General features: G+C 35.7%; 2 protein-coding genes and 1 pseudogene across 2 annotated transcripts; 2 read left to right on the plus strand and 1 right to left on the minus strand.

The window, feature by feature from the left end:
* The first annotated feature begins 22,789 nt into the window (after positions 1-22,789).
* Positions 22,790-23,449, plus strand: LOC149233621 (probably inactive leucine-rich repeat receptor-like protein kinase IMK2 pseudogene; annotated as a pseudogene).
* Positions 23,450-23,787: 338 nt separating this feature from the next.
* On the plus strand, positions 23,788-25,050 carry LOC149233622 (F-box protein GID2-like). The gene has a single exon (XM_089376782.1). It carries the CDS (start codon positions 23,983-23,985, stop codon positions 24,697-24,699), a length of 717 nt encoding a protein of 238 aa, XP_089232908.1. The 5' UTR covers positions 23,788-23,982; the 3' UTR covers positions 24,700-25,050.
* Positions 25,051-53,947: 28,897 nt separating this feature from the next.
* On the minus strand, positions 53,948-58,607 carry LOC149233623 (uncharacterized). Its single transcript, XM_089382243.1, has 5 exons — positions 58,188-58,607; positions 57,211-58,058; positions 56,673-56,841; positions 55,149-55,745; positions 53,948-54,064 (listed from the first exon to the last, which is right to left on the minus strand). The coding sequence occupies exons 1-5, from the start codon at positions 58,605-58,607 to the stop codon at positions 53,948-53,950; spliced, it is 2,151 nt and encodes a 716-aa protein (XP_089238369.1).
* Between the last annotated feature and the right edge of the window lie 13,482 nt (positions 58,608-72,089).

Genomic DNA, 72,089 nt, shown 5'->3' on the forward strand with positions numbered 1-72,089 from the left:
AAACAAGAAAGAGAAAAAAAATATACAAGATAATATATACCAAGAACTCTAAACAAAAGGTCAAGGATTCATGTTCTATATATTCATAATCAAGACACAAATATTAATAATGCCAGGAAAATATTACAACCCTTATAGGCCTTGAACTTGTGAATCTCTCCCAGCTTTCTTGTCCTTCCTTTGCCACAATGGAACACATTCAATCACACCTAAAACACATGGATGGATCTGTTGGAACTAATACTGAGAGGGGGGGTGAATCAGTATTAGCAATTCAATAATATTTCATTTCCATAATCAGATTCATATACGCTACTTCAGTTAATGAAACTTGCGTGTATACGCAACTGTATTTAAGGCAACTAGCGTATATCCTGCAAACTTATGATTCAGTTAATTCATCATATGTTGATCTTTAATCAGTGCATCAGAACCATATAAACAGTAACCAGGTGTAGTAAAAACAGAACAGACAATCACACACATGAACACAAGATATAAGGTGGAAACCCAATGTGGGTGAAAACCACCTACTGCAATCGTCTCTATCTTCTTTTTAATAAGAAACTTATTTTACAATTTTTGTACTGGTGTAGTCTTATACTAGTACACAGGCTTCTACCTACAGAAGGCTACAACCTTCTCTCGTTCTCCAGCTTCTCCTGGAAGGGAGCTACAACCCCCTAGCTCTTGTACTAGCTGATATGTTTACTAGTACGTAGGTGCCGGCCTACAGAAGGCTACAACCTTCTATTTTCTTCCAGGGACCACATTTCATAAATTTTTAGACTGGATCCATCAATAACATCATTCAAACATCAAATATATTTGCATCAACCAATCTCCTTTGCACCAACCACAACTGAATCAATCAATCACTTTTTAGAATGCTGTAACCAGAATACAGTAACTAGAGCACAATAACTAGAGCACAGTAACCAGAACTCAGAACACTGCAACAGCAAATAGAAGTAGCTAAAACATATTTTATGAGGTATACGCTACTTCCATGTGTCAAACCTACATGCATACGCTCTTTTCTCAAGGCGAACCTATGTACAGATCTACAAATCAAATTTAAGATGTATACGCTATTTTGATATGAAGAACTAGCGTGTATAAGCGCCTTTTCTAAAGTGAACCTGCATACAGATCTATAAATGATGATTTAAACTTTACAACAATTCCAGACTTCGGTTATACCCAAATCATCATATTTACAGACTACAACATGCGCCAGTTATTCAGATAAAAGATAAAAACCACACAATGATACTTCACTTCAAGCCTTAAGATCTTGACCCATCATTAGATCTTATCCTTCATTAAGCTCTAAGGTTCATCCTTGATTCAGATCTAGCTATGCACCATAACCCAATAACCTGTATTCTAGATCTTGCTCTTCATCAGATATTCAATACTTGGGTGCCTTTGACTAATGATCTTCTCCTCCTTTTATAATCTTAGGCTTTACTCAATACCATGGACCAAAACCACTTAGGACCAATACCTTGGACCAAATACCTGGGGTCAACACTTCGAACTAGATACCTTGGATCAATACCATGGATCAAAATACCATGGACCAAAACTTAGTTTTCCAACATGTACACGCCTTTCCTTCTGTGAAAGTGCGTGTGTACATTATACGCTCCTTTTGGTCTGCTAACCCACGTGTACACGTGGCTTGGTCAATGGGGAACCTGCGTATACCTCTCTTTCTTCAATCTGTGAGTCTGAACTATGATCTGTCATTTGAGTGAGTTGCCATCAAGGACAACACCTGTGTCATAGAGCCAAATCTGTGTCATAATGCCAACAATCTCCCCCTTTGGACTTGATGGCAACCCTAAGTCACTAGTATCTCCCCCTTTGGACTTGATGGCAACCCCAAGTCACTCTCCCCCTTTGTCATCAAGGGCAAAGGGTTATGCTCCCCCTGAGTTCATGTGGATTTCTCTGATATGCTGAAGTGTGCTGATTGAGCTCCATGCTCCCCCTGAATATAAGCAAGGTCTGCAAAAAGATGTTCTAAAAGAAGAACATGACTCTATACATACATCATAAATGACCTTCCTATCACCAATGACTCATACATACATCAATCTCCCAACCAAGTGGGGATATACCAAGGTTGACTCATCCACCCAACCAAGTGGGGATATACCAATTGTTTATACATGTCAAAACAAGAACATTACATCATCCATCCCATGCATAGTGGGGTAACAAAATAGGTCATTTCATGACCTTGACATTAAAAGATATACATGACATAGAGACCAAATATCTGAAACAAGACCATGATATTCATCAGCAACTATCATCAGTAGCATCTGTCAATCAACATCTAGACCAACAACCATGATCTCCCCTTGAACCTGTTCCACTTGAATAAAAAACAACTGTGAATTTGTACCAAGATCTTATAAGATAATGCCAACAATGCATTATTAGAAGTATATGCTCCCCTTGAACCTGTGCCAGATGATCACTGTCAGACCCATATCAGACTCCTTTTATCCTGAGTCTGGCCCACTTCTTTTCTTCAAACCAACATATACACGACTGTATCCACATAAACCAGCGTATGTATGCGGGTACACTTCATAAAAATCGTGTATAACCACTTTTCTCTAAAACAGATAAGTTTTAATAACAGAATGATGCATCAACTACACCCAGCTTTTGTCTGAGATATTCAAATGTCTCTCTGGGTAGTGGTTTGGTGAATATATCAGCAACCTGTTCTTTGGAGGGAACATACTCCAATTTGACCTTTTGTTCAAGCACTTGTTCACGTAGAAAATGATATTTGATGGGTATGTGCTTGGTCTTGGAGTGCATAACTGGATTCTTTGAAATACTGATGACACTCATATTATCACATAGAATGGAGATGGGTGGAGTACATGTGATCTGAATGTCTTGCAATGTTTGCATCATCCAAAGGAGTTGTGTGCAGCAAAATGCAGTAGCCACATATTCTGCTTCAGCTATAGATAATGCAATTGAACTTTGTTTCTTGCTGAACCAAGACACTAATCTGGAATGCATATAGAATGCACCACCACTAGTTCTTTTTCTGTCATCAACGCTTCCTACCCAATCTGCATCTGTATATGCATGAAGTGTAAGATTTGTATCTCTAGGATACCATAAACAAAAATTCTATGTTCCTTGAAGATATTTGAAAATCCTTTTGACTGCCTGAAGGTGTCATTCCTTTGGATTTGCTTGGAATCTTCCAACTATTCCCACTGCATGCATGATGTCTGGTCGGGTACCTATTAGATAAAGCAAACTGCCAATCATGGATTTGTAGGTTGGTTGATGTACTGCTATTGATTCATCATTTGAGCTGAGACTGCATCCTGTTACTATTGGGGTACATACTGGTTTAGAATCTTCCATGTCGTATTTTTTCAAGATCTGCTTCACATATTTGGTTTGTGACAAAAAAATACCATCTTTATTTTGTTGAAATTGTAGACCAAGAAAATATGTAAGCTCACCAAGTAGGGACATTTCAAATTCTTGCTGCATTACCAAAGCAAAATTCTGACTCATGCCTTCTTCATTGCTACCAAAAATGATATCATCAACATACACAACAAATATTAGCAATTTATTATTGTCAATCTTTGTATATAGATTGCTATCAGCTGATCCTTTTGAAAAACCTTGTTGATGGAGATATTTGTTAAGACGGTAATACCAGGCCCTTGGAGCTTGTTTTAGACCATAGAGAGCCTTTCTGAGTCTGCATACAGGTTTTGCATCATTTCCAAGAATGAATCTGTCTGGTTGCTCAATATATACTTCTTTTTCTGAGTCTCCATTAAGAAAGGCAGATTTTACATCCATTTGGTATTCTTTGAATTTCTGAAAACTAGAGAGAGAAAGGAACATTCTTATGGCTTCAAGTCTAGCAACAGGTGCAAAGGTTTCTTCAAAATGTATACCTTCTTGTTGAGCATATCCTTTACAAACAAGTCTGGCCTTGTTTCTAATAACTTCTCCATTTTCATTCAGCTTATTTTTGAATACCCATTTAGTTCCTATGATATTCTTATCATGAGGTCTAGGAACTAATTCCCAAGTATTATTCTTTTCAATTTGCTCAAGTTATTCATTCATGGCCTTGACCCAACAATCATATTTTCATGCTTCATTTACATTTTGAGGTTCGGTGGAGGAAAGCAATGCTAGATAGCTTGAAGCTTCTATAATAGTTCTTCTTGTCTATTACACCTACCTCTTTCTGTCCCAAAATTTGAGTCTCTGTATGATTTTTCTAAACATACCTAGATGGAGTCTTTTCTTCTACCGTTATCTGTTCTTTTGGTGCTTCATTGGTTTCTTCTTCAGAATTGGTCTGGTTTGATGTGTGAGGATAATCCTCATCTTCTTCACAATCTTCGGTTTTTACTTGCTTTGGATTTTTGCATGCTTCATCAACCACAACATCAATACTCTCAATAATTTTCCCAAGTCTTTTATTATAACATTTATATACTTTACTTCGGGAAGAGTAACCAAGGAGAATGCCTTCATCTACTCAGGGTTCAAACTTACCAAGTTTTTCATCAGTCCTTTTGATGTAACATTTGCTTCCAAAAACTTTGAAGTATTTTATAGTAGGAGTCTTACCATACCAAAGTTCATGTGGAGTTTGAGTGTTGTTTACCCGAACATTTGCTTGGTTCAGAATAGTGATGGCAGCGAATGCAACCTCACCTCAGAAGGTTGCAGGAGTTCCAGACTCATCTAGCATAGCACGAGCCATTTGTTGAACAGTTTTGTTCATCCTTTCTACCACTCCATTTTTCTGAGGAGTCCTTGTGGTGGAGAATTTCCTTTTTATTCCATGTTCTTCACAAAAGTCAAAGAACTCATCTGAGGTAAATTCCCCTCCTTGATCAGATCTGAGGCATTTGATTTTGCGATCTGATTCATTTTCAACCAAAGCTTTGAAGGCTTTGAATTTTTCAAATGCTTCATCTTTATGCTTTAGAAGTCCTATCCAACACATTCTGGAAAAATCATCAATGAACAATATAAAGTATTCTTCTCCACGAGGTGACTTTTTCCTTGATGGTCCACATAAATCAGTATGAACAAGTTCAAGAGGCTTACTAGCTGATCCTTCTTTTTCAGGGAAGTGCACTCTGGTTTGCTTACCAAATTGACATGATTTGCATATTGTATTTTCTGGGATGCTGATATCAGGAAGATCACGAACAACCTGGAATCTACATGCTTTTCTTATTTGAGAGAAGCTTAGATGCCCCAATCTTCTGTGCCATAGCCAGTGTTCATCATTTTTGCTTAGATAGCACTGTTGTTGTCCTCCCTTGAGTATGTATAAGTTGTTTGGAGTTCTTAACCTTTGATCATGGCTTCTCTTGTATCAAGCTCATGAACAACACATCTATTTTTATCGAAATACCACTTCATTTCCTTGATCACACATTTGACTGACACTCAACAGGTTATGCTTTAGACCATCAACATACATAACATTCCTAGCTTTAACTTTTTCTTTCAAGAGAATAGAACCTTTACCTTTTATGACAGCAGGAGTGTCATTTCCAAATGAGACCTTCTTTTCCTTTTCTAAGGCATTATATGACTGAAGTTTTTCTTTATCACCTGTCATGTGTTTCGAGCATCCACTGTCGATGTACCACTGATTTTCTTGTCCTTCTGCATACAAGGCTACATATTTCTGTTTGTGGTTCTTTCTTTCTCCATATTTTGGGATTAATGAAGTTTTCTCCTTCCGAGATGTTTGCTGAAATTTACTCCTACATTCAAATTCTTCATGACCGAAGTTGTTGCAGATAGAGCATTCTATTTCATTTTCAAGAAGAGAAAAGTTATTGTAGGTCCGTTTCATGATCCCTGTCACATTCCTTTGATTTCGTGCTTCTCTAGTCATGATGGTCTTGTAAGAAACACATTGAGCAGCTTTGTGTCCAAAGTTATGACATGAAAAACATTGGCCATTAAAGAAGTTCCTGTGATTATCGAATCTACTGACCTGGTGATTGTAGTTGCTATTGATATTCATTCTTGAAACAGATTGAGTATGATTTACCTGAGGTTGGTTGTAGCTTCTGTTCATCCTTGAAGTAAATTGAGCCTGATTTACCTGGTGATATGCTTTATGCCTTTGCTGTCGATTGTCAAACTGTTCACTGCTCTTTGCTGCATCAATATAGCTTTTGGTGGAGGTTGACGACTTTTGTGCTTGGGATGTTTCTTCAGTATATCCAAGACCTATCTTTATCAGAGGAGAACGCTGCACTTTGATAATTTCATTTAAGGTTTTTGATCCTTTAGCAAATCTAATATTGAGAGCTTTTGTTTTCTCAATATCCTTTCTTAGACCCACAATTTCACATTCTAGTTTTTCATTGTGTTTTTCTCTTTCAGCAAGTTGGAATGTCAGAGTATCTATAATCATATTCTTTTCTTCTAAAAAGATTTTGAGTTTAGAGGTTTCTTCATAAAGGTCATCTTCATCTAAAGCATACAAGAAATCATCATCTTCAAAATCCATTAGAAGTCTATAGTCATTACTATTTTCATCTTCATCACTAATTGATAAACCATCACTATCTTCATGCTTATAGTAGCTCTTCTTACTTACACTTTGTTTTCTATTCCATTTTTCTGATTCCTTACCTTTATCAAGCTTATCTTTATGAGGACATTTGGTAGCATAATGATCGACTCTTCCACAAGCAAAACATTTGAAAGGTAGTTTACCTCTGAATCTTCTGGAACCCCGTTGAAGGTTCTTGACAAAGTTTGCATCTTCCTCTCCTTCTGAAATATGTTCTAATTCATTGAGTTCTTCTCTTCCCAAAGCTTTGAATGTGGCTTCTATCATATCTGATGGACCTCCTTCTCCCATTTCAAAAGAAGTTAAGATTCCCTGCAGTTGTGTCATAGTAATAGCCTGAAGATCCTGCTTTTCTTCTATGGCAGATACTTTTGATTCAAACTTAGTAGACAAGGATCTGAAAACCTTTTCAACTAAAGTAACTTCTTTTATCTCTTCACCCAAGTTCTTCATGCAATTAACAATCTCATCTATACATAAGAAGTAACTAGCTATACTTTCATCATTGTGCATATTGAGAGTTTCATATTGAATTTTGAGTGTTTGCAGTTTTGCACGTTTTACCTGATTGTCTCCTTCATAGATTAGAATGATCTTGTCCCATATTTATTTGGCGGTTTTGAGCTACATAACTTTGACAACTTATGATTGTGACAGACTCCCCAATAATGTATTGACAGCCTTGGCATTGGTTTCATATTGCTTTTTACATGCCGTATCTGTAGGAATTGCTTATGGAAATGTATATCTTCCTTCCACGATTTCCCAAACATCTGTTCCAAGAGATTGAAGATAGGCTGCGGTTCTTACCTTCCAATAAATGAAGTTTCTCCCATCAAATATTGGTGGTCTAATGGATCCCTCTCTTTCGTAGTTACTCATGATGATAGATCTTTCTTCAAGCGATCAAGCTTCTTTTGAAGGACCTACTCTGATACCAATTGTTGGAAATAATACTGAGAGGGGGGGTGAATCAATATTAGCAAGTCAATAATATTTCATTTCCATAATCAAATTCATATACGCTACTTCAGTTAATGAAACTTGTGTGTATACGCAACTGTATTTAAGGCAACTAGCGTATATCCTACAAACTTATGATTCAGTTAATTCATCATATGCTGATCTTTAATTAGTGCATCATAACCATATAAACAGTAACCAGGTGCAGTAAAAACAAAACAAACAATCACACACATGAACGCAAGATATAAGGTGGAACCCCAATGTGGGTGAAAACCACCTGCTGCAATCGTCTCTATCTTCTTTTTAATAAGAAACTTCTTTTTACAATTTTTGTACTGGTGCGGTCTTATACCAGTGCATAGGCTTCTACCTGCAGAAGGCTACAACCTTCTCTTGTTCTCCAGCTTCTCTTGGAAGGGAGCTACAACCCCCTAGCTCTTGTACTAGCTGATATGTTTACTAGTACGTAGGTGCCGGCCTACAGAAGGCCACAACCTTCTCTTTTCTTCTGGGGACCACATTTCATAAATTTTCAGTCTAGATCCATCAATAACATCATTCAAACATCAAATATATCTGCATCAACTAATCTCCTTTGCACCAACCACAACTGAATCAATCATTCACTTTTTGGAATGCTGTAACCAGAATACAGGAACTAGAATACAATAATCAAAGCACGATAACCAAAGTGTAGTAACCAGAACTCAGAACACTGCAACAGCAAACAGAAGTAGCTAAAACATATTTTATGAGGTATATGCTACTTCCATGTGTCGAACCTGCGTGCATACGCTCTTTTCTCAAGGTGAACCTGCGTACAGATCTGCAAATCAAATTTAAGATGTATATGTTGTTTTGATATGCAGAACCAGCGTGTATACGCGCCTTTTCTAAAGTGAACCTGCGTACATATCTGTAAATGATGATTTAAACTTTACAACAATTCCAGGCTTCAGTTATACCCAGATTATCATATTTACAGACTACAACATGCGCCAGTTATTTAGATAAAAGATCAAAACCACACAAAGATACTTCACCTCAAGCCTTAAGATCTTGACCCATCATTAGATATTATCCTTCATTAAGCGCTAAGGTTCATCCTTGATTCAGATCCAACCATGCACCATAACACAATAACTTGTATTCTAGATCTTGCTCTTCATCAGATATTCAATACTTGAGTGCCTTTTCCTAATGATCTTCTTCTCCTTTTATAATCTTAGGCCTTACTCAATACCATGGACCAAAACCACTTAGGACCAATACCTTGGACCAAATACCTGGGGTCAACACTTCAGACCAGATACCTTGGATCAATACCATGGATCAGAATACCGTGGACCAAATACCACAGACAAAATCTTAGTTTTCCAATATGTACGCGCCTTTCTTTCTGTGAAAGTGTGTGTGTACGCTATATGCTTCTTTTAGTCTGTTAACCCATGTGTACACGCAGCTTGGTCAATGGGGAACCTGTGTATACCTCTCTTTCTTCAATCTGTGAGTTTGAACTGTGATCTGTCATCTGAGTGAGTTGCTATCAAGGACAACACATGTGTCATAGAGCCAAATCTGTGTCATAATGTCAACGGGATCATGGAACTCTAGACACAAATGGAGAGCATAAAGGCATAATCAAAGTCCCCAAAATTCAACCCAGACTATAAGACAGGTGTTGCATTTATAGGGTAAATGAGGTAGTTTTGGATTTGCCATAACGAGATAAGCCAAAAATACAATTAAAAAAGTATGTTTTTTTTCTTTTCTCTCCAAAATATTTACATGTACCTATTTCTAAATTTAAATAATTTTGATTGTTTTATATATTATGACATGGAAATTACATGAAAAAATCATCGACAATTTTAGGCTGAAATTTCCTCTAATGGCCCTTAAATCTCTTCCAAACTTTCCCAAGGCCATAAAATATTCATATTAAACATTTAATTTTTATCTAATTACATTGATAATATAACTTGACATTTCAACTTAAAATGGACTTACAACCCTCTTCCATCATGTCAAACTATAATCTTTACTTAATATGATGGCATTTCCTCAGTCACACCCCATTTCCCCCCACATCCAACACATACATATATATAATTAATGAATTTAAATATTGTCCATATTCTCATATACATTAATGATAGATTTGACAACAATTATCATAAACATATGTGTGATTCAAAATTGGAGCCAAGGTTCCTAAATTAATGGCATCGCTTTACTAAATATGATTTTGAGGGGAAATAGTTCAATCATTCAACTATGCATAATGGAACTAGCACATTACTTGTCAATCTATCTTACCCATGCATATGTGAAGTTCAATAATAGAAGGTGATAGATAAGCATACAACTTTCATAAATCAATAGACTTACAAATTTCATTTAACATAAGTTGTTGACCATCTATTAATCTCTTCTTAGGGATAAGCATGGTCATCGAGGTATATATGTGTTGCATATATGTATAAGCAATCTAGATATACAACAACATTTAATGAAGTCTATATTTTGCATTTTTAACCCAATATAGGACTCTTGTACTTCGGAAATAATTACCCTTACCCAATACTTCAAACATAAGATCTCAAATTCACAAAGGTCATATACATACTTATGAGTAACAATATTTTGTGTTATTGTAGATGTTTTGTGAAGATTGATTTTCTAACCAAGGCCTAAAAACCTTATAAAATTGTCTTTAAAATTTACATCCTTCACTACTCAACTGGGAAGGTATCTATTTAAATCTATATGAATGTTTACGCATAGCATTTTCCTTCTCAATAGCTTCATATTATATATCTATAGTATATAATAGAGGATTGAAAGCCAAAAAATTTATAGTATATAATAGAGGTTTGAAAGCCAAACCTATCGTGGGAAGGGAAATATCTATTTAAATCTATATGAATGTTTACCCATAGCATTTTTTTTCTTAATAGCTTCATACTATATATATGTAGTATATAATAGAGAATAGCGAGCTAAACACATGGTTGTAACAATAGTTGTAACAATAGGCAACTAATTCAGTAAGAAAACTTACTTTATTCTAACTCCTCCAAACCAAAGATAAGATCCACTCTATGGCTCTATATGTGGGAGACATAGACCATACATCCATGAACTTATGATGGTAGGATTATAGGGTCATATATTTGAATTTTGATTAGCAAACCAATCATTAATTGCCACCAATATTTTCATATTTTTTAAGTAGCTTCAAGACTACTAGTGTATCTACTCCAAAAACATGCAAACGTCATAAAACCATTATAATAGGCTATCAACCAAACTCTTGTTGAGAGTATGGCTATTGGAATATTATGACTTCTAAGAGTAAATACATCCAAGGGAATTGTTGGCTCACTAAGATGTCTTTTTATAGGCAATCTTAATCCCTGCATTAGTTATCAACCCAAGGTAAGTCTTTCTATTTCAAGAGTGTCAACACAGTATGTGCAGTGAAGTTAGAGGTTATCTAATGGTGAATCGTTGCAATCATTAAAGTCCAATTCTTCAACCCAATTCACACAACTCTGCAAAGAAACTATCTATGAAAGGAATTCTCACAACACCCTATGTAATTCTATATAACTTATTCTAAAACCAATTGGAACTTAAATGCAAATGAGAATTACACAGAGACTAATCACACTTTAACCAAGTAAAGAAAATATGATTATCGAATGACACTAACACTCAAATCAATCTTCATTATTAAATAGAAACAACAATCAGCAACTGAACAACAATCAATAAGTGAACAACAACAGCTATAGAAGATTCCTAAATGATAAACATTCTATATTGCAATCCGTAGAAGTTACTCAATCTTGTATCTCAATATCTATGATAACATTCATTCAATCTGAACAGAAATCAACCATACATTCACTCATTCCAATCAAAGAGCTTACTTAAGTCTATCTCACAATTTCAGTATAAAGCTAAGTGAACAGTAGTATAGATCAATGTCACCAATCTTCAAGATAAGAAAAAGAACTAAACATTAAATCAAATACAAGGACTAAATGTAAACTATAACACAAAGGAGCAGTGGAAATTCTTGTGATTGGGCCCAGAGTCGCCAGAAACCTCTTCTTAATAGAAACTCAGAATATGGAACTGTATCAAGCGCAACCTTCCTTCATTAACTTCAAAGTAATAGCTGACAGAGTCACTGAATCAACAACGTTTTACTTCAAAGAGAATAATTACATATCAAAAGTCTGAACTGTCATCTAGTTTCCTTTTGGCCTTATATAACATAAAAGGGAAACTTGGATAAAAAATCTGATTATATGATAAAACAGGAGTACTCGATCTGAACTTCCGCTTCCTTGTCTACCCCAGACGCTGTTAGAGAATTATATATTACAGAGAAATGGAACACATAAAATATTGTAGAAATATAAACACAGAAAACACATAAAACAAGAGAGACACAGATATACGTGGTTCACCCAGTTTGGGCTACGTCCACGAAGAAACAGCCAGTCCTTCTTTTTATATTATCCAGCAAACTGAAGAGATACAACCTACAGCAGATCCGCTGTAATTCCCTCTTCGCTCTCAATCTCCTCTCTCTTCCTCACTCAGAATACAGATATGCATAGACGCAATATAATTCCATCATATATAGCGAGGGGTTGCCTTCTAGGGCAAAAAGCCCTAAATTAAACATAACTTCTACCGTCAGATCTCTGCCTAATGAACGACCCAGATTGACTACGAAATTACAACATTTTACAAGGCAATTTTACATCTATTCTTAGCTTCAGGGGCGCTGCCCCTGATCCCCCTACCAGGGGAGGGCTCCCAAAGGTCGTAGCTGCCCCACCCAGACCCCCCCTGCAGTGAATATTTTACGGGCGGCGTTGTTGCCCCATTACGAACTGGGGTCCAATGCGGTGATACCTTTGAATACATAAGATAATCAGGCTCCACACCCAACAGACGCCGTGGATTTTCCCCTTTTATGGCCTCGTGTTGTCTTGCCAACTGAACAGCTTTTGCCCAATCGCATCTCTGCATACAAAGATAGCAAAGAATCAATTTTTCATACTAAATTCGCCTATTCTATCACCAACTAGTTTCTTCCAACTTTGACTGATATTTTCCTCATTTTATTCTATAAATAGAGATAATATTATAAGGATGATCAATAAATGAAGCATTAAGTGAAGAGAAATCATACCTTTTTCTCGTCCCAACATACTCCCCAACTTACCTTGTTGCATGTCCTCATGCAAGAGTATAGTTCAGATGCAACTGGGTGAGGGAATAAGCAGGGTATACTTCTTCCCTGTAATTCCTGAAACCATTCTTTTGCTTGAGGACAGCGAAAGCCTGGGTTACCTCATGATCTTTTAAGTTATAATCACTACGGTATTGATCAGGAGGGTACCATATGATTGGGGTTCTGTAGCGGCATCCTATCTAGTCTAGTCCCAATGTTAAAATCATATTGCTATATTTGAAAAAACGGGAAGAGGCAGCTTGGAAGTTACAGTATCCGAATGACTCTCGGCCCCTCACAGTGTTACTAGAAACTTCCCATCTTTGCTTGGATGCAGCTAAGGATTCTTCTTTAATATCCTGGAAGTATTCCTTTCCAGCCTAAATGATATCAATATGGATTGGCCCACTACAACAAAACCCTGTGATTAGCATCCCTTTTTGCTTCCTTTTTTGCATCCAGAGACCATTTTTATGTCCATTTATCAAATATGGTGCAAAACTTGATGCAAAGTTTTCACCGACTTTTGCACCAAGTCTTACATCAAGTTTAGCACCAAGCATTGTAATAGGTTTTGCACCAGATTTTACACCAATTTTTATGCCAGGTTTTATGCCAAGTTTTGTGCCATCCTTTGCACCATGTTTTGCATCAAGTTTGGCACCTAATTTTGTTTCACCATCTTTTTCATCCACTTTTTGCGCCTACACTTGCATCATTTCTTGCATCTTCTTTTGCATCATTTTTTAAATCATTTTTTGCATCCCCTTTGAGCCAATTTTTGCATCGAGGTTTATGTCTAGTTTTGCATATAATTTTGCATCTACTTTTTTTGCATTGACTGTTACATCTTGTTTTGCATCCATATTTACATCCTCTTTTTCATCTGTTATTGTGTCCACTATTGCATCCATTTTTCTTGTGCCATAATTTGCACCTAGTTTGACACCTCCCTTTGCACCCTTTTTTGTTTCTAAATTTGGATCCACGATTGCATCCTCATATACATCTAGGTTTTCATCAACTTCTACATCTATTTTTAATCCCTTTTTATATCCACTTTTGCGTCAATATTTGCATCAAGTTTTGTGTCTCGTATTGCATCTACTTTTGCATAGAATTTTGTTGCATCAACTTTTGCATCCTATTTTACATCCATTGTTGCACCCATGTTTACGCCCACTTTTAGATCCTTTTTGCATCCTGTTTTTCATCTTATTTTCTTCTTTTTTTACATCTATCATTACATCCACTTTTTTTGTGACACAATTTGTGCCATGTTTTTTACTTACTGTTGTACCCATGTTTGCTTCCAATTTTGCATCCATCTTCGCATCCTCTTTTGCATAAAATATTGCATCTATTTTTGCATCCACTTTTGTGTTGGGTTTTGCGTCTCATTTTGTATCTTCCTTTGGATGTACTTCCACTGCATCCATATTTTGCATCCAATTTTGTTTCTCATGTTGCACCTGTGTTTGCATCCACTTTTACATCACTTATAGCATCTTGTCTTGCATCTAAGTTTGCATCTTTTTTTGTGTCTATTATTACATCCACTTTCTCATCCACTTTTTTTGTGCTATGATTTGTGCCATATCTTATGCCTATCGTTGCAACCCACATTTTCTTCCACTATTGCATCCACATTTGCATCCTCTTTTGTGTCCAAGTTTGCATCAAATATTGTTTATGCTTTTTGCATCCCATTTCGAATCTACTTTTATATCCACTTTTGATTCATCCAATTTTGCGACTAATTTTGTGTTCACTATTGCATCCATGTTTACATCCCTTTTTTCATCCAAGTTTTCCTCCCTTTTGCATTCAAGTTTGTGTCTTTTTTTTTTACATTCATTGTAGTATCCACATTTGTTTCACCACAATTCATGCTAAGTTTTATGCCTACTATTGTGCCCATGTTTTATTCCACTTTTTCATCCATGTTTGAATCCTATTTTGTGTTCAAGTTTGCATCAACTATTGCATCTACTTTTTCATCCACTTTTGTGTTAATGTTTCTTTCTTGTTCTGCATCTACTTATGTTGTGTCCACTCTTCATCCAAATTTACATCTATTTTTACCCCCATTTTTTTTGTTCACTTTTGCATCTCTTTTCCAACACACATCATATTTTTTGCATTGATGATATTCTTATGACATTGAAAATTATGAACAATTGATGACAATGTCAATAATTATAACGATGATGATAATGAAGATGATGACGATGACATGAATTGCGATTGTTATGATAATGACAATGATGATAAATATGATGGGAGTTACAATGACAATGATGATGATGATGCTAATGACCTTGGCCATTATTCCCAATTTTTAAATGTTTTCATGGTAATATTCATAATAATTATCTTTGGCATTATCTTCCAAGTCATCATCATCTGATCATCATTATCATTATTTTCATCTTGGTCATCATCAAGAACAATAATGGCATGAATGATGATTACGATGTTCATGATGAAGATGACATCAATTATGATAGAAATTATATTAGTTATGATGATGGGGATGATGACAATTATAATGACAATGATAATGGTAGTGATGATGATGATCATCGATCATATCTAAAAAATAAAGTTGTTATTTTTCTTTCATATATCATGTGTCCTAACAACCCTTTTCAAGCACTCATAACATTTTTTAGGTTGATGATATTTCTTATGATACCTATAATTATGAAAATTGATGACAATGTCCATAATCATGATGATGATGAAGACATGATTTGTGATTATGACAATAATGAAATGATGACAGTGATGATGTTGATGATGGCGATAATGAAGATGATGACCCTCCCTCTAAACTAGGGAGGTACTCATAAAGAGACAAAAAAGTACTCTCAAGTTGAAATATTCATATAAGAAGGGATCTGGATTGATAAGCATCAATGATGATTTACATCATCATAGCCAACATTTTCAAAATAGTAAGGCCTTGACTAACAAGTTTATCTCTCCATTAGATCATAGCACAATGTTGGGAGGCATAAATTTGGACAGCACTGCCTCTCTAGGCACTTACCCCACCAAGATGTTCACCGCGTATGTCCTCACATGATCATTTCCTAATCCACTATCATAATATTTGACACCATGAAATGTCAATCCTCATGACTATTCTTATCTTGGATTAATGTACTTGACTTATGGTGATTATTCCTAGTCAAAGTCCAAATTCTCAAAGAATATTGGTCCTAGATGTATATCCAATCCACCATTCTCCCTACTAGTGTTTTTACCAAGCTTACGATTGTTAATCCTGGCCATAGTACATGACACATGGATAATATGGTGTCTACCCTCACTCCCTCTTTAGCAGAGAGGAGACATCCACAAGCATAAGATTTTTTCAAGAATACCCATCATTTTCATAGAGAATAACATCATTAATTTGTTTTCATCACATGATGCCTTTATGATTAAGCATTCATAGATTTGTGGCAAAATATTTCCCCTTTTGTGATTTGTGATGAAATAAAATCAAAAACTGAAAGCCAAAATCATTAAAGATACACTATATTGATTTATCTAAGTCTAAAATCTAAAGTTGAAGTGAAAATTCATGTAAATCTTATATCTATGAGTTGTGCCAAACTTATGAAAACCTTATTCCCTAAGTCCTATATATAAGAAAATGAAAAAGAAAGAAAAATAAGGCCCAATGAATGGTAACTCATGTATTCACTCCCTCTTTGGAAAATATATGAATATATACACTCCTAGTCACACTTGATCACATGTTTGTGATGGTTAAATCATGAATTCCTCTTTTCTCCTTGCATTTTCACTTCATCATTTAAGCACCTAATTGAGGATCTAGGGAATTCTTGTTGCCTAAGGCTTTCATGTCTACTCTTGGTTTACTTATGTCACACTACTGTCAATTTATGTGACGGAGTGAAATACATAAGTTTGTGGAGTTATTAGAGCAGTGTATTAAGTTAGTCACCACACACACATGTATTACATCTCATTGATCCATATGTGTGGTTTGGAGACTCATTGCTTGACAACTTTAATAGAGACTACTTTATGGCTTTAATGGTATAGCTTACAAAATATCTTGTTAAACATTGTGATTCATCCTTTCTTTTCCTCGAGACACTTGATAATATTGAAGTCACTCCCAATAATCCATGGATATGGGAAGTATAAATTACTTGTGCTAGAAATAGAATTGAGAAATAGAGGTTTTCCATTTGCGATATTAGAGTCATGGACATTGGATACATGGTAGTAGTCTTCGATGCCAATTAACTAAAATTGAATTGTCATAATGTGAAAATAGGTAAACATATTGGTAACCTTGATGACTTGATCATTTCGAATAATAACCATTCCACCCAAGTATCTCTAAGCATCTATCACTACTACTTGGAAATTCGTCCCCCATTTTCTAATTATATGAGGTAGAACCTCGCTTAATATTTTTGCTTCTTATATCAACATTATTGATGGTTGCTTTGCGTACTATTTTTCTTTTAGGAGTCTTTGTTTTCCTTTACTATTGAGGCCCCTCATGTTCCATGAGACTGTTTTCATCAAGAATTTACATAGAAAGGAAGTATAATGTGACTAAAAAAACATGTCTCAAGATTTAAGTGCTTGGAAATTTCCACTTCATGACTCTTATATTTCCTTAACTTGAGACCGAATGGTGAACTTCATGGCCTTAAGGGAAATTGACCAATGAAAATCTAAAAAAGAGGTGACTTTTGACTTTACAACATACAATTTAATATACTAAACAAAATATCCATAACAATTTCATCAATCAATGAATCATTAAAAAAAATATATATCCAAAACATTTTCATCAAGCAATGAATCATTGCATTATAAAATACAATCTATAAACATTTTGGGAACGTTTTTCTAAACCATGCTAAAAAACCAACATGTTTAATATTAATATTTAACAATAATATGGACAATAACACATTTTGATAAATTAAATAACATATTATCAAGCCTAAAAAATGTCACTAACAAAAAACTATAAAGCATGCAACTAATGGAAGTGACCACTCAAGGCCACCATAAGACAATTAATCTATTAAGACCAAGATTAATGGGGACAAAGATTTACGAAGGACAAAGGAAAACCTATTTTAACTTTATTGTTTTATTAGCCTGGTTCAAGATGAACATTTCAAGATATCATGAAGAACATAATTAGTTTTATTGCATTATAAAACCCAAGCACATTCTATAACTTAGCAAGGAAGAGATGTATAACACCCATCTTAGCGACACAACACATGGCATTAAGTTACTTTTTTATATATAATTTAAACTCCTATCATAAAATCACAAATTTAGCATGAATGGAATGTTTAAAATCCATTTTCATAAAAACAAAGTATAATTTTTCTTATAGAAAAAAATACCAAAAACTAAATATATATTTTTAGAAAATAAAAAAAATACTAAAACTAAATATATATTAAAAGAAAAACTAAAACATAAGCAAACTAGAATTTGAATTTGACACTCTTGTTCACTTTCAGAAACTCATACGGTGGAATTCGATCTCTTTATCCTCATCTTTATCTTTTTCCTAAAAAATAAAAGCATACAAAAGTGGGAAAGAGCCATAAAGCATGGGGAAGCTTTTTCCTAAGCACAAAAGCATCTAAAAAGTGGAAAAGGCCATTTTTATATGAGGAAACATTATTCACCCAAAAGATTTTTCCCAAATTGAACCAATGAGGAATTTGGGAAATCTTCATAGCCTTCACTTTCCTATATATTGGAGGCTTGGCCATTGAAAAAATGATGGGAATTATTGTATTGTCATGCTGCTGAGATCTATCTTTTGAGGGAGAGTTTTGTAGCTACGATTTGGGGGAGGTGCTGTTGCAACTACATCTAATTGTTGTAACTTTCCTCCAACTCCTTTATTAATATAGATCAGTTTTTCTTCCTTCCATATGTTTCTATTCATTCTTTACTTCTTCTATTTAACTAATGGATGTATGGGATTTTGGTTTATATTTATTTATTCAATAATATTTATATGTTTTTGATAGTTTTGATTATCAAGATATTATGTTGTGAAGGTTGATTTATTCTCTCTCTTATGTGTAGGACCAAGCTTTGGAGCTAGCTAGGAGCGCTTCCTAGCTATACTAAAAACTCCAAGAAGACCTTCATGCGAGGACTCACAATAATTCCTTTTCTTTTTCTTAATCTATACTCTACATCTTGATCTACTAAGAATCCTAAGCCTTAGAACAACCTTTCTCTTAATTGGTTTGTCTTAGGTTTCTGGGATAAATTGAGAGGGTTTTATTTTCATCTAATCGTGCATTAAATCCTATAGAAAAATGATATTTATAAACTTTAATACATTTCACTATGTAAATGAACTTAGTAAAATGAACCCATAGAGGGGGTCATAAATAGAAATAAAAGTAAAACTCTAAACATGAAGCCAAAAGTGGATTTAACCATGGATGCAAAATTGGGAGTAGAATTGGATGTTAAACTAGCCATCAAAACAAGATGCAAACAATGACACAAAAAGGGTTTTTAAAGTAAAATTAAAAAAGGGTGAAACATTAGACACAAAGAAGGGAATAAAATAGGGCATACGAAAGGATACAGAATTGGGCACAAACAAGGATGCAAAAATGGACACCAAAATGAGGATGCAAAGAATGATGTAAAATTAGGATGCAAAAAGGATGTAAGAAAAGACACAAAACAAGATGAAAAATGGGACTAACAAAGGGTGAAACCAAGGATGTCAAAAATGATGCATAACTAGATGAAAATCCAAACTAAAATTTAGGTGCAAAATGAGATGCAAATGCAGACACAAAATGTGGCAGAAAAAAGGATGCAAATTTGGAAGCCAAAAAGGATGAAAAAATAGATACCAAAAAGGATGCAAATTTGGACATAAAAAACGCTGCAAAATGGGACACAAAAGAAGAAAAAATGGTGCAAAAATGGGTAGAAAAATGGCTCAAATTTGGATGCAAATTGAGATGCAACATTGGATGTAAAATGAGGTGCAAAAAATCATTCAAAACTTGATGCAAAAACAAATGCAAAAGTAGATGAAAAAATTGGCTCAAAATTGAACGTAACAATAGACACAAAATGGGATGCAAAGGTGGATGCAATATATGGTTCAACATATGATGCAAATTTGGACATAAAAAACGCTGCAAAATGGGACACAAAAGAAGAAAAAATGGTGCAAAAATGGGCAGAAAAATGGCTCAAATTTGGATGCAAATTGAGATGCAACATTGGATGTAAAATGAGGTGCAAAAAATCATTCAAAACTTGATGCAAAAACAAATGCAAAAGTAGATGAAAAAATTGGCTCAAAATTGAACGTAACAATAAACACAAAATGGGATGCAAAGGTGGATGCAATATATGGTTCAACATAGGATGCAAATTTAGATGCTCAAAAGGATGCAAAATTGGATGCAAGAAATGGTGTTAAAAATGATGCTAAATTGGATGCAACAAATGATGCAAAATTAAATGCAAAATATGGTGCAAAATAGGATGAAAAAAAGGGAGACAAATAAAACGCAAAAGTGGATGCAAAAAATGGTGCAAAGATGCATGAAAAATTTGGCACTAAATCAGATTCAACATATGGTGCAAAATTGGATGGAAAAAATGGTGGGAAAAAAGGCAGAAAAACTGGCACAAAAATAGATGTAAAAATAAGTACAAAATTAGAAGCAAAAAATGGCATAAGACCAGATGCAAAAATTGGCACAAAATCGATGTAAAAAAAGGCACTAAATCAAATGCCAAAGATGGTGTAAAACTCGATGCAAATTATGACATAAAACTAGAAGCAAAGAATGCCACAAACGAGGAAGCAAAAAATGATGCAAAAATAGATGCAAAAAATGGAACAAAACTAGAAGCAAAACCTGTTGTAAAACCAAATGAAATTCTTGGTTCAAAATATGATGCAAAATTTGGCATAAAAAAGATGCAAAAATTGGTGCAAAAAATGACGCTCTAAAAATTGTACAATAGAGTCAGATTTAGCGTCAAGATGCTCATCCTAATTGAGAAAAAAATGCACTAAAATATGGTGCAAATTGCCTATTTTGCTGTAGTGGCCCCAATTTTCCTACGACACCTTTTTTCTTCATAAACTGCTTATGTTGAACAAATAGGAACAACGGTTGTGTAGGTTCTCCTCTGACCCATAGGTCAATGCCATATTTACGCCTTTTGAATGTGTTGTAAGCCTTGGCCCATTTTAGTTGATTAGCTACAAAGGAAAGGAATGCCTGAAATTGAATGTCTCCTATGAAAGGAGCAGGGTGGCTATCCCTGTCATCCTCTAGAACAAAATTATGCATATAGAGCTCACAAAGGAGGCGCTGAATCTTCTCATTGTGTTCTCTAAAACACTTAATAAAATCAGGAGTGGTTTTAATTTCTATTGATTTACCCACCTTAATGGCCTTAACCTTTAACAGGAGATATCTCTCCATAATAAATAAAGCATAATTAGTAGTGAGAGATCAACAATGTCTGAATAGAGAGAACATACAGTCTCCATTTATTCTCTAGCTTTCTGCAATTGACCCTTCAAATTTTCAACCTTCTTTTGCTCAGCTTTATATTGAGCAAAAGTCTTGTCCTCCATCCTGGTGAGTGCTTTGAATTTCTTCTTTAGCCCTTAGTGTTCATGAAAAGGGATCACCTTCTCCTTGTGCTGAGCTAGCTCTTGATGAACTGTTAAAAGCTCATTCTTTAATTTTCTAACAAAGGCTTCTCTAACCAAGGGGGTGTAAAGAGGCGTTTCATTTGTTTGGACTTCTGCATCTTGGGTCTCCTCAGGGTCAGTCTGCATAGCAGCTTCAATTGTTTCCATCTTCTATATACCAATTAACATATGAAAATAACATCAATCAATGTATATCAACTAAATTATAATAATGTAGTTATGCTAACAAATAATTAATTTATAATATTTACTTCAAAGGCATTCTCTCTATGGGCTTTTGATTTGCAAACATTGTTCACTGCAGTGAATCAGTGAGCTTCAATTTAATCCTCCTTCGCCAAATCATTTTTGACCACGTTGCAAGTGTTTGTCATACCATGTCACCTCAAGTAGGTTTGAGTCTCCACTTTGCCAGCTCAACTCCCTTCGTGTTATGGACCTCACGTTTGTCATTGTACTTCACGGGTCGAATCTCGAGCTTGCACAACAACCTACAAGCACTGGGGTTTTTGCTTGGAGGTCCATTTGGCACATCAGGAAAAGCAGGTTTACTATCTTCAGTTGTCGTGGGAGCATAAAATAGTTTTACATTGTTACCCGCTTGTTGTACAGTAGCACTTGATCCGGATTAGTGGCCCCTGTTACTTTTGAAATGCCGCAAAACAGATGGGATTTGCCACATTGCACTGCATAAAACATTGAATAAATTTATTGTTACACATTTCTGAAAAGGAAAAAAATAACCATTCATCTGTGACGCACAAAAGGAATTTGACTACAATTCTTACCTTCAACAAGCAAAACTATTTCACAAACTCATTAGATCATGCCTAAAATTTGAGGTCTTAAATTTCACAACAAATGACCTACTTTGTGTAACTGCAGAAGTAATGGGAAGAGCACTTATGGAACTGTCTATAAGGTTATTTTGGAGGACAAGAATCAAGTTGCAGTGAAGACGCTGAGGGAGTGAATCATAAAGAGTCAAAGAGAATTCAAGACAAAAGCTAATGCTTTTGGGCAGATCAGGCATCTTAATTTGCTTGCTCTAAAAGCTTATTAATAGGGTCCTGAAGATGAAAATATCTTGGTCTTTGACTTCATGCCTTGTGGAAGCCTTGCAACATTTCTTCATGCAAGAGGCCGAGAGACACCTTTGAATTAGCACACCAGAATGAAAATTGCAATTGGTGTTGGGAGAGGACTTGCTTATCTACACAACAATGAGAACATCATTCATGGAAATCTCACTTCCACCAACATCCTGCTTGCTGCAAACATGAATGCCAAGATTGTAGATTTTAACTTGTCTAGGTTGATGACAATTGCTGCCAATTCCAATGTGATTGCCACATTAGGGGCTCTTAGATACAGGGCTCCTGAGCTCACAAAACTAAAGAAAGCCACCACCAAGACAAATGTATACAAATTTGGGATTGTCCCGCTGGAGCTTCTGATTGGCAAGGCACTAGGAGAGCCCATGGTTGCAGGGAATGGGATGGACCTTTCTGAATGGGTTGCTTCCATTGTGAAAGAAGAGTGGACTAATGAAGTTTTTGATTTGGAATTGATGAAAGAAGCTTCCAATTTTGGAGACGAGTTGCTTAATGCTTTGCAGTTTGCTATGCATTTAGTGGACCCTATGCCATTTGCAAAGCCAGATATAGATAAGGTTGTGCATCAGCCAGAAAAATCAAACCCGGATTTGGTCACTTCGACAGCTCCACAACAGTACATAATAAGATTCATACATAATATATCATATAACAACCATACATTATCTTTCGTCCTTTACAGAACACTGCTAATAAATAAAACTCTAGACATATATTAAAACGCCTTCACGAAGTGGCCAGGAAAAGAGGGGCAAGTGAGTAGAAAAAAGAGCCATTGGCAACGTGTTTTATTACTGTTTTAGCGTGCAGGTCGTCTCCCACTACCACGACCACTATTTTTTCGGGAGAGACGTGCATCTGCGTTTTTGTCGGTTGTCGCGACGTGGAAAGAGCGGAAAGTGGTCTGTTGACCAGATGCCTCTCTGTCGTTTCTGCTGCCCTCCTCATCACCAACTAAATATTCCTTCGTCGTTTCGCTTTGCTTCCTGTTGCCTGCCTCCATCATCTCCACTGTATATCACTTTATTCTAACACTCCCATCACCCATCCTCTTCTCATTCTTCTTTCTTTTCCTTTCCCTTCTCCTTTTCGTTTTGGCTCCCTCCCTCCATCATCTCCACTGTATATCGCTTTATTCTAACACTCCCATTACCCATCCTCTTCTCATTCTTCTCTCCTTTCCTTTCCCTTCTCCTTTTCGTTTTGGCTCCCTCTTTTTCTCTCTAGCCGAAGGGATCGTCCAGATTGACCAATGTCCGGGGATGACGAAGAGTCGCGGGATCGAGTCGTGGCGGGCACTTACAAGAGGCTGGCGCGATGCCATGATGAGGTTGCGAACAACGTGGACATGCTGAACGAGATATTCAAGTATCTGGACGGGGTGTCTTTGGCCATGGCTTCTTGCGTCAGCAAGAAATGGAAGCAGGCCACCGACGACGAGGGGCTCTGGGAGGCCATCTGCACGCGCCATTGGCCATCCACCGCCTCGCTTCAGAGTGGGCAGTTGAAATCCGTGGTGGTGGCTCTCGGCGGATTCAGGCGTCTCTACGTCAACTGCCTGCACCCTCTTCTCTCCAGAAATAACAGCAATTACAAGCATTTGAAATCAAAGGAGGCATCGTCTTCTGCGCCCAAGCAAAAGTGGAGCAAGGACGAGATCTCTCTTTCGCTCTCCCTCTTTTCCATCGATCGCTATTGGAGAATACCTGCTATCGATCCGGATTCAGGTCGCAGGGCCGGAATTGTGTGCAAGCCCTGTTCAGATGAGCAACCGGCAGCCTCCCCTTCCACCTCCTTCACTGCCGATGTGCACCGCCTTGTGGACGAGCGAAGAGGCAACTGTAGCTCTCACCCATCAAACGCAAATAACAACACTGCCCCTCATCATTCTTCAAGGAAGATGGGCATTAAGGCTGAAGATGCTGGCTATTGCTGGGGATCCATGGATTCACAATCCGCTCCCAAATAATCCTTCCTTGCAATACAGACAGCATTAAAGGTACCAAACACTTGTTTAGAATGGTTTGTTTTTCACAGGTTGCAGATATTTACATTAAATTCTCCGCTTACCGAAATGACATATATTTATATTATTAGGGTTCTTGTGCATATCAAGTCGCTGATAAAAAAAAATTGAAATTAAACCTCAATAAATACTGTTATCTAATTTGGTAAACTATTCAAAGTAGTTTTTCAAAACGCCCTCAAGCCGTGGATTTCTCCGGGTGTTACTTCCTTAAATTCACTCCTTCCTCCTGAAAGACATAGTTGTGTGTATATATATAGCCCCTTTTCAGATTTTATTTTATACTGTGCATCAATTCTAGTGTCTTCGTATGTGCTGAAATACAGATGAATTTAGAGCAGAAAATAATGGTGTTCGTGTCAGTTTAGTGCACCATATTCAATGCATTTTCGTCTGGCACATGTCGGTATGCTAAAGCTTTTTATTAACTGTCCATCATATTTATGATTGTTAAGGTGTCCGTGATATTTGTTATTGTTAAGGAGTTTTAAAATTTAATGAGAATACACAATACTAGTATGATCCGTGAACTTAATTTGAAGTCTCCACTTGAGAAGTTCATTTTATAATAGATTTACTGTTAATTATAACCTTTTTTATTAATAATATTTGAAGTCTCCACTTGAGAAGTTCATTTTATAATAGATTTACTGTTAATTATAACCTTTTTTATTAATAATATTTGAAGTCTCCACTTGAGAAGTTCATTTTATAATAGATTTACTGTTAATTATAACCTTTTTTATTAATAATATGATAACCTTTTTTTTCGTTGGTTTTCAATTCCAGTTTTATTACTGTTTAGTTTTAACCTTTTTTTTAATTTTAATTTTGTAATAAAATTTTATTTTTCTCTATCAATAAAAGGAGGTTAGCAATGACAAAAGTGATCGTTCTAATCTTAGACCAAAAAAATAATAAGCTTAATATCACTTTCATAAAATTATTTAATTATTAAAATTTACAATCGTTAAAATTTACTTTTCTATTCAAATTATATATATATATATATATATATAATTTACTGTTAGTTTCAAATTATATATATATATATATATATAATTTAATGTTACAAATATAATTTATTTTAATTTATTATATATATATATATAATTCACTGTTTTCTTAGCGCAAAGGTTCAATGTCAAGTTGGATCATGGTGATACTAATCTTATTCTCTTAGTCGAAAGCTAGGAGCATGACGAATGTAGGGTTCTACACATTGATGGATTCATTCTTTGGTCTACTTAGAAGAAGAGATCGTCACGCAGAGGGGTGGGTGGTATAGCCTGTTATATCAAAAATAACATTGCTTCTCACATGCAGCATCACAAGATCGACCCCCTTAATCAATGCGTTTGGATCGAAATCTCAGACATAGAATTTTCCTTGCAACTTGTTACTTTGCTCCCATTAACTCTACCTCCTATAAGAAGAACAACCTAGATAAGAATTGTCCCTTCATTAACTTAGAACATGATATCCACAGCCTAAGGAATGAAGGAAACATCCTCGTGCTTGGGGACTTTAATGCTCGAACTACCACTAACCAAGCCACTCTATTAAGTAATAACTCTAACCCTAACCCCTTATGGCTTGGTGAGGATTATGTTCTAGCTAGTAAATTCCAAAGAAACTCTGAAGACACTACCAAGAACCTTTTTGACACTGAGCTAATTAAGCTTTGCAGTTCCCAAGACCTAATTATTTGTAATGGGATCAATAAGTGGCCTTCCTCTAGTCAGATGACTTGTATTCATGGGCGTGGTAGCAGTGTTGTGGACTATGCGATATTTGATACCCAGATTCTCCACCGTATAGTTAATTTTGATCTTCTAAACGACCATGAGCCTGACTCTGACCATAGACCTCTCTCCTTAACCCTTAATCTTGATATGTACACCAACCACATGCATAAGAATGGCGAGAGTCAAAGACACATGCATTTTGACAAAAGTAAAATGGATCTCTTCTTAAAAGTTTTAACAAAGGAATTAGGTTCCTTAACATATAATGACAACATTGATCACATCTACCACAATTTTACTACTATCCTCTCCACTACCATTAACAACTTCTCTAAGGAGGTATCATATAATAAGAACAATAGGACTTCCAACCCTTGGTATGACAATGATTGTAAATATGCCAGGAAAGTGATTAGAGATGCTTCCAACAAAACTATTAAGGATGAGAAAATTAAGTTGTACAAAGCTCTTATCAAAAGGAAAAAAAGAGAATATATAAACAAGAGGCAAGATCTTCTCCTTCACCTCTCTAAAGTTGAGCCTAGAAAGTTTTAGAGGAGCATTCTTGTCCGTAAATCGAAAGAGAACAATTTGATCCCTTTAAAGGAATGGGATGTCTATCTTAGGAACCTCTATGACTCCCCAAACACCATGGGAAACATCAAAAACACTCCTATAGAGGGAGGTACATTTTCTTTGGAAGACTTGAAGTCCGAGATTAAAATATCGATAATGGGAAAGCTAAGGATATTGAAGGATACCAAGCTGAAATTCTTAAAATTGGAAGGTCCATCCTCACCCTATACTTGCACAACCTCCTTAACTTGGTGGTTAAACATGGCTTCCCCAAGTTGTGGATGTAAAGCAGAGCCTTATCGTTCCTATCTTTAAAAGTGGGGATAAAAACGCTCCCTCTAACTATAGAACTATTATGATTAGCCACATTTTAGCCAAGATGTATGGGCTCATTCTAGAGAAAAATATTAGGGCTTGGCTTGAAACCCATGGTAAAAGAGTGTTTGGGAAAGCTTATTTTAGAAGGCACCACTCTGCAATTAACCACCTTGTCACTCTCAGGACCATTACCAAGGATTTTCGTAACAATAAGACTGATCTCTTTTGTTGTTTTATTGACTTTAGAAAATCTTTCAACATTGTTCCTCGAGGGAGGTTATGGCAAAGGCTCGATGAAATAATGGTTCCTCCCAAGTTAAGAGTTGTTGTTATTAGATTATACGAGAATGTTATTGCCAAGCTTAACACAACCAAGGGTTGATCTACTAAAATTAAATGCAACATCGGTGTTAAAAAGGGGTGTCCCCTATCCCCCACCCTTTTTGGAATTTACATTGACAAGCTTGAGGAATGCTTAGAAGTTCCTAGTTGTTAAGGACCCAAGCTTGCTGGTATAGTGATTAGTCTTCTCCTTTACGCTGATGATATTGTTCTTCTTGCTAGGAGTCCCAATGATCTCGAAAAGCATCTTAAAACCCTCCATGATTATCGTATCAAGATGGGTATGTCTGTTAATACTAACAAAACTAAAGTCATGATTATTAAATCCAACAAGATCACTTATGACAATTTCATCTATGATAACAATTACTTAGACAATGTTTTTCTTCTTACAAATATTTAGGTATTGACATTCACCATCAACTCAACTAGAGCTATAACATTGAGAAAAGGATTTTAGGAGGTTGGAAAGCTTACTATGAGCTTGAAAACAATTGTAAAACAACTGATTTTTGGGTTTGGAGTAAAAAAAAAGTTCCTCTTCGAGACTCTCGTCACCCCTATTATTTTAATATGATGGGAGGTGTGGCATTGTAGTCTATCTAGATATTCTTGGAGAAAGATTGAAATGATCCAAAAGCAATTCATAACCTACAACCTCGAGACTAAAGGTAATACTTCCTACCATATTCTCTTGATTGCTCGGCTAGTCTTTCCCTCATTGAATGCACAACTATGTTTAGGTATCTAATGTATAAGAAGAAGTTGTACAACATGGAAGCCAAGAGGCTCCCAAAAATTGCTTCTAACTCTAGTCAAAACCACCTTCGACTCAAGCGAGGGTGGCATAAGGATGCCAAGTCCTGGCTTGACCATTGGGAGATAAGGGAGGAGATCCTCTTGGGGAATAAGGATAATATTAAAAACATCATTACTTCCAAATTTAAGGATAAGTTGTGGAGTGATAAGGAGTTAGAGGGGAAAAGAAAGTTAAGATACTATAAGGAGGTAATCAACCCCACGCTTGCTAACCAAAATTACCTTTTTGTATTAACCAATGCTAAGAAGCGAATGAATATTGCAAGGATCATAACTAATTCTCATGAGCTCCGGAGTGAAACTAGGCATTGGTCTATTCTCAAGATTTCTTGAGACGAAAGAATATGTCTCCTTTGTGATACTAAGAAAGTCGAAGATGAAAAACAATTTCTCTTGGAATGTCCAATCCTTACTCACATTTGTTCTCATTTGCATAACAATTTCCCCACTACCAACCTCCTTGACTTGTTCAATCAAGAAAACTATAGTGCAATGCTTCTTTCCCTCCTTTTTGATCACAAGAATAAAATCTTAAATAATCTCAATTAACCACTTCTTTCTTAATATCCAATAGACCATATTGACTTTAGTAGGTGTTAATCATCATCATCATCATCATCATATATATATATATATATAATACTTAATTTAATTTAAATTAATTTTATTTAAATTAATATCTTTAGAAAAATAATTTTATTATATTTTATATTGTTTAAAAAATGAATAATTCTTTTAAAATGATTAAATGGTTTTTTGATAAATTATATATATATATATATGGAAATAGTTGTTAAAATTAATCTAAATTTGGAAATAGTTGTTAAAATTAAGTTAATTGTGTAATCTATACATGTTCTTCAACCTCTAAAGTGTTCAAATCTATTTAAATTATAATATAGCCTGCAAATATCTCCACTTGTATCATAAAATTTCAAAATTAAAATAAATAAACAGCACTTTTTGTTGCACAAAAAACTCCTGTGGTTGTATCTCTCTTTCGAGATGAAATTGGATGTTCTTATCAGTTTTCCCCTCTTATTTTTTGGAAATGTCAAATAAATCTCAAATGTTACATCTGAGATTTTGATAGATTTAAATCTCCTAACCTTATTATTATTTAGCATTACATAGTAACTACTATTAACTTATTCTCAAACCAATCTTATAACTTTATTATTATTTAATAACACTATTTTATTAATTACTTATTCTTAACCTCTTTATTAATTCCCTTAACAATATCCATACTGCTAATTTCTACTTTATAACTAAAATTAAATTTTTAAAATAATTTATAACTAATTTAAAAATCTTAAATCCAACTTTTTAAATAAAAATATTAAATCTAACTTTTTAAATAATTTTTTTAATTGTTTGACTATTCTCCAAGAGCTAGTTTTCAACCACTAACTTTAGATTAATCCAAAAAACACTTATCTATCTATTAATATCTTAATATAAACTAATTACTATTTCAAATAAAAATAATTAAATTTTAATATCAAAATATCAAACAATTAAATTAATACTTATATTCTCATTAAAATATTATATTTTATTTACCAAACTAATTCTTTAAAATATGATATTTAATGTTCCAAACTTATTCTTTTAAATATTTTATTTTATTCTCAAAACGTTTATAAGCTCAGTGTCAAATTTCCCACAAACGAAGACTTGTAAATTATCCTTATAATATATATTTTTGAATTATGTTTTTGTTTTATGTTACTCGCCAATAATCCTTCTTATCCATTGTAAACTAAATGAAAAAACATAATCTCCTTAATACGATTAAAATTATTATAAATTTGATAAAATTTTAAATATGAAATGAAAATATAAATGATATTAATTTGATTAAATTAGTATGAATTTAATTTAGCATCAAGAAAAGGGTAAGTATTGAAATTTTGATATTAATAATGTTAAAACAATTTTTACATTAAAAATATTTTTTTAACCTACTTTAAAACGATTTTTACATTAAAATTTATTACAGCTAGAGGAGGAATGGTAGACCTAACCTATTATGAAAATGAAATATTTCACCTAATTTATTATAAAAATATGAATATTTCACATTTTAAAATGATTTTATATTAGAAGCACTAATCTAACAAATGACTCTAATTTGGGTAAAGAAACGTAGTGAAAATAGCATTGTGCATTCATATTTTCTTAATCATGGATATGAATAGAGACATAATGTAACAAATTGGATTTGAATTATTTTGACTTTTATACTGCTATATTCCAACCACAAAAGTGAAATTGGATATAGTGAAATGATTTATTTTTTAAATAATATTTTGATGAAGAAAAGCTCTTAGTATGGCTTGTTAACGATTCGGCAACATAAGATTTGGTGGAAATGAACAAGGAACAAGGAAATTTATGCGAAGGCCAACATTGACCGGAAGACAAATATTCGTTTAGTTGATATTCTTACCATTAATCGGACTTTTACATAGAATAATCCTTGAGGGGTCACCATCGGATCTCTTTTTTGTTTCAGAATCAGTGATGGATAAGGACATCTTTTTGGAGGCAGCCATCCTGCCTTGTCTTGGCTTAGATTATTGGCCTATCCGGTTGGAGGTTGATCTTAAATAGGCACCAAGAAACAAACCCTTATGTTTTGAAAGATTCTAGCGGGAGAGGCCTAATTTGTGGATAACGCAAAGGCTTGGTGGAACAAAGTCTTTGTGATTGATAAGAACAAAATGCACTCTTTTCATTTGAAACATAAAGCATTAAAGGTGAAAATTAAGTTATGGAATTGCAAATAATTCAAAAATATTTTTGAAGAAAAGTCCATATTAGAAGCTCAGATCCAACAACGTATGAAAGGGCGAATCGAGGAGCTCATTCTTCAAGAAGGCTCTACTTTGAATCAATTAGAGTTGTGGTGACAACAAGAGAAAACCCCATGGTACCAACAAAAGTCCAAGGTTCAGTGGTTGAAGGAGGGTGAACAAAACACCAGTTTTTTCATAAATCTATACTTCAGCGGAGACACTCGAATAAGATTTTCGCTATTCAAGGTTGCGATGGAATGTGTAAACTATTACATGAAGAGATAGCAGTGGAACTGATTGATTACCATAGGGGAATTCTTTCAAAAAGGTTTTACAATCGATAATCTGCAATTAATAATATTTTAAGGAGTATCCCTAAGGTTATTAGTCAAGAACAAAATGAGGCTTTGATGCATCACATATCTTATCAAGAGGTCGAAGTTGTAGTGATGGGATGCCGAAGAATAAGTCATCAGGTCCTCATGGTTTCACCATTGATTTTTTTCAAGCTTGTTAGTCCTTTCTAGGGGGCGAGATTCATGTTGTGATGGAGGAATCTCCTTAAAATCAATCGTTGTGGTTGGGTCTTAACACAACCTTCTTTTCTGTAGTACCTAAAGTTGGACAATCAAAGGGTCCTAGTGGCTTTCACCCTATTTCACTATCTAATGTCATTTATAACGTGATCTCACTATGTAATGTCATTTATAACGTGATCTCTACAGTGGTGGTTAATTGTTTCAAGCCTCTGTTATCTCTTTTAATCTCTCCGGTGTAGATAGGTTTTGTTGAAGTTCAACAATTATTCAATGGGATAATTGCTAAGTAGGAGATTATTCATACGTTGAAGAACTCGACACATCATGGTATGATGATCAAATTAGATATGTCCAAATTTTATGATCATATTAGTTGGGATTATTTGATGCAAGTTATGGATTCTTTTGGTTTTTCATGGCATTGGATTTCGTGGATTTATTCATTAATCTCTTTCCTTTTTCTTCAATCCTAATATCTTCCCCTTTTTCTCAATTCTAATTAATGCCTCTTCTTCTCTACCTTCTCATTTTTGTGTGGACCATATTAGGGAGATCCTTTGTCTGCCTTTCTGTTTAGAATTGTAATGGAGGGTCTTGGATGATTTCTTTCCCTTTCTAGTTCGCAGGGATATATGAAGGGTTTAAGGTTTTTTGGTGCAGATCTTCCAATTACTCATCAACAATTCGTTGATGATGTTTTTTTTTTCGGGCCTCCCACTCTTAGAGAAGTTAATGGAATCAGTTCATTTTTGCAGTCATTTATGGTGGCCTTGGTAACTCTCATAAATAAGGAAAAAATGAGTATATTTTTCTTCAATTGTAAAGAGTCTTTTCAATGTCACTTAAGGCAAAACAATGTTTTCATAGAGATAGCAAAAAAGTGACCTGATTTTGAAAAGAGACAACGCATAACACACATTTTCTTAGAGCATAGTTTTTGGCACTTTAAATTTTTTTATGTACAATAAGTTTTAGAATGTTAATGCTTTGCATGCTGATTTAAAAAAGTGGTGATTCTGTATCAGGCCTTTTTTTTAAAAAACCTATTTTTTGACATTAAATTTTGTAATGTATGAAATATAAATAATTATTTTCTAAATTTAACAATTTTTGACACTTTAAATTTTTGAATGTATTAAGTGTGGATATTTTTCTTAAATGTTTCATTTTTTATAGAAAAAAATTCAAAAAAATAAATAAATAAATAAATAAAACTATAAAATTAAGTAACTAAAAATAGAAAAAAATAAAAAAACATTAACCAAAAAAACTAAAAAAATAAAATAAAATAAAAGCAAACTATATTAAAAAAAATAGAAAATTAAAAAAAAAAAAAAAAAACCATTAAAAATCTAAAAAGATTAAAAACATGAAAAAAACCTAAAAGAACCAAGATATACTTAAATTAAAAAAAAAAAAACATATATATTAAATTTTAAAAAAATATCGAAAATATATATATATTTTGGATTTTTTAAAAAATCCATTAAAAAAAACAAAAAACAAAAAACATATATTTTTGATTTTTAAAAAATAAAAAACATTTAAAATTAAAAAAACTTATATTTATGATTAAAAAAAACATTTAAAATTTTAACCTACATTTTTAATAAATAAAAAACATTTAAAATTAAAAATAAAACACATATTTTTTGGATTTAAAAAAAAAACTAAAACAAAGTATACTTTTGATTTAAAAAAAAAAGAACATTTAAAATATTTTAAAATTTAAAAGATTATAAAAAAATTACACTTAAAATATTTAAAAATATATATATTTTTAAAAACTATATATAAAATAAATTAATTTCAAAAAAAACATTTAATTTTATTTTTTTTAAATACATTTAACATGTTTGGAAAAAAAAAATTATTTAAAGCCAAAAAAAGTCAGCTGCGGCCTATGGGAACGCTACAACGGCCAAGCCCCCATGGCCAATTTTTTGTTTTCTTGTTTAAATAATTTTTTTTCAAACACGTTAAACGTAATTAAGAAAAAAAAAATTAAATCTTTATTTTATATATAGTTTTAAAATATATATTTTTAAATATTTTAAATGTAATTTTTTTTTTTTAATTTTAAATTTCAAATTTTTTAATATAAACTTTTACATGTTTTTTTTTTCTTTTTAAATCAAATATAGATATATGATGATGATGATGGTTAACGTCCCCTGAGACCAAATAATGGTCTATCGGACCTAAAGAAACAAATTATCTATTTTGATTTAAGATTTTATTCCTATACTCAAAAAGCTTGGAGAGAAGCCTCCCGATCTCACTATAATATAATTTAAGATTTTATTCCTATACTCAAAAATCTTGGAGAGAAGCCTCCCGATCTCACTATAATTTTGACATTGTAAAAGGCTAGGAAGGTCAGTATTGTAACAAAGATTGTGAAATTGAGATCTAATGTGGTTATACACAGGGCACTCTAAGAGGAAGTGGTTTTCATCCTCGATGTTCCTATTCTCACATATATGGCAGATCCTTTCCGTCCATGGCGTTTTAGGAACTGCCCAACGACTTGTTTCACTATGGAGCTTATGAGAATTCGTTATAATCTTTGCTATATTAATTTTCTTGTTTGAGCTAGTTAAAATAGAGAGATACTTTTGATCTTCTAGGGTGGGGTTGATGACCTTCTTTTTTTTTTTCCAGTGGAAAAATCTGTAACCTTTTATTAAAAAATGAAAAGTTACAATTGCAGATGCATGATGCATTTCCATAAGCTGCCCAATGGGCTCCAGTGCCATGGCACCCGACGCAACGTTACATGACTAACGTGCAAAAAATGATGAGAAGAGAAATGAGAGAGAGAGAGGGAAAGTAGTGAAAGCAAGAAAAACTGAATATACATATGTGAGTAAGGCTCACGCTTCAGGTTTTTCTTCCTTTTTTCTTTTCGACCTTGCGCCACTCTCCTTGGGTGGGCTCGATCTGATGAGCCGTTTTCCAGATCGGGGCTCCTGTTGGGGCGATCTCCCATTTGCGCGACGCAGTCTGCGAACCCTCTGTTAAATCGATGCGGATATCCTCCGATCTGCCGCCTGGGTTCTTGGGCAGTTAGATCCGACCTAGATCTGCAGAGATTGGGGCTCAGATCGGGTAGATCCGTCCTAGATCTGCTGAGTTTGAGCCATGCGGTTTTGTGGTGGGTCAGATCTACAACCCTCAGTCCCCCGTCCTTGCATGCAGAATTCGCGAGGGGAGGGACAATGTTGGCGTGAGCGATAAAGCCAAACCCTGACGATTTTCCGCCTCCGAGGTGGATTTTGAACCCAAAAGCCGTTTTTGTGTGCAGATTTCTGATCTCATGCCTCTTGGCGAGCTTCGCTTCCAGATCCGCCTCTGATACATTTGGCCCATCAAGCAGATGATGATTTGGGCGAGGGTTATCTGCTATGTCAGGGGCTTCAGATATTTTCCAGGCGTTAGGCCGCATAGCCAATCCCGTGCCGACAGTTCGATAATCATCAGAGCGCACGCTCTTGAGGCCGGTCCAGTGTAGGGTAATGGCTGTGGCTAGCCCTGCACCGCCTCCGCCGACGACCGCAATGACTGTGGTTTCGTTACCAGCGCAGGAAAAAACCTCAGCGATGGCCATCTCTTCTTCCCCTGAGATTTCTCTTCTTCAAAATTACACCTTCAAGAACTGATGTTATCACACAAACCGAAATACCTAGACATTATTTTCCATTGTTGTTCATTGCAGATCTGGATTATTTGTGAAATAATACCCAATTTCAAAAGAAAAATCAGTCGAATCGCGGGTTGATGACCTTCTTATAATAACTTCATTTTCTTTTAGCCGTTAAATCTTTCTCACACCACATTTTTTCTTTGAACTTAGAAGTAACAATATCTTTAATGTTATTTATGTTTTGCAATGCATCATTTTCGTTGATCTCCCAATAATTTAACCAGGCCCTTGTGCCTTTATGCCACCCTCGATTGAGCCTTAGGCAGTTTTGGCTAGAATTTAAAGCTAGCTTAGGAAGTCTATGATCGTCTATGATCGTCTATATATATATATATATATATATATATGTTTTTAATCTTAATTTTAGTAGTTTTTAAAAAAAAATTATTTATTTTTTTAATTTTCTATTATTTTTAATCTCATTTTTTTAATTTTTTTTTTAATATGCTTTTTAAAATTTTTCTATTTTTACTTAATTTTATAGTTTTTTTTTTATTTTTTATTTTTTTTTCCTTTTTTTTTTGGGGTTTAAAACATAAAACAAAACAAAAAATTATTTTTTTTTAAATATGTTTTTCTTATTATTTCTTTATATATATATATATATATATATATATATATATTTTAATTCTCATCTTTTATAGGTAATTTTTTTTTTTAACATTTTTATGATTCTTTTTTTTTTGTTAATTTGTTTTTGTTATGTTTGATTTTTTTTTTTGTCTTTTTTATATATTTGATTTTTTTTAATATATATTTTTATTTATGTTTAGGCTATTTTTTTTCATTATTTTAATTTTTGTTTTTATTTTTAATTTTATGTTTTCATTATTCTTTTAAATTTTAATGTTTTTTGGAGTCATGATAAAATCTTTTATACCATTATTTCAAAATGTTGAAAATTTACCCTAGCAAAAAAAAAACGTTATTCCAACATCAACACTTTTAGTTTTGAAGGGTGTGCTTTGCACAATTTTTGCACAAAAAATTGGTTTTCACTGTCATTTTTAAAACATGTTGAAAATTTACTAAAAAAAAAAAAATGTTATTGCAGCATCAACACTTTTCATTTGGAGGGTGTTTTTTGCACATAAAAATTCAATTTTACTGAGATTTTTTTAAAATGCTAAAAATTGACCCTAAAAAAAAACTATCGTTCCATTATCAACACTTTTCATTTTCAAGGTGTTTTTTACACAATTTTTGCACAAAAAATTTGTTTTCACTACCATTTTTAAAACATGTTCAAAATTGGCCCTAAAAAAAACATCGTTCCAATATACACACTTTTCGTTTCTAGCACTGTTTTTCATGTTTTTTCGGGGTTCTTTTGTGAGAGTTCATGTTTTGAGTTTATAGTTCTCGTTTCAAAGTTTACATTGTTGCGAGTTTTAGAGTTTCGCGGAGCTCAACTTCCCTCCAAATATGTGGGGGTTCCTTTAGCTTTGAATATTAATTGAATAGCATGTTGGCAAGATATGTTGCAAGAACTTAATTCCCAAGTTTCCAATTGGTCTTTTCGTGTATTAAACTTTACAGTTCGATTGGTTCTAACTAAATCAAATTTGTAGGCAATTTCGAATTTTGAAGGTTGTTTATGGTAAACTCAGATCTCTTTTGTGAGGTTCAAATATGGTTAAGAGCTGGTCCTTAGTAGCATAGGAATCACTTGCCAAATCCAAGTTGTTAGGTGGATTGGGTCTATGCGACCTTGAGAGTATTAGTAAAGCTTTTGGGGTGAAGGTTTGGTGGTGATGGGTGATAGGCATTAATAAACTCTGGAAGAAAATTTGGATGAGGAAGTATGCTTCCTCACCATCTTAGGAAACTAAATTACATCATGAGGGGGTTATCTTTGGCTTGAATCTTTGGAATTGGGCACAAGACAGTAAATATGTGGTGCATAAACATGCCCTTCGGGATATTTTCTCAAGTTGCTCAACTCTATTTTGGGAGGAGGTGTGACAGCAAATGACATGTTTTAGTGACAAAGAAGATTTCCGAAATTTACAAGTTTTCTTAACCAATCTTGGTGTTGTGAGAGTTGGTGATTACTGGAAGTAGAGGTTCATTCTCAAATTTCGAGAGAGTGGAAGAAAAAAAAGGATTGTCTGGATTCTTCTCAAGATTTACCATGGGATGCTTTCCAGTAGGAACTAGATGAACGACGAATCACATGTTCTTCTGGTGGAGATATATTGTGTTGGAGTCACCTTCCCAATAGGATATTTCCCTTTGAAATAAGCTTATTTGCTTATTTCTAAGCTTGGGACAATGGAACGATACATTATTTGGACGAAGATATGGTCTATTATATATTGGCAAAAGATTGCTTATTTCCTCTTATTGATAGCAAGGCAATGACGCTTAACCTGGGATCACATCTGTTAGAAAGGTTATGAAGGCCCATCCTTATGTTTTCTTTGTGGTAAGGATGAATAGATGCAAGATCATATCTTCCTCACCTACTTCTATGAAAAGGCGATATGGTCTAACTGTCTTTCCATTTTTCGTATCCATCTCTCTGAGAGAAAAAGTTTCTCTTTGTTATTGGAGAAATGGAGTCATAAGAAATTCCATAGTCCTATTTTCAATCGATCCCAATGTTTACTTATTGGTTTTATACTTTGGAATTTATGAAAATAACATAAATTTAGGATTTTACGTCATAAAATTAGACCTAACCGAATTCTTATGGAGTTGGTTTTGTCTAATCTTTGGGAATCTGTATTGGTTATTTCTTGGTCTATTGAGGATTGGATTATAATGTTGTGGAAATTGAGATCTTGAATGCCTTGAATTTGGATCAATGGGTGGTTGTTTTAGGCCTAAATCATCCTTTTGTCCCTTTTATTATTTCCAATGCCTCTTGTGCTCCTCCTCCTAGGAATTTCATTAAATAAAACTTTGTTGTGGCAACAAAGGGTAATCTGAGTTTAGTCAATGTTGGAGGAATTTTCAGGGATGACCATTCTTCTCCTCTGAGAGTTTATGCCATGCATTATGGATTTGTAAGTAATAATATGGATGCATTTATGGATCTGGAAGAAGATATTCAAATAGTTGTAAGATAAGGCTTCAAACTCTTTCATATTGATGGAGATTCCCTCATTGCAGTTTAATGCATTTAGAAAATTATCGATGGTCATCCAGATCATAAGGTTATTAAAAGTTGGAGGTTAAATGGGATTGTAGAACATATTATTGTTCTATTGGACTCCTTTGAGTACATTCGTGTTCAAAATACTTGCATATCTAGTAATTGGGTTGAGGATTACTTGGCCAGTATGGGGTGTCGCTCTAACAAATTTGATTTGGATGAATCTTGGTCCATGCCCTCTAACCCAATTGACATACAAGTTTTGCAAAAATTGATTATTGAGGAGACTCTAGTCCTCGATGGGGGTGTACAAGTGGGTGTTTTCATATCATCGGGATGAGTGTTGGTGTACCACCTAGATGATCATCATGACGCAGTGGTTACAAGTAGTTAATGTGTGTGCAATTGGTATGTGTGCCATTAACTGTATAAATATTTGCTTTCGGTGGACGAATGTTTGTTGGTGGTGGCATTATAGGGTTCAAGGGTGTGGTTACCACCTTTTCCTATGGTTCTAATAACTCCTTTCAACTGGCATGGAGGGTGGTCTATAGCGGGGTAGTTTCCCTGGTTAGTTGAGGAGTTACAATGGAAAGTGGTCTTTGTTCGGCGAGCCATTCCTTATACGCCTATATAAATCATTTTATTCTCTATTTATGGGGGACGATAGTTTGGTTTTTGGTGTATTGTTTAGTCATCATTGTTTTCTTTGCTTCTTTTCTAGTATCACTCTTGTTGGTCTAGTTATATTGATTCAATTGTAGTCTCAGTCCTATTCAGTGGGTTTATAATTCAAGGAAACCACTTACATTTCTCTGGGGCATCTACTTGGTGGTCTTGTTTTGGTGTCTACATGTGGTTCTCTGTGGTATTCACTATGTAAAGTGTTGCAAGTGGAAGGTTGGGTTGTCTTTTTGGATGCGTAGTGAGTTTCTTAACCTTTTGGGTCTACCCCCCTGTTGAGTGGTTCATTGGGGACAATTTGTTATCTTCAGGTCTCGTCATCAATGTCTCTCTCCTTGTCCCTCACTTTCCTTCATTGGGCATTGTTCATCCTTTGGCTATTCTCTTTGTCTTGCCTCTCAAGCTTTCATGGATCATCGCCAACAAATGCCCAACTGTCGAGGCAGAGGCTCTTTCATTGGGCAGAGAAGGTCTCATCCCTTATTGCCCTTCTCTTATCATTTTGTTGCCTCTCCTTTTGACTCAATTCCATTGGAGGTTCATCGTGAAATTTATATTTGGAGGATTTGGAGAGTGGTGACCATCCATATGCTTCAGATTCAGAATTAGTTAGTGTTGATCTTAAGTGGTTTCCAAACTTTGGTCATTTTTGTAAGAGGAGGTTGCATTTCCTCATCTCCCTGGCCTTGAATCAACAAACTTACACTTTCTTGCATCTTTTGTTTAGGGAAAAGAAGATTGATAAATACAATATCTTCTCCTCTCTAGAGGATATCAAGCGTATGGTTCACAATATTCATTTCTCTTTCAACAATGTTGATTCTCACTTGGAAAAGGTGGAGTCTTTTTTGGTTACAAATTCTGGTTCCGGTGATCTCACGGACCCCCCTGCTCTAGTGGGAACACCCATGTTCTTTTTTCTTTGGATCATGACTCATCAGAAACAGATAAATGAAGGCTTTTGTTTACTTTTGATCCTATGTTTTATGGATCAGTTTTGTGGACATTTTTGGCTACTTCAGGTTTTTGGCCTTGGCTCTATGTGTATGGTGTTGGCAGTATATTTGTTGGTTACTTGTCTCTTTTATGGTTGTATATTGTGATGTGGTTGTTGTGCATATACCATGTCATTGTCACAATTTTTCACTAGAGTTCCTTTGGTATGGCTCATTATAGTTACTGTGGATTTGATTTTTGGTTAATCGTTGTATTTCGTGATACACTTCATACATTGAAAATAAATTTTTGTGGTTTTGTTGTTAGTTTAAATGCCAATGTTTCTTATCTTTGATGCTCATGATGGTGGGTCATGTTCTTGAGATAATGCTTCTCCATTAGTTTCTGGCCTGTTTCTATGATGTAATCACTGATTTACCTCCTTTTCTGTTAATGGAAATCAATATTATTTATTCACAATATATATATATATATATATGGATTACTAAATATTCATTATAATACTAAAAACAATCCATATAAGAATAATATTATTAAAAAAACATTAATACCATACACTTTCATATACCATTAAATATTTTTTCTATAAATAAACATCATTGATTTCCATTAACATAATGACTACATTAGAGACACAAACCAAAAGTTGGTCGAAAACAAACGGAGAAGCATTGTCTCAAGAACACGGCCCACAATCATGAACATCAAAGTTAAGAAACTCTAACATAAACTAACAACAAAACCACAAAAATATATTGCGAGTACATGAAGCGTATCAAGAAATACAGTCATCATCCAAAAATCAAACCCACAGTAACCATAATGAGTCGTACCAAAGGAACTCTAGTGAGAAATAGAGACATTGATACGATATATGCACAATAACCACATCTCAATATATTGCCAACGGAGAGACCAATAACCAAGAAATATACTACCAACACCATACGCTACACATAGAGCCAAGGCCAAACCCTGAAGTAGCCGAAAGCGTCCATAGAACCATAACTACATCCACCTAAAAACTGCTTCAAAAAACATAGGATCAGAAGTAAACAAAAACCTTCATTTATGCGGTTTTGATGAATCATGATCCGAAAAAGAGAACAAGAGTGTGCCCATAGTCAACCATAATCAACCATGACAACCATGGTCGTCTTTGGTTGACCACAGTTAACCAATGTTCAACATGGCAAACCATGGTCAACCATGGTCAAACATGCTCAACCAAGGTCAACCATGGCCATCTATTGTCAACATGGATGACCATAATATATGATAGAAAACTATGGTCAACCATGGTCAAATTGGTTGAACCACATTCACCCTTGATCACCATTGTCAACTATGGTTAACATACCCAACCATTATTAACCATGGTCAACCATGATCAAACATGAACAACCATGGTCAACCATAGTCAATCATAATCTATCATAGTCAACTATAATTGGTTGTGGACAACCATGATCATTGAGTGAACTCTATATTGACCATAAGAAACCCTCCTTAGGTATAACTTGAACATATTTAGCCATAGTCAACAATGATCTACTAATCCTTCTAAGTCATCAACTAGCACAACCACATTAGTATATCAAATACATTTTCTATCTTTTATATACCAATTAACACACAAAAATAAGACCAAACTAACCTACATCAACTACAAAAATAACACTAATTAACATATATAACCACATTTATAATATAATTATTGTGATAAATAAATAAATAATTTATTGTAATAAATAATAACCATTACCATATATTAAAACGCCTTCACGAGGTGAGAGGGAAAAGAGGAGCAAGTAGCCAAAGGCAACGTGTTTTATTAATGTTTTTGCAGGTCGTTCCCTACTACTACGACCATTGTTTTGTAGGGAGAGACGCGCATCCGCGTTTTTGTCAGTTGTCGCGACTTGGAAAGTGCTCTCCTGACCAGACACCTCTCTGTCATTTGTGCTGCCCACCAACTAAATATTCCTTTGCTTCCTGTTGCGCTCATCCATCATCTCTACTGTAATCTATCCCTCATCATTCGTCAAATAAGATGCTGACAATTGCTGGAATCCATGGATTCACAATTTTCCTCCAAATCACTGTCATGCCGCAGACGGCATCATAGGTAGGTACCAGACATTTGTTTATAATGGTTTCTTTCTCACAAGTCACATATATTTGCATTAAATTCTCCGCTCATCAAAATGACATATATCTATATTTATTTTATTAGGGTTCTTGTGCACATGTGGTCGCTCATAAAATAAATTTCGAAAATAAAATCTCCATAAATTTTGTTCTTCAAAGTAGCTTTTCAAAACGCCGTGAGGCCGTGGAGTTTTCCCGGTGTTTCTTCCCTAATTTTACTCCATCCTCCCGAGAGACATAATAGTGCGTATTTGATGCTGTGCATCGATTCTAGTCTCGTTGTTTGTGCTGAAATACAGATGAATTTAGAGCAGAAAATAATGGTATTCAAAGCCTCTTTTCATATTTCTGATAATGGAACAGATTCAAAGTTTTTCCTTCTGCCACATGTTCGTTTGCGAAAGCTTTTTATTAAGTTTTGTGCACTTTGCCATCATTGCGCAGTAGATTTATGGTAAATTTTAAAGTAACTATAGTTTAATTAGCGGGAGGAATTGTTAAAAAAGTTATGGAAATTTTATTCATATTTAGAAAAAATCCGGCAAGGATTTTTGTAAATCCAAGTTATAGTTGTTAAACATTAAAATTTTAGGTGTTTTAGACGTTGTTGATGGTGCTGAATCTATTTCCACTATCAAAAACACAATTTAAACACACTGTCTCTACAAGATTTTTTATTTTTTTTTTTAAATTTCTCAGACCACTTTTGACCGTCAAAGCAATTCCTACGCTTTGTTAAATGACTCCGGAAGATATTTAAAGCCTCTTTTCATATTTCTCTTTAATCTCTACTCTCCTTTTGTGTGTCAGCTTAATGGACCAGATTCAATGCTTTTTCTTCTTGCACATGTCCGTTTGTGAAAGCTTATTGCCCAGTAGATTTAGGGTAAATTTTAAGTTAACCGTCATAATAATAGAGTTTTATGGAGGAAATAATTAGAATTTTTTTAATTTTATTACTTTTAGTTTTAAAGTTTATATATATATATATATATATTAATTAAATAATTTTAAGTTTTTATTTTTTTACCAATAAAATAATATGAAAATAATGTTTATATATAATGGGCAATTTGCCTAGAGATCCCTAACACTATCACTATAATCACTAGGTTATTGATGAGACATTTGTGAGATGATTTGAACATGAGATCTTTCACTCATATTTATTTTACATTTTGAATAATTTGTTAAAAATTAATATATATATATATATATATATATATTATAATTTAAATTTATTAAAATTTATTTATCTCCATACATCCATTTAAACTCAAAACCTGAAATGGATCCAATATTAAGATGGAAAACCTGAAATGGATCAAATATTAAGATGCAAGTTTTTTTTAATGGCATAATTTAAAAGAAATAATTGCATTTGGAGTAATTTTAATTTTCTCTCTACCCTTAATAGATTTGTTAAGATTTATCTATGCTTCCCAACAGCTGAACGTTTAAGCTAATTGAATGCATGCTGTCAATTTAGTGAATCAACTTGGAAAGTGACATTTCGCCGGGGACGTACCCGTTATTTATCCCACTCCAACTCATTGATATCTTTTATGTCGTTTTAATAATATTGTTTATGTTATATAAATTTTACATATTACATAAATTTTACATTTATAGAAGTATTTTTATTTTTTATTTTATTAAAATTAATATAACGTATTTAGTGAGATATATATGAGTTTTTCATTTTTTATTTAGATATGTCTTAATTTTTTCCATTTACTTTTTTAATAGGATAAGCATAATATTTATTATAGATATATAAATAATTATTTTAAGAAAAAATTATAAATATTAAATTATTATTTGTTTATTAATCAATTTTAAATATAATTTTTTGAAATATAATAATGACAAATATGAACCATTATTTTAAATAGATATGAACCTTTAATGTCTTTAGTTTTCTCTTTAGAAGACATTAAGTTTGGGGTTAATCGTCTTGCTAATGGGAAAGCTAAGGACATTGAAGGTTACCAAGCGGAAATCTTAAAAATTGGAGGTCTTGTCCTCATCCCCCACATCCACAAGCTTTTCAATCAAGCAATCAAGCAAGGGTTCCCTAAACCTTGGACTGAGAGCCTCATTATCCCTATTTTTAAAAGTGGAGATACAAATAACCCCTCTAATTATAGAACAATTATGATCAGCCCTCTCTTAGCCAAGTTATATGGTAGTATTTTGGAAAAGAAGTTAAGCATATGGCTTGAAAGTGAAGGTAAGCGGGCTAAAGGCCAAGCAGGTTTCAGAAGGCATCACTCAACAATAGACCACCTTGTTACGCTTAGGATCATTGCGGAGGAATGTCGTAATGAGAAATCCAATTTATTTTGTTGCTTTGTGGACTTTAGAAAGGCTTTCGATACGGTTCCTAGATACAACCTTTGGAATAGATTAGAAGAGCTAAAGGTTCCTCTCGAGTTGAGAGCTGCCGCTATAAGGTTATACGAGAATGTAATTGCCAAGCTAAAGAGCAATGAAGGGTGGTCGAAAGATATTAAGTTTAACATCGGAGTTAAACAAGGTTGCCCCCTCTCCCCTACCCTATTTGGCATTTACATCGATAAGCTCGAAGGCTATTTAGAGGAAGCAGGATGTGATGGCACGATCTTAGCTGGGATAGTCGTCATCCTTCTTCTTTATGCTGACGATATTGTTCTTTTGGCAAGGTGCCCATCTGATCTTAATAAGCAACTCAGGCTTCTTAAGGATTTCTGCTCTACCATGGGTATGACTGTTAACACTGACAAAACAAAAGTTATGATTATCAAATCCAAGAAGGACACTTATGCTAATTTTATGTATGACAATAATAACTTGGAGGAAGTGTATTCTTTTTTTTTTCTCAGTAAGACTATGCTAGGAAATTATATTATGTACAAAATAACATTACATGCAGTGAAACTAGTTTCCCATGGCCATTTGTGGCACTGTGGGTTGGCAGCTTGCTTCAGCATTTAGATGTATTCAGGCTGCCTCAAAACTCATCAGAAAACGTCTTTTAACTTTGACAATGCCCTCGCAGGAGCTGTGACTCAAAATACTACCCTCGCAGGGGCGACCGTGGACAAGTGCAAACGCCCAGAAAATACTTGCTAACTGAAACCAAAACAGAGAAAGACCTGCAGACAGACTACTAGACCCATATAAAAACATATATTTTATCCCAAGCATAGAAAGCGACCGAGACAGAAGACCTCAGAACAGGACCTGGACAAAAAGAAGGATGGTGGCGCCCATGTCTGCTACTCCTCTGGTTCCAATTCCTCTGGATCCATTTCCACGATCGGGACCCATCCATATTCTTTCGGAGGTTCTGCCCGTACTTCTCCCGCTCTGGACGTGGACGCCTCCTGCGCCTGAGTTTGGACGGGTGCCTTCCCAGTCGCGTCTCTCGCTTGTTCCTCAGCCTTGCCCACTTGGTCCTCGGAGGGCAATTCGCTGCTACTCGACCCAGCATTGTCCTCCTCTGCATTTCTGATGAAGAGGACTGAAATGTGGGCACTGAGACTTCCCAAATTAAAGACTGCGGTGCCAAATGCTGGAAGCTCTGGCCTTCCTTCACTTGGGTTGCTAGTATCCAAGAATTGAGTTGTTTGCAGGTGAGGAGTACCTGCCCTTCTATAACAGTAGCAGCAGCAACAATGGTGGTGGGCATCCTCTGCTGGAGGGCGAGAGGAGCTTCCACGCCCAGATCCACGCCTGCATGGTTGCCGTTCTCTCGTTCTGGCCATGTTGACAATGGGTTTGGCTGCTCGAAACAGAGCTTCCAATGCAAGGTTCCAACTCTTAACACCTGCAGATGGCGCTTTGCTATCTCTCCCTTGCGATGCAGAAAATTCAGAGTCCTTAGCGTCTGCCTGGAGGCAGAGAATGTCCCTGCACGTCGGCGCAGCGAGCTTGTCTTGCTGAGAATGGCGCAACTCCACCCCTTCCCCCATCTTAAGTTCATCAGCTGGCTCTTGAAACCTGAGCGCCATGAATGCGCTCTGCCCTCACAGCCTACCTCCATTAATGCGATTAAGGCATTTGAACGGGAGCCCCTTCATTTATGCCTGCGGCGGCGTCCCTTACATCCCTCCACGCGCTGGCTCGTGGCAACACTTGCTGGCCATGTGGCCTAGCATTTATGCTTGTGCTAACACCCACATCCGGGTGGAGGAAGTGTATTCTTACAAGTACCTAGGAATTGATATTCATCACAAGCTCAACTAGAACCATAGCATTGAGAAAAGGATTAATGGGGGGTGGAAAGCTTACTTTGGTCTTTAAAATAATTGTAAAATAGCAAACCTTGTAATGTGGGATAAAAAGAAGTTCCTCTTTGAAACTTTAGTCACTCCTGTTATCTTATATGGCTGTGAGGTTTGGGGTTGCAGCATCTCCAGAGAATCATGGAGAAAGATTGAGCAAATCAAGAAGCGTTTTATAACTTATAACCTGAAAATTAAAAGTAATACACCCTATCCTATTCTCCTTATAGAAGCAGGTCTTTCCCCTATTGAGAGCGTAGCTATGTTTAGGTTTCTGTTGTACAAGCACAAAATCAGTAACATAGACGATCATAGACTTCCTAAGCTAGCTTTGAATTCTAGACAAAACCACCTAAGGCTCAATCGAGGGTGGCATAAAGACACAAGGGCCTGGTTAAACTATTGGGAGATCAACGAAAATGATGCATTGCAAAACATAAATAACATTAAAGATATTGTTACTTCTAAGTTCAAAGAAAAATGTGGTGTGAGAAAGACTTAGCGGCTAAAAAAAAATTAAGTTATTATAAGAAAGTCATCAACCCCACCCTAGAAGATCAAAAGTATCTCTCTATTTTAACTAGCTCAAAGAAGAAAATTAATATAGCAAAGATTAGAACGAATTCTCATGAGCTCCATAGTGAAACAGGTCATTGGGCAGTTCCTAAAACGCCATGGACGGAAAGGATTTGCCATATATGTGAGAATAGGAACATCGAGGATGAAAACCACTTCCTCTTAGAATGCCCTGCGTATAACCACATTAGATCTTAGTTTCACAATCTTTGTTACAATACTGACCTTCCTAGCCTTTTACAATGTCAAAATTATAGTCAGCTCGGGAGGCTTCTCTCCAAGCTTTTTGAGCATAGGAATAAAATCTTAAATCAAAATAGATAATTTGTTTCTTTAGGTCCGATAGACCATTATTTGGTCTCAGTGGACGTTTTTTTTTTCTAAGTAAAGGCTAGTTCTATATTAAAGAAAATAAAAATATGTACAGGAGTTAGTCCTTCCGAGGAGGCCGAGGCCAGTCCTCAAACAGTAAAAACTGGACCATATTGTCTATCCGTTGATTCTGATTTACAGAAAACCTTCCATGATTCTGATCTTTCCTAACCATCTGCCTACCTGGACTTGTACTGACAAAACTAACAGTGATAGTTTGTAGGCAAAACCTTTTGACATCATTGACTCTAACACAGATAAAGCTGACTGCAATAAACTGTAACAGACTGAAGTAGAAAGACTGAGACATTAGACTGAGACAGACAGAATGAAGACGCATCATAAACATCGAGACCATTTCAAAATCTTTGGCAAAAGCACCCATCGAATTTTACTGCACCTAGCTGGACGACGCTGACTGCATCTCCTTTCCCGGGCTGGGCGAGTCAAGCCAAATGACGAAGCCCTCCTCGTCCAGAATCGGCTCTCCCAAGCCAGGTTGCGGGCGGTCGTTACGCGCGTCCCTCTTCATAGCATAGTTCGAAGGCGGAAGGATTTCTTGAACCGATGCCTCCAGAGCTGGAACCTCCCGAACCGGGGCATTCTGAACCGGGATACCCTGACCCTGGCCTTCCTCAATGCGGTGTGCTCTATACACTAATCCATTCATATCCCCCAGGAGAATGTCACTGTCCTGAGGGCTTGCAGAAGCATGAGAGGTTGAGCTGGGATCGCCAGGCTCTTCCTCAGAAATGTACACAGAGAGATTAACCACCACCTCTGGTCTAATGAGCCTGCTCGGGAACCTGAGACGGAATGTCTGATAAGTACCTTGCGGGACAAGGCTCTCCTGCTCCGAGCTAGGGGAAGAGGGGGGTACAGAAGCCATAGGGGAAACAGGGTGCAGATTCTTAAGGTCAGGGCCGACACGAGTGCCAGACCTCCCTCCTCTTCTCGGAATGCCTCTGCTTCGCGGCATGGTGAATAACAGAGACCCAAACAGCCTTTCGTCCCCTTGAAAATCGGCAACAAGAGTGACACACCTCACAACACAAGCATTTACAGAGGAATTCTGGCTCTGAGTTGGCCCAGAAATAACAATAAATAGAACGGAGACAATTACCATCGCGGGAGGAGGGCGCATCGCCATAAACCGGTTCCTCATCGAGTTCAGAGCTGCCATGCTCGTCATGAATGCACAGTCCCCTCGGCTCTGATCCATACAGCGCTCATCCGCCTTGAGCATTAACTTATAACCGCCTTCGCAGACCTCCGAGTACATGCGTCTGCCATCCGTCATCGCCGCAGGTGTCGTGGCAGGTAGCATAGTTAATGGCAAGTAGAAGCACCCGCATCCTGGTGGTCTCAGTGGACGTTAATCATCATCATCATATATATTTCATATTTTTATATATATTAAAATTTTCTAATTTTTAGCTATATGTTTAATTATATGTTGTGAATTATGGTATTGACAAATATGAATATGTATATTTATTTTATTATGATATGTATATTACTATTTCCCCCATAGGTTCAATTAAAAAATAATAAAATTTTAAAAGTAATATAGACCCTACTATGGGAGAGATGTAGTATTTGTAAATGAGTATAAACATTTGAATGTTAACTCCGTTACTAACAAAACGTTAAAAATTGTTTGTAATTTAAAAGCTAAAATTACAATATAATAAATTAATTTGTTATTTCCTTTTGTTGGAACCCAATAAGGATTTGAACTTTGAATATCATGCTTTACATATTACTTCATAACAAAGCAATTATCCATTGAGTTATACTTCAAGGACAATTGATTTATTATTACCTTTTTAATTAAATTGATATTATATTTTTTCATTCAGCACATAGTCAACATTTACATTTTACACTCATTTATGGATATTACAACATCTCCCCATATTAAATTATTGAAAAGTAATAAATTAAATGATATATATATATATATATATATATATATATATCTGTGTGTGTGTGTGTGTGTGTGTGTGTGTGTGTGTGTGTGTGTGTGTGTGTGTGAGAGAGAGAGAGAGAGAGAGAGAGTGAGAGAGAGAGAATTTAATTAAAAAAAACAAAAATGAATAAATAATTTTGTTTTGATAAATTCTATTTATAGTATTGTAATTTTTGGAGTTTTAGTGTGTATATGAATCAAAAATATATCCAATGTTTAAGATGGACGCTCCACCCATCCTCAAGGCTAAGCTAAACAAAATAATTAGAAAAAAGTGCAATAAAAATTATAAAAATTATGATGGAGAGTAACCTAAGTACTAATAAATTTTTATTTAATTTAAAATATATTTATTTAGAAATATCTAATATATTGTATTGTTATTTATATAAAATTGTATAAATATAATAGCATTTTTTTTAATTACATTATTTTTTATTATATATTATTTAAAAAATCATAATTTTAATTTGTTAAATTTATATCATATAATACTCCAAAGTTTTTTAAAGCACATAACGTCTTTATACTTAACCATACAATTTGAAAAACAAAACATTGCAATGTCCATGAAAGTAAAATTTGAAAGACAAAACAATGAAGATAAAAGATAACACAAAAGAAAAGAATTATTATTATTATTTTGGAAAAAATATAATTAATTAATTTTATTTATAATTTTTCAATTTTAATTTTTTTTATATGAAATTACTTTATATAATTAACAATTTTTATTTATTAACAAGTGAATGTATTATATTGTTTTTTATTTTGGTCACAAAGTTTGATTTTCAATTAGTTTTGAAATTTTTAAACAATTCCATGCAGTTTAGTTTATTAAAGTTAAAAGAATATTAAATTGAATATTTTGAAAACTAAAAAATATTTTTTTAATTTTTTTAAATTTAAATTATTATTTTTTTTTTCAATTAATTGATGATAGTTTTAATTAAAATTTTATTAAAAATTATATTTTAGAAGTGTCATGATAATAATACTATGTCTTATCGATACAACATGCCCAAAAACTATAATTCATTTCAAAATTAAAATATTTTATAAATATTTAATTTTAAAACATTTTAAAATTAAAACTTAATACTTACAACATAACAAGATACTTAACCATGGATATTTACCTCATTTTACCATGGATATTATTAACTTGTGAATAGGCTTTGTTACAATATCATGACTTATCAATACCACTTTCCAAAACCCATAACTCATTTCAAAATCAAAATATTATAAATATTAATTTATTTTATTATAACTTGTGTATAATAAATGATCATCTACCTCACATATTTTATGCCATAATCTATAAATATAATTTTAATATAAATACATATTTTTCAAATATTTATATCATATATTTTTTTTTTAATTTTACAAAACATCAAAAATAAAATTCTCATCCATAAAATCAGAATGCCAAAATGGTTATCTAACTATTTTACATTCGAGATGAAATTGGATTTTCTCATTTTAAATAATTCACATTCGAGATTAATTTACATCCGAGATGAATTTGGATGTTCTCATCAGTTTGCCCTTTTTCCCCTCTATGGCTTTTTCTGAAATGTCATATCAATAAATGAACTGATATCTACTGATATCAATTTTGACACAAAAGCTCACTACTTTTTAGATTGATGTGAAAGTTAGGTGTAAGATCTGACCTGAAACCTATCTACTATTGATGTGAAGGTTCGGTATAAGAGTAGCAAAATCAGGGGATATGTCTTTTTTCTACAACATTTAATTAATTATAAATATCTGAACTTTCCTATAGAGTTTTTGCTATTTTTTCACCCTGCATTTTATACATGGTTTTTGAATCAAAATAAATATTAAACATTAAATTTTTGACGCATAGTTTTTCATCAAAATAAGATTAAACATCCAAATAATAAGCCTACTTAAATTATTGTCTTTCCATCCTATTTATTATATTAATTTTATTTTTATTAAACAAAAAAAAGTAATAACAATGAGCCAATCACTACTTTACTAACTTACTATATGATGCTTCATATTTACCTCTAATCAATAACTATCAAATTTTAACGTAAAAAACCATACTTAAATGATGGTCAATTTTTTGAATGTGTTTCACTATATTGGATTTTTTAAAATCCAAGACTCCTTAAGTGCAGTGGTGTCACATACCCGAACCCATATAATAAATATATATAGAAATTTTTTTTACCGAACCCATATAATAAATATATATAAAAAAAAAATTTACGGTAAGGTTACAACACCATTATCGTTATAGTTCTTGGTTAGCATGGACCGATAGGGTCATGTATTATATTCGCGGGCTGATAATATTTATATATGTTATATTTGCTAGACCTAAAGTATCGCCCCACTCCATATGTGAAACCCACCGTATAACCTAAGTGCTGCAGCATTTGGCAACCCGAGACAACTCTGACTGACAGCACCGCTGGCACCATCCGCAGTGGACATATGGACGCGGCAATAAATTCCGCCGGCCTGTTCACGTGAAGGGGTGTGGTTCGGGGTTAGAGAATTACCGCTTGTTTTTTTTCCGCCTCATTCGACGGTAAGGATGTTCCAGAATGGATCTGAGGGTGGAGATGCCCCCTCGACATCACTTCCGGAGGCCGATGCTATATAGACCTTCCTCTTCTCGACTCTTCGAGTTTTTCGGCATAGCTCGGCGACCCTGCTGTTCTCCGCTCCACCCCGCCACAGTCAGTGGATTGATTGACGACTTTGCGCCGAGCGAACACCTACCCCCTCCGCCCAGCGCGCATCCTCATCGCCGAGCGTCCGTTCTGTGTTTTATATACATCCGAAATGACTTCTGGGTAAGTGTTGCAGTCGTTAACATATGAGTTTTGTTCTATTGAGTTTATCGTTTTCGGTTCTCTTGATTTTTCCCTTAGGAAATCAGGGCTAACGATTATCCTCTGCCGTTTAATGCATAAATGCAGTTGTCCGCTTCTGAGATTGATTCAGGCAAGGAGGTCCTCTTCAAGGCTATGGAATGCCGACGATTCAACAGGTGCGACCCTTCAGCTTTCTGTTTGTTGTATGTATTTAAATCCGGGTTAAAGATTTCCCTTCGTTTTTGTTCTTCTATCTGTCGGCAGAGGGTTACCCCTGCGCCTGACCGAAGCCCCAACCTTACTCTTCCATGGTTGGACGCAGATGGCGACGGGAGGTTCTTCATTGACCTGTTCCAATTCTTCTTGGTTTCGTGATATGGGTTCTAGAGAAACCCTAACGCTTCCAACGGTTCTGGGTTGGAAAGCTTTTAGATTATAAGAGCTGTAGTTCAATCTTTGAATTGTTGTAGTTTTTAAACTGTGTATTGCATATGAATCTTGAGTTAAATTTCAAACGCGACTCTACTGGTTACAGATGTTGGGTTCCAGACCCACTTGCTTCCGGAAACTGGACTGTTACAGCCTTGCAGCTGTATCTATTTTGACTTAAAACTCTGTATTTATATTTTCATATAAGTTGCGAGTTTTTTTCTTTGTTTAAAAGAATTTGTATGTGTTTTGTCACCCGAATACTGCCCAGATTCGCAATATAGTTCACTGTTCGGGAAATGTATTGATTATTCTTCTGGTGTTTGGTAGAGATTTACGTATGTTTGTATACGCTTGTTCAGCAAGTCTCTCATTACATGTTTATGAGTATTTACGAATGCATCACGGTAAAATAGTGATTTCGGTCGTCTCGATCCTATGCCTTCTGTATGTAAGTGAATGATTGATCATATTTGTTTATACCAGCGAGTCTGGATGTTTAATCGGTTTCCTAACTCGTTATATATATCACTGTTTTTTTTTTTAAATAGCTCTTTGTGTAACAGTTTAGCTGCTGCTCGGTCTTCTTTTAAATTTGCTTAAATGATAGCCTAAGTAAAGCTTTGATTCTTGCTCCATGAGTTTTCGATTTTCCGGGTGTGCGGTCATATTTCAGGTATACTCCACCCATTTGGGTACTCACCATGCACAATATGATTGCGGAGCTTGTTCTATACTGCAAGAGCTTACCCGGCTCTGAGGGTTATGTCTTATTCTTCTTTCTTGACTTACCTTATTTCCTGAGTTCGGTACAAATCTCGGGAAGATACTATTTTTGTGTGTTAAGTTTTGGGTTATTTTTATTGTCATTCCACACCACTGATCTACTATTGATAGCTTTTCTTAATGTTGACAAGACTCTTTTAAAACTACCTAGGAAAACAGTTTCAACCATCCTGTTCACAGTCAGGGTTTTAGTCTTATCTTTGTTTCTGTGTGCGTTGACAACGAGACAGTAACCTCTACCGCCAGGTTTCTGTCCCGCACTGTTCTTATCTCTTTTCCCTGTTCCGGGTACAAGTACTACAGTTTATCGTACCCAAGTCATAATCGTTTGCAGACCTCCTAGTGCAGCAATAGAAAGTAACATTTGTATATTCAAGGAAACAATAACTTATATAACACACAGATAACTTTCAGATGCTTTAGGGTTTAGTTTACTTACCTGGTCACTGACAATTCTTTAATCCCTTAGTAAATCACCTGCAGATTATGTGCATAGTTGTTTAACCGCCCATCCATGAGACTTGTCCTCCAGGACCAGAGTCTCCCCCTAAGCTTCCTCTTGCCGGATCACTATCCTCAGCAAGGTTGCACTTCGTGCTCGACTATCTGATCCTTACCAGACTTAGTCTTTTCGTGTTTTCTTTTCCTCTTTTTCTCTCTGCCTGTCTCTACAGCCCAGAGTTTTGCCAACCCCCTTCCCTTTTCCCTGGAGACCCTTTTCCAATTAGGGAAGGTGGTTATTTGCAGTTTTGATAACTGACTTTCTTTTCCAATTCCCTCCCGGGAGTTGCCAACACTATCATAAGTATTTCTTTATTGGAATAATTATTCTTTTAGTGCACATATAAAATAGCAAGAAATACTACTAAGGTTTTTTTTTTTAAAACAAACAGTCTTCCATTGTTATCTTAATTCTGTCTTTTACCACAGTAAGATTTAAATATTTACACTTTTCCCGGGGTCATCACATCTCCCCCGCCTGAGATTGGACATCGTCCCGATGTTTGATGTTCTCAAACAGCCCCGGATAAGCTTGCTTAAGAAGTTCCTCATCTTCCCAAGTGGCCTCGTCAGGCCTATAGTGCTGCCACTGCACTTTAACTTGGGTAATAACTCGCTTCCGCAGCTGTACTTCTCTCCGGTCGAGAATGCTCAGCGGCTCGACCAGGACCTCTCCTTCCGGTTCGACCTGCAACCATCAACAGTACCAGTCATTTATCTCCAAAACACATTTCCAATTAGTTAAATTGAAATTAGTGCTTACCCGTATATCTTGCCATTTGATCACATGCTTAGGGTCGTAAATGTATTTTTTAAGCATGGAAACATGGAAGACATTATGGATTCTAATGTGGCTTGGCAGGGCGAGCTGGTAGGCTACCGGCCCAACTCTTGCCAAGACCTGGAAAGGTCCAAAATAGCGGGGTGCAAGTTTGGCGCAACCGCTCCATTGCGGGGTACTTTTCCTGGCTTGAATTCTTACGTAAACATGGTCGCCGACCTGGTACTCTTTGAACCTTATTTTCCGATTTGCAAAGCTCTTTCGGCGGTCTTGGGTAGCCTTTAAATTAGTCCGCACCCTTTTTACCATGTCCTCCATTTCTTTGAGCATTTCTAGTCCCAATCTCAATTTGTCCTCAGGCCCACTCCAACTTGAAGGTGTACGGCATTTCCGTCCGTACAAGACCTCAAAGGGAGTCATTTTCAATGATGTGTGATATCCGTTGTTATAAGCGAATTCAACCAAATGTAAATATTCTTCCCATTGAGTCGGTTTCTGCATCACGCATGCTCTTAACATGTCTTCTACTACTTGATTCACTCGTTCAGTCTTTCCATCGGTCTGGGGATGATAGGCTGTACTGAAATTCAGCTGTGTACCCAGTTCGGTAAACAATGCTTTCCAGAATGTTGATGTGAATTTTACATCTCGATCGGATATTATTGTCTTCGGAAGCCCATGCAGTTTGAACACATTCTGCATAAAAATGTGTGCAATTTGCACAGCTCTATAGGTAGATTGCACTGGTATAAAGTGCGTTGCCTTACTTAATTTGTCTACTACGACCATAATAGAATCATTGTGCTTCTTTGTCCTAGGCAGCCCGGTTATGAAATCCATGGATATGATTTCCCATTTCCATTCTGGAATGGGCAAAGGTTGTAATAACCCTGCCGGATGTAGATGTTCTGCTTTGATCTGCTGACATTCCAAACACCGCGCTAAATATTCAGCTACATTCTTTTTCATTCCAGGCCAATAGTATTCTTTCCGAAGTGCAGTAAGCATCTTCTGGTATCCGGGATGACCTGCGTAGTGGCTGATATGAAACTCGTCCAAAACCAGATTTTTAAGACTGTTTTTATTAGGTACATACAACCTCTTTTTATAGAGCAGCATCCCATCCTCATCTATCTCATACCCCTGCTGATTTTCTTCGCTGGAAAGTTGTAACTGCTGTTTTATTTGCTGGTATTCGGCATCTTGATCTGTGGCTGTTTTTATCATTTCTTGCAAGGGATTCTTCCATTTCTTGGACGAAATTTCATATAAACATTGCACCTTCCGACTCAGTGCGTCAGCCACACGATTTTCCTTTCCTTTCAAATGCTTAATATCAAAGTCAAATCCACTTAAGAAATCTGCCCAACGGGCTTACCTTGAATTCAGGGTGGGCTGACTGAAGTAATTTGTCAAACTGTGATGATCTGTTAACAACAGAAATTTTCTTCCCAGAAGATAATGCCGCCACATTTTTAGTGCATGTATGACGGCTGCTAATTCTAAGTCGTAGGCAGAATATTTCTGCTCGTGCTCCTTTAGCTTTCTTGATTCATAGGTGATCACTTTCCCCTCTTGCATTAACACATCACGCACGCCTTCTCGGCTTGCATCGGTACATACCACATAATCCTTATTAGGATCTGCTATACTCAAAATGGGAGCAGAGGTGAGAAAACGCTTAAGTTTCTCAAAGCTTTGCTGACATTCTGAAGTCCATTTGAAAGCCCTTCCTTTCTTTTGCAAGGAAGTAATAGGATATGCTACTCTTGAGAAGCCCTCCACAAATCTTCTATAATAACCGGCCAATCCCATGAAAGACCTGATATCTGCCACATCCTTAGGTACGGGCCATTCCATTATGGTCCTTATTTTTTCAGGGTCTACTGCAATCCCTTCCTTTGTGATTACATGACCTAAATACTGTATCTCCTCTTTGAAGAAATCACACTTGCTGAATTTAGCGTACAGTTGGTGCTCTCGAAGAGTTTGCAGTACCGACCTGAGATGTTCCTCGTGCTCCTCCTTAGTACGGGAGTAAATCAGAATATCATCGATAAATATTAGTACAAATTTATCCAGAAATTTATGGAATACACTATTCATTAAACACATAAAAGTGGCAGGTGCATTAGTCAGCCCGAAAGGTAGCACTACAAACTCGTAGTGCCCATATCGTGTTCTGAAAGCTGTTTTTGCGATGTCCTCCTCCTTAATTCTAATCTGATGGTAACCTGATTGCAAATCGATCTTAGAAAATACTGTGGCACCCTTGACTTGATCAAAAAGTTCATCAATCCGAGGTAGGGGATATTTCTTTTTTATCGTGAGCTTGTTTAGCTGTCGGTAATCTATACACATTCGAAGGGTTCCGTCTTTCTTCCTGACAAATAACACCGGGGCTCCCCATGGAGATACGCTGGGTCGGATATAATTTTTGTCTAGTAATTCCTGTAGTTGCATTTTTAATTCAGTCAACTCGGGTACACTCATTCTATAAGGTGCCCGTGATACTGGTGTTGCCCCTGGAACCAATTCAATAGTGAAGTCTATATCCCTTTTTGGGGGTAGCCCAGGTATCTCTTCTGGAAATACATCTGCAAATTCTTTTATTACCGGAAGGTTGTCCAGCGTGACCATTTTATCCTTGGAATCTTCATATCCTACCTGAATGGCATAAATCTGGCATCCTCTTCTGATACACCTAGCTAGCTGTGATGCAGTGATTGGCCGGACCTGCACTGGTCGTTTTATCCCTTGCATCACTTGTTCCTTTCCAAGGTCATCTTTGTAGCAAATGGTTTTTGTCTTGCAGTTTACTAATGCCCAGTGCTTCTCTAGCCAGTCCATCCCAATCAGAACATCGTATGAGCCAAGTGGAAGCACATTTAGATCTGCTACCACTGGCTGTCCTGCTAATGTTAGAGGGCAGCTATTAATCTTTGCCAACACTCGTCTTTTAGCCCCTGTAGCTAGCTTTACCAGCCATGAATTCTTGAATTTTTCAGGCTGTAACTTACATTGTTCTACTATTTTTGGGCTAATATAACTTAAAGTAGCTCCTGGATCAATTAGAACAGCTATAGAAAGGTCTGAAATTTTACCTTCAAATTCCACCATGGTGGGCTGGTACTCCGCCTGACGGTCGTCCAGGGCTGCGTTAATCCTAGGCACGCTGCGTCCCACATCACCAACGGTTGATGCCTCGTGAATCTGGGATATTTGATCGGTTCCCTTCCGTTGCGGGCAGTTTTTGACGTAGTGCGGTCCTCCACAACCCCAGCACTGTACTGGAGGTCTGGTTATTCCTTCGCTCTCCAGCTTGACAGGCTGTTCGCTCATTCTGGATTCGCCGGTTGTCTTGGACCTGAACGATCCTCTTTGTACAGTCCGGTTGTTCTGCCCTTTACTTCCACCCTTAACTCCACCGCTGCGACTTCCTTTACTATTTCCAACAGTTTTACTACCCCTTTTTTCATTCCATTTCCTATTTGAAGCGTCCCCTTTCTGTTTGTTCTGCTGATAACAGATTCTAGCCTTGCGAATCGCTTCATCCATCGTCCTAGGATTGTCAAACTCAATCCTTTCTCGTATATACATGGGTAAACTACTAACAAATCTTTGCACCTTGGCTTTTTCTTCCTTAAGGTAGGGCACATAACGAAGCAGGGAGGTAAAACGATTAATAAACTCGTCCATAGTCTGCTGTCCCAACCGCAAATCGTGGAACTCCTTTGCCTTTTCATCATAAAAGCGCTCGGTCAAATATCTTTCTTTGAAGTATTTCTGAAACTTTTCCCATGTGATGGTTCGTTCGCTTACCCCCTTGACGATTTTGACCTCTTCCCACCACAGGGTTGCTTTCCCTTGTAATTGAAAGATGGCCAATCGTGCCTTCAGGTTATGGTCGTATTCATACAGCTGGAAATATTTGTTCATGTTAATTAGCCATGCTTTAGCCGCTTCCTCTTGTTCCCCATCAAAGTGTGGGGGCTTAATCTTCCGAAATTCTCCCTGTAACTCCACCCTTTGACGTTTTGAGGTCTGTTGTTCGGATGCATTATCAGATTGATCCTCTCTTTCTTCCGATTTTTCAGGTTCTGCTTGGTAATGTTGCTCCTCCGTCATTCTCTGCTGTTCTGCACTGGGATTGGCTAATGGCGGGTTCTGCCTTTCAGACAAACTCTTTAAAATTCTTTCTTGCTCCATTTTCAATCGCGCATTATCCTCTCGCAACCGAGCCATCTCATTTTTCAGTTCCTGGACTGTTTCTAATATGGCTAAATTTGTGCTCCGTGTCTCTTCGCCAAGCTGTACCCACAGCTCTGGGTTATCCCTAGGATTTGTTGCAGGTTCCTGGCCTGCTATCGTTCTGTGCGGAGCACTGCTAGCTCTCTGCATAATTACTGCCGCTTATCTAGCGTCTCGCTGTTGTTCTTTTTTTTTTTTCCTAAAATAAAGTCAGTAAATATTCAAAACTATTAGTTATTTGTACATCTTAGTACCCAAAAGGGAAAGAAAGAGAAAAAAAAATCGTTGTGTTTTCTTCCACAATTTAACATGTTAAGACTTGTCCCAGAGGTCACAGTATGGAAACCTCTCCTCTGATACCAATTTGTCACATACCCGAACCCATATAATAAATATATATAAAAAAAAAAATTACGATAAGGTTACAACACCATTATCGTTATAGTTCTTGGTTAGCATGGACCGATAGGGTCATGTATTATATTCACGGGCTGATAATATTTATATATGTTATATTTGTTAGACCTAAAGTATCGCCCCACTCCATATGTGAAACCCACCGTATAACCTAAGTGTTGTAGCATTTGGCAACCCGAGACAGCTCTGACTGACAGCACCGCTGGCACCATCCGCAGTGGACATATGGACGCGGCAATAAATTCCTCCGACCTGTTCACGTGAAGGGGTGTGGTTCGGGGCTAGAGAATTACCGCTTGTTTTTTTTGCCGCCTCATTCGATGGTAAGGATGTTCCAAAATGGATCTGAGGGTGGAGATGCCCCCTCGACATCACTTCCGGAGGCCGATGCTATATAGACCTTCCTCTTCTCGACTCTTCGCGTTTTTCGGCATAGCTCGGCGACCCTGCTGTTCTCCGCTCCACCCCACCACAGTCAGTGGATTGATTGATGACTTTGCGCCGAGCGAACACCTACCCCCCCGCATCCTCATCGCCGAGCGTCCGTTCTGTGTTTATATACATCTGAAACGACTTCTGGGTAAGTGTTGCAGTCGTTAACATATGAGTTTTGTTCTATTGAGTTTATCGTTTTCGGTTCTCTTGATTTTTCCCTTAGGAAATCAGGGCTAACGATTATCCTCTGCCGTTTAATGCATAAACACAGTTGTCTGCTTCTGAGTTCGATTCAGGCAAGGAGGTCCTCTTCAAGGCTATGGAATGCCAACGATTCAACAGGTGCGACCCTTCTCAGCTTTCTGCTTGTTGTTTGTATTTAAATCTGGGTTAAAGATTTCCCTTCGTTTTTGTTCTTCTATCTGTCGGCAGAGGGTTACCCCTGCGCCTGACCGAAGCCCCAACCTTACTCTTCCATTGTTGGACGCAGATGGCGACGGGAGGTTCTTCATTGACCTGTTCCAAATCTTCTTGGTTTCGTGATATGGGTTCTAGAGAAACCCTAACGCTTCTCATGGTTCTGGGTTAGAAAGCTTTAGATTATAAGAGCTGTAGTTCAATCTTTGAATTGTTGTAGTTTTTAAACTGTGTATTGCATATGAATCTTGAGTTAAATTTCAAACGCGACTCTACTGGTTACAGATGTTGGGTTCCAGACCCACTTGCTTTCGAAAACTGGACTGTTACAGCCTTGCGGCCGTATCTATTTTGACTTAAAACTTTGTATTTATATTTTCATATAAGTTGCGAGTTTTTTTCTTTGTTTAAAAGAATTTGTATGGGTTCTGTCACCCAAATACTGCCCAGATTCACAATATAGTTCACTGTTCGGGAAATGTATTGATTATTCTTCTGGTGTTTGGTAGAGATTTACGTATGTTTGTATACGCTTGTTCAGCAAGTCTCTCATTACATGTTTATGAGTATTTACGAATGCATCACGGTAAAATAGTGATTTCGGTCGTCTCAACCCTATGCCTTCTGTATGTAAGTGAATGATTGATCATATTTGTTTATACCAGCGAGTCTGGATGTTTAATCGGTTTCCTAACTCGTTATATATATCACTGTTTTTTTTTTAAATAGTTCTTTGTGTAACAGTTTAGCTGCTGCTCGGTCTTCTTTTAAATTTGCTTAAATGATAGCCTAAGTAAAGCTTCGATTCCTGCTCCATGAGTTTTCGGTTTTCCGGGTGTGCGGTCGTATTTCAGGTATACACCACCCATTTGGGTACTCACCATGCACAATATGATTGCGGAGCTTGTTCTATACCGCAGGAGCTTACCCGGCTCTGAGGGTTATGTTTTATTCTTCTTTCTTGACTTACCTTATTTCCTGAGTTCGGTACAAATCTCGGGAAGATACTATTTTCGTGTGTTAAGTTTTGGGTTATTGTTATTGTCATTCCACACCACTGATCTACTATTGATAGCTTTTCTTAATGTTGACAAGACTCTTTTAAAACTACCCAGGAAAACAGTTTCAACCATCCTGTTCACAGTCGGGGTTTTAGTCTTATCTTTGTTTCTGTGTGCGTTGACAACGAGACAGTAACCTCTACCGCCAGGTTTCTGTCCCGCACTGTTCTTATCTCTTTTCCCTGTTCCGGGTACAAGTACTACAGTTTATCGTACCCAAGTCACAATCGTTTGCAGACCTCCTAGTGCAGCAATAGAAAGTAACATTTGTATTTTCAAGGAAACAATAACTTATATAACACACAGATAACTTTCAGATGCTTTAAGGTTTAGTTTACTTACTTGGTCACTGACAGTTCTTTAATCCCTTAGTAAATCACCTGCAGATTCTGTGCATAACTGTTTAGCCGCCCATCCATGAGACTTGTCCTCTAGGACTAGAGTCTCCCCCCAAGCTTCCTCTTGCCGGATCACTATCCTCAGCAAGGTTGCACTTCGTGCTCAACTATCTGATCCTTACCAGACTTAGTCTTTTCGTGTTTTCTTTTCCTCTTTTCTCTCTCTGCCTGTCTCTACAGCCCAGAGTTTTGCCAACCCCCTTCCCTTTTCCCTGGAGACCCTTTTCCAGTTAGGGAAGGTGGTTATTTGCAGTTTTGATAACTGACTTTCTTTTCCAATTCCCTCCCAGGAGTTGCCAACACTATCATAAGTGTTTCTTTATTGGAATAATTATTCTTTTAGTGCACATATAAAATAGCAAGAAATACTAATAAGGTTTTTTTTTAAAAACAAACAGTCTTCCATTGTTATCTTAATTCTGTCTTTTACCACAGTAAGATTTAAATATTTACACTTTTCCCGGGGTCATCACAAGTGGTCAGGGTTGAAAGTGAGCAGTCGATAAGAAAAGGAATTCAACTTCAGAATTGAAGGTGATGGACATTGTTGAGATCCTCGCAAATGAAGGAATTGATGATGAAAATTCATGCTCTGATAGACACTGAGGAAATTTTTGTATTAATAATCAGTGCTATTAGACTCTGTTTTTGGTCTATTCCTTCACAAGTAGGTTTTCTATTACGGTTATTTTTTTTTTTAAATACATTTTTTCTTCACATTTATCACCATAAAATTGTGAACTTACCTTAATTACAGATTTCTTTGATGCGCAAACAAAGTCGGCCATTAATTTTATTTGAAATCTCTAAGGTGAATGTCATAAAACAACCATTTCTTGCGAGCGTTTTAGCATGTGCCACATTGCAATTTTCCAGTAGTCCTTTTTAGTTAGCTACATTAAAATAAAATTACCAAAATTTTTGGCCGATTATGTTGAAATAGAGAGCAATATAAAGACATAAAGTAATAGCTATATTTGAGCAATAATATTTAAATTATGATATTAATTTATTAATATATTAAAAACAAATATTATTGAGTAACCATTAAACCACCAGTTTTGAAAAAGAATGATATTAATTTATTAATTTATTAAAAATATTAATAAGAAACCGCTATGGCTAGCTTTTAAAAAATAATATTTAAATTAATTTATTAAAACCAAATTTTTGTTTTTTTATAAATATTCTATTTGAATATATAAATTTTATTTAAAATTTTATAAATTAAGCAAAGTCTTTCGGAGAAAGAGAACAACCATGGAAAAGGCACAATGTAGAGACCATAATTTCAAATAATGTCTGTAACAATAATATTTAAATTATGATATTAATTTATTAATAACGGCTATATTAAAAAATCAAAGTAAATCTCCAAAAAAAAAAGCTAAGAAATTATAAAATCATTTAATAAATAAAAATAGTTAATAGAAATAAAATAAAACAAAAATATACACAAGTCATATAGTATTTATTTAAACATTTTATCTTTTAAATGATTTAATAATCAATTTTGGTATATATATATATATATATATATATATATATATATATATATATATATATATATATATCAAAATTAATTATTAAATAATTTAAAAGATAAAATAAACTAAAATAATTATATTCTGTTTTTTAAATATATTTAAATTACATCTAAAATATATTTAGTAATATTTATATTTATAGAAATAGTCTAATAACAATTTTACTAAAAATTACATAATTAAATTTTAATAAAAAAATCAAATAGAAATACATTTACTAATATCTATATCTATTAATGATGATGATGATGATGATGATGGTTAACGTCCGCTGAGACCAAATAATGGTCTATCGGACCTAAAGAAGCAAATTATCTATTTTGATTTAAGATTTTATTCCTATGCTCAAAAAGCTTGGAGAGAAGCCCCCCGAGCTCACTATAATTTTGACATTGTAAAAGGCTAGGAAGGTCAGTATTGTAACAAAGATTGTGAAACTGAGATCTAATGTGGTTATACCCAGGGCACTCTAAGAGGAAGTGGTTTTCATCCTCGATGTTCCTATTCTCACATATATGGCAGATCCTTTCCGTCCATGGCGTTTTAGGAACTGCCCAACGACCTGTTTCACTATGGAGCTCATGAGAATTCGTTCTAATCTTTGCTATATTAATTTTCTTCTTTGAGCTAGTTAAAATAGAGAGATACTTTTGATCTTCTAGGGTGGGATTGATGACCTTCTTATAATAACTTAATTTTCTTTTAGTCGCTAAGTCTTTCTCACACCACATTTTTTCTTTGAACTTAGAAGTAACAATATCTTTAATGTTATTTATGTTTTGCAATGCATCATTTTCATTGATCTCCCAATAGTTTAACCAAGCCCTTGTGTCTTTATGCCACCCTCGATTGAGCCTTAGGTGGTTTTGGCTAGAATTTAAAGCTAGCTTAGGAAGTCTATGATCGTCTGTGTTACTGATTTTGTGCTTGTACAATAGAAACCTAAGCATAGCTAGGCTCTCAATAGGGGAAAGACCTGCTTCTATAAGGAGAATAGGATAGGGTGTATTACTTTTAATTTTCAGGTTATAAGTTATAAAACGCTTCTGGATTTGCTCAATCTTTCTCCATGATTCTCTGGAGATGCTGCAACCCCAAACCTCACAGCCATATAAGATAACAGGAGTGACTAAAGTTTCAAAGAGGAACTTCTTTTTATCCCACATTACAAGGTTTGCTATTTTACAATTATTTTCAAGACCAAAGTAAGCTTCCCACCCCCCATTAATCCTTTTCTCAATGCTATGGTTCCAGTTGAGCTTGTGATGAATATAAATTCCTAGGTACTTGTAAGAATACACTTCCTCCAAGTTATTATTGTCATACATAAAATTAGCGTAAGTGTCCTTCTTGGATTTGATAATCATAACTTTTGTTTTGTCAGTGTTAAGAGTCATACCCATGGTAGAGCAGAAATCCTTAAGAAGCCTGAGTTGCTTATTAAGATCAGATGGGCACCTTGCCAAAAGAACAATATCGCCAGCATAAAGAAGAAGGATGACGACTATCCCAGCTAAGATCGTGCCATCACATCCTGCTTCGTCTAAATAGCCTTCGAGCTTAATCATATATATTTTTAGTAAAATTGTTATAATTACAATTTCACTAAAAATATATATGATTAAATTTTAATATAAAAAATATCAAATAATTAAATCAACACTAATTTTTCTAAAATATTATATTTTATTTTTCAAATAATTTATTTTTTTAATAAAAATTACATTTTATAAACACGTGTATATGCATTAAGTTTCATTCATCATATGAAAATATGAACATAAATCATTTAAAAAATAAAATAAAATAAAATAATTATATTCTGTTTTTAAAATATAATTAAATGACATCCAAAACATATTTAGTAATATTTATATTTATTTAAATAATCTAATAACAATTTTACTATTACTTTTATCTCCCCATTAAAAAAAACCATCCCTCAAGTGGTCCTATAGAGTCCAGAATTATACAAATAGCATCTCAAGATAGTGTTCGAACTGTACCTGAGATCTCAGTGCATAAATAAAAAGAAAAACAAAAAATAAAATTGTGAAAACATAAGTTTGCATCCATGTGATCATATACGGGTTGTTGATTGGTGAACTACAGGAGATCGGCTCAGTAAGTATGAAATTGATGTGTCTCCGTGAAATTCTGATATCCACCAAAAGGCCTTTTCCAAATTTAGGTCGTTTTTAGAGAGACCTTATGCTCTTTGATTTTATCCCTGGTAAATGTGTTGGCATGAAAAACGAGTGAGCATATTTTTTAATGTGAGAACTTCTTCCAATATGGGACATAAAAGAAAATATTTGCAAGTTTGTGTGTTATTTAACTAGTTGATGACAAGTTTGGAATTTTTGGGAAAATGTAATTGAGATGTATCATTTTTTATTGGGAAAATGTAATTGAGATGTATATTTTTTATGGTAAATGTTAGGATGTTTAGATAAGTAAGAAGTTTAGTAGTGTTATTTAATCCAACAAAACTCAAGAATTAAGAATGAAATTTGGACTTTATATTATGATGGGTCTAAGACTTATGATGCGCCCGGTGCCTGTTATATCCTTATGGAACCTCAAAAAACCAATTTTTTTATTTCTTGTAGGTTATAATTTCAGTGCACTAACAACACTGTATAGTATGAGGTGTTGATCCTTCAGCTCAAAAAGGTTGTTGACCTAAAAGTTGAATGTTTGAAGGTGATCGGTGATTCTGAAATTATCACGAGGCAATTATGAAATATTATTCATTGTTTATCACCACATCTAAAAAATTATCAACAAGATATAGTGCTTCATTTCTTCTTTTAAATATTTCGGTATCAATTACGTTCCTAGGATCAATAATGTCGCCACTGACACTTTAGCTAATGCTGCAGCCAGGTTTCACCTTTAAGAGATGGTTTTACTGTTGAGATTTTTATAAGCCTGATGTCCTGGATAACGTAAATAATCTACGCGTTTTCAATGATGATCAACAGATACTCGATTTTTATGACTAATGCCGAGGTGTTCAACAATGCGACAATAGATGACGAAGAGCATGACAGAGTAGTACAAGGAGAAGCAGATGAGCACAAGGGCAATCCCATGCCAAAGTTATTGTTACACTAGAAAAGTTATTCGATTTGCAGAACCGTTTCCGGGGTCCCCCGAATACCAAGACTCAAAACTCCACACTCTCTCATGAACAAATCAATATCAGAACTGAAGTTGACCCCAAGTTTATCAATCTGGGTGTTCGGTGTTCACCTGATAAGAGGAAATCATTTGTTAGCTTGTTCGTAAAGTAGTGAGATGCTTTTGCCTAGACATATGACAACCTAAAGGCGCATGACACCGAGATCATCCAACATGTTATACCTATACAAGAAGGGGTCAACCTGTTCCAGCGGAAACTAAGGAAAGTACACCCCACATTGGAACCCCTTATCCAGAAGGAGTTGAAAAATTTGTTGGATGCACACATCATTTTCAAAGTCAGCCATTCTACCTGGGTCTCGAATCATTAGGGGAATTTTGAGGTCTAAAATGGGCTTCCTAAGGAAATTATAAAATAATAGTGGAAATAATAAAATAAGATTACATTACATCAGCAAATTTTAGAGGGAAAAAAGAAAAAACTATTTATTCAACTCGTATTTTCAACTTACCTCCCTATAGGTTTACTCAGATTTTGAGCAACAGTAATCATTGGATGAAAAATTTGATTCTTCATCCAATTAATACCCATGTTGCATACTTTCAATGAACCTTGCTACATGAAAAATGAGAAATACATGAAAATCATGATTGCAATCACATTTTTTCATGTATTTCTCATTTTTTGTGTAGCAGGGTCCATCGAAAGTATGCAGCATGGGTACTCCTTGGATGAGGAATCAAATTTTTCATCTAATGAGTACTCCTGTTTGAAATTTGAGTAAAAATTTAGGGAAATAAGTTGAAAATATGAGTTGAAAAAGTAGTTTTATTATTTTAATATTTTTTGAACTTTTTACTTTTTTACTGCAAAAATGGTGACTCATCCCCCATGGTTGACATCGTTATTTTCAATCCTATTGGTTCTGATAAAGTTTATTTTGGTTGTACATTTTTCTTAGGAGGATGTTGGTTCTCGTGCAGAAGAAGTCTTGCGAAATTTGGTTATGCGTTGATTTTCAGAATCTAAACCAGGCTTCAGATAAAGATAACTATCTATTCCCCTCTATGGAACATATTATTCAATTTGTATTTGGTTCAGAAATGTTCTCTTTTCTCAATGTTTTCTCCAAGTACAACTAGGTATTGGTTGACGAACTAGATCGTTTGAAGACAACTTTCAAAATGAAATGCGGAACATTTGCATTTTGGCGCATGCCCTCCACCTTATCAATGTCAGAGCACCATCCCATAGGGTGATGGATATAGCTTTCAAAGGACTAATGGGTCAAATCATGGTGGTGTATCTAAATGATGTCATGGTATTTTTAAAAAGGAGGGCAAATCACCTCCACCATCTGAAGCAGATATTTGAGTGTTGTTGAAGGTATAGGATCTCACTAAACCCCAAGAAAAGCATATTCATAGTATCTGAAGACAACCTCCTCAAGCATATCATAACCAAAGACTATTGACCTTGAACGCATAAAAGTTATCACAGAATCCCGCTCCATAGTAGCAAGAAAGGTATACAGTCTTTCCTGGGTAAAATTAACTTCCTACGCAAATTTATTTCTGATTTTGCCAAAATCAATAAGCCCTCACAAAATATGATAAAGAAGGATGCAAGAGTTAAGTGGAATCATGATGAGAAGGAAGCATTTGACCATATCAAGAAATCCATCGCAGAAGCCCCTTCTCTGTATAGCCCATGCTTCAACTAGGATTTCATTTTGTAAACTTTCACCTTAGACTCATCCCTAGTTGTTGTTCTTACTCAGAAGGATGGTAACAACGATGAGTGGCCCATATACTTCATGATAAAAGGATTACAAGGTCCGTAGCTCAACTACCCAGACATGGATAAATAGATATGCACAGTCTACAGAGAAGTTAAACATTTCTGACCCTACATTATGAAGAACCATGCAACAATGTTCGTCCCTCGTCCTGTTGTTAGGTCATTGTTTGTCCAATAAGAGTTCGGTGAATGAAGAGCTAACTAGATTACTTTCCTTTAATAATATGACTTGGATTTCAAGCTAACTCACACGGTTAGAGGACACGTATTATGTAAATGGGTCATCAAAGCCACAGATCAACAAAATGAAGAATTAGAAGGATGGGACCATGAGATCGAGATGTACCAAAATGACCTCACAATGACACATGACTCTTCATATTGGTATGTTGATTTGAAATAATATTTAGGGCATGGGACCTTGCCTCCTACCTTGTTTGCGAGACATAAATGAGTTGTGAGGCTTAAAGCTACATCTTATTAGCTAATACAAGGAAATTTGTTTCATAAACACCACAATGGTGTGTTTCTCAAGTTCTTGGAATCTGACGAATCTCAGTGGGTGTTGAAGGATCTACATGATGGGCTAGCAGGGGTCCATTATGCCAACGATACCATGGCCCATAAAATCATGAGGGTTGGTTTCTACTGAGCCACCCTATTCAGATATGCTCACTCATATGTTTGTAAATGCTCTATTTACCAAAAGTGCGCTAGAAGAGAATCTCTGTCAACTGCCCCACTCCAAGCTATAGCAGTCGAAGAACCATTTCAATGGTGGGGACTGGATGTCATTTGGGAAATTGTGCCATACTTGAGGAAACAACACAAGTACATTCTCATAGCTACCGAATATTTCACGAGGTGGGTGCAAGCCATCCCGTTGCGGAAAATCAACAGCAATAGGTAATATATTTTATTAGTCAGCACATTGTGACCAGGTTTGACGTTCCAACCTCCCTCATTTTTTATAATGATACTTATTTCTTGTCTTTTAGGTTATATGATTTTTATCTGGAAAATGGTATTGTTTTCAAATATTTAGCTAATTATTACCCCTAAGGTAATGACCTAACAGAGTCCACCAACAAAAAACTAATGCTCATTATCAAGAAAACCTTATTGTCACACCAAAGGAACTAGCACAATCCCATAAACAATTCCTTGTGGGCTAACCGTGTCACCCCGAAACCATCTATTGGAACCTCCCCTTATTTCCTATTCTACATGAAAGAAGCCATTTTACCACCGAACTTGTTCCTACCCATTCTCTAGTTGTCACAAGAGTCACAGGGCACACCTTGCCCGACCATGCAAAGTCTAATCGACACCCTTCTTAAGCTGGAGGAAGAAAGATATAAGGCTAAGGAGAAGCTTGTTGTGCATCAACGCCAAATCAAGAGGTGGTTTGACAAAAAATCTGTAGGGAGTAATGAGTTTAATGTAGGTGACTGTTGGGCATGGAATCCCCCCAAGACATTTTTTGGGGCTCAAAGCCCAAGTTTTGACCCGATATTGTTATAAAGACTCCGCGAATTGCAGGCGTGGAGTGTGAAATGTATGATAGAGTCACAGGGATGTTCGCGTTAGTCTTGTAATGTAATGTCGGCCTACCCATGGTCCGCGGACCATGGAATTGTATAAATATAACGAGGCTCTAAGTGTAAAAGAGAGCATAGCAAAGAAGTATAGAGAAGAAAGAGTCTAAGTATCTAAGTGTGTCTTTGGGTCGTAGGGTAGGAGAAAGCTCTGTCGCTGAATGCACAGAGGCCTAGTAGTTCGCAGCTGAATGCGCAGAGGCCTAGTAGTTCGCAACTGAGTGCGTGGACCCCTACAGCTGAGTGCGCAGACGCCTAGTAGTCTGCAGCTCAGTGCGCGGACCCCTGCAGCTGAGTGCACAGGGCGGAGTCAAGTCTGTAACCGAAGAAGAAATTAATAAAGAGAGGTTTTGTTACTAGTTTGTGTATATGTTCTTGGATTAATGCATGTTTGATATAAATTGCAAATATACTGTTTATTTTCTCTGCGCACTAGTATGAATGATTTATATTGCTAAGTATAACTTAAAGCATGAGAGTAGGCTAAATTGATCAACCAACAGTGGAATACGAGTAAGGACTTGGGTGATAACAATGTTTGACCCTGAGTAGGGTTGTGCGAAAGCAGTATCTCAGGTTGCGAGGCACGGGAAAGTGCGCGTAGCGACGTGCGTGCAGGGTTGAACCGCGGACCACTTGAACTCATCAAACATCTCTAGGGTGTGGAAACCTGGTTCTAGCACTCTCCCATACTACTTCGGGTGAGACCTTAGTCCATGCTCCATAGATTGTTGCCGAAAGGGTGAGTAGTACCGGGATTTGTTTGGCTAACTTAACTCTGAACCTGGGTCAAGCCCCAATAAGCCAACAAATGGTTCTGTTGCCAGGACCAGGTTCTGCATAAGAGATGTTTGATGTCGTGTCATTGGAATCCAACAAAGAAAGAGATTGAAGGATGGTTGGATAGAGAGATTCATGAGTTCGCGTCCCAGGAAAGCAGGAATCCACGAGTATCGAAGGAAGAGTGGTTGGAGCATTACTTATATAAGGAAATCCATGAAATTTTCTTTGCATCCTTCCCCTCTAAGTTGTATGAGTGGATCGTGAAGTTAGTAGACAATCAAGGAAGGTGTAGGTTCGATAAACCTATTGTGTGGACTCCAGAGTTGGTGCACAGACTAGAAGCATCAAAAGATAAGATCATGCACGTTGTGGACCATTGACTTGATCGAATTATAGGAGGATTTATCACCAAGTTCGCAGTAGATACTTCAGTCAGCTACAGCGAGGTGGAACAACGTTTCCTCAAAGGACTGCGAGGTAAGTGCGTTAAATCTTTGAACTCTTGGATTAAGATGCTACTGTGTGAAAATCGGGTTATGAGAATAAATTGATGTTTGGGGCTACATGAAGTGGGAGGATCTATAGAAACTAAGGTAGCGCAGAGATAGAAACTAGTCCCTTGATTTCACCTCGACTAGAAAGCGAGGAAGAGCTCGCGAAAGTTTCACCAAGAAGTATGATCAGTTTGATAAGGCAATGAATTCCGTGCATACCACCCCCACCTACACCACCACCAGTTTCACCATCTTCACCCCCATCTCTGCCCACACCACCTTCGCCACCACCATAGTTTAATATGGCGAGCACAATAAATTTGCTGGTGTTCAAAGGAGTAGGGAACGAAGATCTGAACCAATTTTGGTTTGTGGTAAAGGTTGTATGGGAAGCATAAGGAGTCACAGATGACAATATAAAGAAGAAAATGCTGGTAAGCGGGTTGCAGGATCGCGCACTGACGTGGTACATTAAGCATTCAAATGACAATCCAAACGCAGGGATCACAGATATCGAAGTTGCGCTAAACAGGGAATTTAGCAGGTCGAAATCAGAGACACAGTTGATTATTGGATTTAATGAAATCACGATGCTTCCATGTGAGACCCCCTAGAGCTAGATCAGAGACTGAAGGGGATGATTCGTGAAGCCAACATGACCTTGATGGATGGGCAACACCGTGCATGGTTT

The sequence above is a fragment of the Pinus tabuliformis genome, chromosome J (assembly GCF_031772625.1).
Source record: "Pinus tabuliformis cultivar Carrire ecotype Pingquan chromosome J, CPIR1, whole genome shotgun sequence".
NCBI classification, from domain to species: Eukaryota; Viridiplantae; Streptophyta; class Pinopsida; order Pinales; family Pinaceae; genus Pinus; species Pinus tabuliformis.

Bases quoted from the DNA above. Each gene is read 5' to 3' on its own strand.
- LOC149233623 (XM_089382243.1), bottom strand. From the start codon at position 58,607: ATGGATGAAGCGATTCGCAAGGCTAGAATCTGTTATCAGCAGAACAAA. The intron at 58,059-58,187 runs GCGGAGTACCAG...TGTAAGTTACAG, and splicing joins CAGCCCTGGACGACCGTCAG to CCTGAAAAATTCAAGAATTC. The intron at 54,065-55,148 runs GTAGCCTACCAG...GATAAACTGTAG, and splicing joins TCTTGGCAAGAGTTGGGCCG to TACTTGTACCCGGAACAGGG.
- LOC149233622 (XM_089376782.1), top strand. From the start codon at position 23,983: ATGTCCGGGGATGACGAAGAGTCGCGGGATCGAGTCGTGGCGGGCACT.